Source organism: Silurus meridionalis, chromosome 6 (assembly GCF_014805685.1).
Source record: "Silurus meridionalis isolate SWU-2019-XX chromosome 6, ASM1480568v1, whole genome shotgun sequence".
Classification (NCBI taxonomy): Eukaryota; Metazoa; Chordata; class Actinopteri; order Siluriformes; family Siluridae; genus Silurus; species Silurus meridionalis.
In genome coordinates, this window is record NC_060889.1 from 25262664 (window position 1) to 25334752 (window position 72089).

Below are 72089 nucleotides of genomic sequence, written 5' to 3' on the forward strand. Positions count from 1 at the left end.
GCTTTCCAAACCATGGAAAAAAATGGAATAAATTGAGGAAAAATGTCCAACATACTGATCAAGAACGCAATTCCGTCTGTATACACAATCATTACATTTCAGCGCATAGAGAATGTCCACATGGCACGTCTAATATGAACACCAAAATGATTCATTCATAAGAAATAAACAACATATGATTCAAAATATTTGGACACTATCAAGAAGGAATTATACTGTGTATGCATAAGGTTGTATTTAAAACGAATCAGGTTCTAATTACTGTTTTTGTTCGTCACTATCGGTTGAAAAGATTTTACACCAGTAGCAAGTAGGGTCCAGGTGGAGGACCTTCCAAGGACTTCATTTGCCTGGAAAACCTACAGCGCCATTCAGAAAAGACTTCAACCATCTTTTTTAATATGATCAGCTTTAGAATATGCAGCTAGAAATTAAATGAAAGCAAAACTAATTAGAACGGATGCACCATACAAGACATGGTTTCAGACTAATGATCAGAAAGGAAATGAAAGCAGCCAGAATTAAAAAAAAAAAGCCAGTCATTAAAAAACAACAATTTCTGAGAAATAGAAAACTAGCAACAAATGCTTTCTGATTTGGTGAGTCACATTTGCTTTTACATCATCTGGACATCTGTGTGTGTGTGTGTGTGTGTGTGTGTGTGTGCACTTACCAGGTAATTAGATGACACCTGGATGCATTATGAGATGGCAAGTCTGTGGAGGCAGTGTTATGCTCTGGGCAATGTTCTGCTGCATGGGAAATGTGGAGTCCTGGGATTCATGTGGTTGTGGATTGTAATAGCAATTTTCCGTTCATCCTAGACCCTAGATCTATCAATCTATACAAGGTGGTATCAAAAAAGTTTCGAGGCTGGCTCTGTTTACAAGAAAATACTTTATTTATCTATGTTTACACACTATCACCTTCAAAATATTCCCCTTGCACAGCCATACACCGCTTCCAGCATTCCTGCCACTTCTGGAATGTGTCCTGGAAGTCTTCTTTTCGAAGTGCGTCAAGGCAATTCACGCTGGATCTATGCGATGGTGTCAAAATCGTGACATTTGAGCAGGATATTGAGCAGGAGCTTTATCTTCGGGCAGAGGTAGAAGTTTACAGGAGCCAAATCTTGCGAATAGGGTGGGTGCGGAAGCAAGATCATGTTGTTACCAGCAAGAAACTTACGTGTGAGGAGAGCTCGGTGACACACGTGGTCAGAATAGCAGACGTGGTAATGCACGTTGTCAGAATAGCACCAGGTGCACAGCTGTACACATAAGATGTCTTTTGGCACACTGATTTATGAAGGTCTGTGCTCCTTCTGACTGTGCGTGCAGCCTTGTGCTGCCATCTGTTGGTGTGTTACAGAACCTCAACTTTTTGATACCACCATATATAAATATATATAATACATGCATGTAGAAGATGCATGTGCAAAATTTGCGAACAACCATCTTTAAACCATCTTGGCATTTGAAGAACACCATGCCTTCAGTGAAGCACAGGATTGGGAACCTTATGCTTTGCTACAAGTGGTACACCGAATTGAAGGAATCACCAAACCAAATTGTTGTAATCAGACAACAAGCCCAGCCATACAAACAGCTGGGAAGCTAAAAAATTTTATTTATTGACCCTAAAGGGGACTTGTTTTGTCACAGCAACAGGCAATTGCAGACATTACACATTAGATGAAAGACAGCGAACACTAACAAGATGGTCAGGTAATAATGTCACGCAATCCAGGGATTCGGATGCAAGTGCAGAAGGCTTTAACAGATAAACAAGTAATTAACAAACAAAGACAGGAAAAGAACCAAAAAAACAAAAACTAGAACAATGAAAAAGGATTAAACTACAGCAAGGGAACAGGGCAAAATAAGAGAAATTAATCATGCAACTACCTCCTTTGTAACAACCAAACATATCATGTTTGGCATCTAAGAAAGGAAATACAGAAAGAGTTTTAACAGGATCAATAATTTTGTGCGCAACAAAAGAAAAAACAAAATAATGTGATTTGAGGACGCCATCTGTTGATCTGAGGGGAAATTGTACATAGTAATCATAGCTTTACTTTTTAGGGAAGGTGTTCCACTAGATTTTGTGGAGATTTGTGCTCATTTTGCTAGAAGAGTCTTAGTAAAGTGTACTTAAGTCATGTCTACTGTGTTCACATTCATCCCAAAGGTGTTCAGAGAAGGTCAGAGCTCTGTAGCAGAACACTCAAGATCTTCCATTCCATCCATCCCATGTAAACCATATCTTCATAGAACATGTTTGGATCTCCTAGTGATGGGGAAAAAAAGTTTTTCTACTGCATCTAAAGACTCATATACTTTCGTGTGCCTCCAACTTTGTGGTAACAGTTCATTAAAGAACCACATATGGCTGGAAAAGTCAGGTGTCCCAATACTTTTTCCATATAATAACTGAACTCATCATTTTACTAAAAACACAACAAATTGTGAGAAATGCAGAGAATCTGAGGTAGGAAGATAATGTGCAAAGTTTAAAAGCTGACAATGTGAGCAAAGAAATAAATCTAACGTACTAATGCGTAAATGTGCACTCCTGGGCAAAGAAAAATGACCAACAAATCATTGGTCAGGAAATGAGCAAGAATAAATCAAATGCACTCCTGAGACTTTCCGTTGACAAAACGTGTATAGTATGGTAAAATCATGCTAATGTTTGCAGAGGTTGATGTAAAATTCAACATGTCTGGGTTCATACCATTTTCCACATGGTTCAAATTCTAACGTAAGAATTATAGAACAAAAAATGTTATATAGGTGAATTGTGTGTTTATCCCTGATGAACAGCCTGGGGCGACTGTGGCAAGGAAAAACTCCCTTAGATGGTATGAGGAAAAAACCTTGAAAGATAGAGCTACAACACACAACATCAAGCTACTTAAAGTGCAATCGAGTGCAATCAGTGCAGACAGACAGATAATAGTACAGACAGACAACACAAGACAGTGTGGGACAATACACAGAACATAAGATAGCGCCGACCAGTAAACCTACTGTATACTCTGAATATACAGTACTGTACAAAGAGGACTATAAAGACTATAACTTAGAGTATATGTAAACAAACACAATGCAGTGCAAAAAGCAGCAGTCGAGAGGTGCAAAAAACAGCATGTAAACGGTGTAATATGGTTAGGTATAAATAATAAATAAATGGTGGTGGAAATTTTGTGTTTGTTGTCCTTGTTTGTATAAATTGGGTTTATCCTCTCCTCCCATGGTTAAGCTCCACCCCTGCACACCTGTGGCCTGTTAAAGCTTCATGCGGTCCCAATGTCCAACCAGTTGCTGTGATGAGTGTGTTCTTTGTTTGTTTTGGATGATGTTCGGTTGTCCTGTGTCTGATTTGTCGATTGTGTTTAACTGTTTTTTGGTTAATGTGGCTAATTCTATTCATTTCATCTGTTGCCTGCGGCAGAATGTGATATGTGAGTCGTGCTTTTGTTATTAAACGGTCAAACTGCTCGGTTTGTCTCACGTGTCCTTTCATTACTTTCCCTCTTTTTCAGTCAGACTTTTCAAAAGTGGGGTTTGTAACGAAGGGACAATACTAGAGAAAGGAAACTTGGATATACTTTAGAGTAGTCAGTGTGCAGTTTGTAGAAAAAGATCTGTAACACCCTGAAACTGATTTACAGTACAGTGACCAGTGTCATTCAGAGATCTTTCAAGACGGATTTTACTCGAAACGGTCTCTCAAGGGTCCATCAAAGAAGTTGAGTCCTCGTGCTGTGCGTCAGGTGCAGAAGCTGCTTCAAAAAACAGACGCATGAGTGCTGTCTCGCTGTAGAGGTTGCAGAAGCGAAAGGTCCGCTTCTCTGTACTTAGGCCATATTGCAACAAGTCTGTTTATATGGCCGTCATACCAAAAGGAAGCCTCTTCTGAAGCTGGCCAGGAAACAGTTTGCTATAGACAACCTGTCTAAGAGCATGAATTATTGGAACCATGTCCTGTGGTCTGATGATAAAAGATAAACTCGTTTGGCTCAGATGGTGTCCAGCATGTGTGGCGACGCCCTGGTGAGAAAAACCAAGATAATTGTGTCATGCCTACAGTCATGCATGGTGGTGGTAGAATCATGGTCTGGGGCTGCATGAGTGCTGCTGGTACTGGCGAGCTGCTGGTCATTGAGGGAAACATGGATTCCAACATGTACTGTGACATTCTGAAGCAGAACATGATGTCTTCCATTCAGAAACTGGGCCAAACAGCAGTTTTCCAACATACTATAATAACCCCAAACACAACACCAAGATGACAACTGCCTTTCTGATGAAACTGGAGGTGATGGTGATGGAGTGGCCAAGTATGTCTCCAGACCTGAACTCTATTGAGCACCTGTAAGACATCCTTAAGCGAAAGGTGGAGAAGCGCCACATGTCTAACATCCAGCAGCTCTGTAATGTCATTATGGAGGAGTGGAAGAGGATCCCAGCAACAACCTGTGCAGCTCTGTTGAATTGTATGCCCAGGAGTGCTCACAAAAAATATTTTTGTCATGATTACTCATGGTGTGATCTACAATTACTAGGGTGTACTAACTTTTGTGAGATACTGAGATATATACAGGGAGTGCAGAATTATTAGGCAAATGAGTATTTTGACCACATCATCCTCGTTATGCATGTTGTCTTACTCCAAGCTGTATAGGCTGGAAAGCCTACTACCAATTAAGCATATTAGGTGATGTGCATCTCTGTAATGAGAAGGGGTGTGGTCTAATGACATCAACACCCTATATCAGGTGTGCATAATTATTAGGCAACTTCCTTTCCTTTGGCAAAATGGGTCAAAAGAAGGACTTGACAGGCTCAGAAAAGTCAAAAATAGTGAGATATATTGCAGAGGGATGCAGCAGTCTTAAAATAGCCAAGCTTCTGAAGCGTGATCATCGAACAATCAAGCGTTTCATTCAAAATAGTCGACAGGGTCGCAAGAAGCGTGTGGAAAACCAAGGCGCAAAATAACTGCCCGTGAACTGAGAAAAGTCAAGCGTGCAGCTGCCAAGATGCCACTTGCCACCAGTTTGGCCATATTTCAGAGCTGCAACATCACTGGAGTGCCCAAAAGCACAAGGTGTGCAATACTCAGAGACATGGCCAAGGTAAGAAAGGCAGAAAGTCGACCACCACTGAACAAGACACACAAGCTGAAAGCGTCAAGACTGGGCCAAGAAATATCTCAAGACTGATTTTCTAAGGTTTTATGGACTGATGAAATGAGAGTGAGTCTTGATGGGCCAGATGGATGGGCCCGTGGCTGGATTGGTAAAGGGCAGAGAGCTCCAGTCCGACTCAGACGCCAGCAAGGTGGAGGTGGAGTACTGGTTTGGGCTGGTATCATCAAAGATGAGCTTGTGGGGCCTTTTCGGGTTGAGGATGGAGTCAAGCTGAACTCCCAGTCCTACTGCCAGTTTCTGGAAGACACCTTCTTCAAGCAGTGGTACAGGAAGAAGTCTGCATCCTTCAAGAAAAACATGATTTTCATGCAGGACAATGCTCCATCACACACGCCCAAGTACTCCACAGCGTGGCTGGCAAGAAAGGGTATAAAAGAAGAAAATCTAATGATATGGCCTCCTTGTTCACCTGATCTGAACCCCATTGAGAACCTGTGGTCCATCATCAAATGTGCGATTTACAAGGAGGAAAACAGTACACCTCTGAACAGTGTCTGGGAGGCTGTGGTTGCTGCTGCACGCAATGTTGATGGTGAACAGATCAAAACACTGACAGAATCCATGGATGGCAGGCTTTTGAGTGTCCTTGCAAAGAAAGGTGGCTATATTGGTCACTGATTTGTTTTGTTTGGTTTTGAATGTCAGAAATGTATATTTGTGAATGTTGAGATGTTATATTGGTTTCACTGGTAAAAATAAATAATTGAAATGGGTATGAATTTGTTTTTTGTTAAGTTGCCTAATAATTATGCACAGTAATAGTCACCTGCACACACAGATATCCCCCTAAAATAGCTAAAACTAAAAACTACTTCCAAAAATATTCAGCTTTGATATTAATGAGTTTTTTGTGTTCATTGAGAACATGGTTGTTGTTCAAATTAAATCCTCAAATAAAATTAATCCTCAAAAATACAACTTAATAATTCCTAATAATTCTGCACTCCCTGTATGTATATAATATGTATGTATGTATATAATAAATTACTTTAGTCCATTTTTTGTGCTAATTTCCGAAGACCTTTTTAAGGGGAAGTTGTAGCTCGGTGGTTAAGGTTTTGGAAGGTTGGGTTTTCAGGCCCTGGTATTGCCAAGCTGCAACTCTTTGGGCCCTTGAGAAAGGCTCTTACCCTCTGTTGCGCCAATGGTGCTGTATAATGGCTGACTTTGCCCTCTGAGCAAAGTTTCCCAACTGGGAAATGCAAACAAAGAATTTCACTGTTCTGTAATGCACAGGTGGAAGTATAAAGCACTTTTCTTCCCCAGAAATGCATAAATATACACAATCCAAGGTATGTAAATAATGTGCAGATGTAAAAAGTTAGTAGTGCTGTGCTGGAGGAAATTGTATACAGATGTGTAAGCCAGCAAGAATAGTTAAAAAGACTGATAGCAGCAGGTATAAAGGACCGAATACCAAATACAGCCAAGGCCTATTTTGTTTTAAAGTATTCACTTGGGGTTGTTGATGGTGTATGAGCAGGATTTCCAATGTTCCAGGTTGCCCTAACACCTGTGCTACCCTCTGCCTCCGTCTTTTAGATGTGCTGTCACCGCTTACACTCTCTCCCAATGTACACACTTTTGTAGAGCTGTAGGTCAAGAGCGTATCTAACAATCTGTCTTCTCTATCTCTCTCAGTCGGCGTCTGTTCGAAATGTATGTGCACTCCTGCTGCCTTATCCTGAAACTATTGTACCGCTGTGTGGCTCATCTCGCTCCTCTGGATCAGCCAGATTCCCCCTGATACATACTTCTTTCTGCTTGGAGTTTCTGTACTTGTCACTCGCTCTTGGCTGCTGTTAGAACGTTTCACATGGATGAACAGGAAATATGGGAAAACCCAGGTCTTATTTTCGGTTCAGCGCAACATTGTACATTTTGTACCTCAGAAGCGATGATCCTGTGCTCATCCCTGGACTCTTAATCCTAATATGATCGTCGTGAACATCCTTTCGATGCACATTGTAGAAAAGTATTGAGAACATTAGCGATCAACTGTAGCATTAAAACCACTGACAGGAAAAAGCGAATAATATTTATTCCGCTATTATAGTTGCAGCTGTCAAAGGGTGGGATATATTGTGTAGCATGTTAAAAGTCAGTGCTCAAAGTGGATGTGATGGATTGCAGGAAAAATGTCAATGCGTAACAATCTGAGCAATTTTTACAAGGGCCAAAAGGTACATGATCATCAGAACCTGACCATGGTGCAATGGAAGATTCCCTGGTCTGACAGCCTGTGGAGTCAATGTAATGCAATGTTCTGCTGTGTAAAGCTTGGTCCTATGCATCATCTATCTAAACATTGTTGCAAACCAAGGACCTCCCTTCATACTAATGGTATTACCTACATAAGAAGGTGGTGAGTTCAAATCCTAGACACACTAACCTGACACACCTGTGCCCCTGAACAAAGCCCTTAATCCCATATCTGTTATATTAATTAGATAAATGTAAGATGCTCTGGAAAATGGCATCTGCTGAATGCCATAAATGTAAATATAAATGTAATGGCAGTGACCTCTTTTGGAAGGATAATGCTCCCAACCACATGGCAAAGACTCCAAGGTGTTGACCTGGCTTCCAAATTCCCCAAGTATCTGATCGAGCAAGTCAATTCATGGTGACTCACCTCAAAACTTACATGATTTAAAAGTCTTAAAGATCTTAACGGTCTAGATAAGATGGCACACCTTCCAAAATCGTGTGGATAGATCAGAGATGGTGGCACAGGGAGGACAACAATATTAGGCAGGCGGTTTTAATGTTATGCATGATCGGTGCACTTTCAGTATCAAGTGTCAGTTAAAACCTGCGTTTTAAGGTTTCTTTACCTCCTCTCATCTCAAGTGATTTTGTTTCCTCTGGCTTGTTCATCAGGGATCTAAATCTAATTCTGAAAAAGTCACCTTGAGATAATATCCACATCATGAGATGACCATAAGATTGGTGTGTTCTCCTTTTTGAACATCCCATTCCATGTTTAATCTCTATTTGCTGTTATAATAAGATCCACTCTTCTGGGAAGATTTGTGCTAATTCAGCTACAAGGGTGTTCAATTCAGGTACTGTTGTAGGTGAGGTGAGAAGGTCTGGGGTGCAGTCAGCATTCACATTCATAACAAAGGTGTTCAGTGTGGTTAAGATGAGAGCTTTATCGCAGGAGATCTTCCACTCCAATCCATGTAATATGTAATATCTCAATGGAGCTGGCTTTGTGCACAGGGGTATTGTCATGCTGGAACAGGTTTGGGTCTCCTAGTTCAAGTGAAGGACAAGTTATATGACACCACATCCAAAAATTCATGTACAATTGTGTGCCTTCAACTTTGTGGTAACTCTGTAGGAGAACCAAGTCTGACTGGACAGGGTCTTCAAAATGAGACATATCAGCTGAAAGTCTGACAGTCACTGTATAATTGTAATAATAGTAAGAGTAATTTTAAAAGAGGCAACACAGAAAATCCAACATTATAAGCAATAAGACTTTTAAATATATATAAAGTGGTGTGAAAAATATGTTGGCTATTCTAGACAATAATAACTTGATGGCTATATTTTTGGTACATCGTTAAACACAAATACATTAGCATTTTCATCAGAGGCTTATTAATAAAACACAAACAAATCAATCCTAACCAAGTGCTCCGAAATGCGGAGCTGTTGAGACACTTTTGTTTGCCAAAAGGATTAAAATCACAATCAGAGGGTTTGATTACAAATGAGATATCGATAAATATTTATGTTATAAGAAGGGCTCATTCATTTGAAATTCGTAGAAATGCATATGACTGATAAGAGCACTTCTATAAGAGGAAATCGTTCATCAATACGGATCACTCGATCAATTTGCAGCGTGGTAAAAAAAAAAAAAAAAGGTTATATAATCAGCTTTATAAAAAACACAAAACTATTATACAATAAACACACACAGTCAAACCCCACTATAGATGAGATGAGATGAGATGAGATGAGATATGAGATGTTATGAGATGAAAAAAAAAAAACATACCCCTCCTGGGCGACCACGATAAGGACACGCTTTACCTTCTCATCTTTTCTAACCCGTGTATATATATTTTTCATAACTCAACGTCCTAATTCGCCGACCAGCTCTCGTCCCGCATCAGAAACGGCCTGTTTAAAGCAAAACAGAATGGAATGCATTACTGCTTCTCTTTAAGCTGATTTCATGAACACATAGCACCCCAAGGTGGTCATAGTTTGTAGGAACGAAGATGTTTAATGCTGATTTATGTTTGAATGGCAGAAGGTTTGATGTCGAATATGCATTTCGGCGTACGGAAGCGACCTCGCGAGACGATGCGAGACGTGGATTTATTTAATCAAATATTTATACGTATTAATGATTCATTTCAAAGAAAAGGAGACGGAAAACGATGGAGCAGAAGCACTTTTTTATTATTTTATCCAGACACAGATCTTGCCTCTTGGTGAAATTCTCCCATTTCCAAAGCCGTGGTCTAATCCATTATTATTGCATTTCTATCTCGCTCCTGTTGTGTGCCTTCTGGAAGAAATGTGCATCCGTAATGAAAACGAATTTGATTTAAAAACGCAATTTAAAATCTGGTGTATCGAAATTCCTCAACACCTTCTGACCAATCGGATCGGAGAATCCAACAGCGCTGGGTTACGAGAGGAATTAATTACCCTGTGAAGTTACACCCCCAGTCGCTGGGCACAGTACATCGACTTAATCAGTGCCAAAAGGGGTGATGAGGCTCTGCAAGGTAGCATCCGTGCAGGTTCTGACATCCCACCCGGTCTGTGATCATCTACATTCAGAAGTGCACATCAGATAAAAGCTTTTTAATTAGCGATCCGGCCTTGCGGTTTCTATTCATCACAGACACTTGAGCACTTCCTCTCCCATGTCTGCCAAACGCAGGAATCAGTTTCGAGGAGCCTAAAAGGAACCCTGTGGCGAACAAAGTGCGAAAACAAGTGTTTGCGCTTAATCAGATGCCTCCCCCACCGCATCGAACTTGCTGCCTCGACACGACTCGGTCTCCTCCTCCCTCGTTCTCCCACCAACTCCTCCTCTGCATCTTCCTCTTCATCTTCCACCCCCCCCTTTCCAAAAACCCCAAGATGAAATGATGAAGTCACGTCACGGGGAGTCTTTAGAACAGGGCCAAGTCCTGTTGAGAAAGCTTTGCCAGAGCCTTGAGCTTTTGTTGGGTGTTCTTTTCTTTTCTTTTTTTTTAATAAACACTTCAGTGAAACCTATCACAGATTGGATTTATAAAGGGCTTTCAGGAGCTCCCTCCCCTACAGAGCTCAGATAGATTCTGGCTGAGATGAGATAAAGTGAGCCGGCGCAGGAGTTCGCCGTAGGGAGTGTTTCGAGAGAGTTGAACCTGAGCACTGACAGAGTGAGGACACCCACTTAGCGCATGCATCACCGCTGTCACCGTCAAAAGGCACCGCTGCTGGTGTTACTGAGGGAATAAAGTGGTGTGGGGGGGGTGAGAGCGCAAGTTCGTTATGACAAGCATAAATAATAACACCTTTAAAAGGTAGAAGCAAGGATTTCTACATGTCTCACCTGAACACTAGTAGCAAGTCAACTTACAGCCATTTGATCAGAAGTCTTCAATACGAGACAAACTGAATATACACCTAACAAGAACATATCATCAGGGTTTATTTATCTAGGATTCATGGTGTAAAAGGGAAGTGAAAGAGTCGCCTGATCCAGTCAATATTTAATGAAAAAAGGCTCAAGCGTCTCATCCCTCGTACCAATCATCAGTCGCCACATACTTTGAATCATCTAGTATTAAACTGCTCAGTTGTGCCATGTCGAAAATGGTCAAAAATTCCTGCTATGCATATTTAGTACTATTTTAAGTATACCTTTAGGTCCAGGATGCATTTGCGTAAATTTCGGAGTGAGAACGGGAGCTTTGAGTGATGGATTTGGACTGTAGTTAATCTCAACAGTCTGCTACATTGACTCAGGACTACAGTTTGCTCCTGATCACCATCACTGCACCCCGCAACATTGTATATCTGCAATAAATGGACATTTGGTGCAACCCAGATGAGGATGGGTTCCCTCTTGAGTCTGGTTCCTCTCAAAGTTTCTTCCTTATGCCATCTCGGGGAGTTTTTCCTTGCCACAGTCGCCACCAGCTCACTCATCAGGGACAAACTTACACTTATAAAGAACATTTTTTATCACCACATTATCTGTGTAAAGCTGCTTTGAGACAATGTTCATTGTTAAAAGCGCTATACAAATAAAAATGAATTGAATTGAATTGAATGTAACTTGTTACTGTATTAAGTAATTTGTTGCTACTTTTTAGTTTTACTGAGTATCAAAGACATAAGCAACGTTTACTCTCTACTCAATCATACTTTAATGATTTAATATACGTTTTACTCCACTATAATTTAATAAACAATTACATTTTGCACCTCTGTGGACGATGTCATTAAGCTTCAACACTCCCCTATGCACATCTGCTGCCTGGGAGCTACTTTTTACTTCTGCAGCCTCGTTTTCAGTCCAAAAAGAGCTCGAATAAATTCCAAAAACTTTGAGAACCAGCTTTGGTTGCTAAATAAAAAATACTGTTTATCTCTTAGACTGAGAGGTGCATCAATTCACAGTCAGCTCTGAATATTCTTTTTAATCTAAAATTACTTTTATCCAATTTTTCCATTGAATACTGATGTTTTTGAGCCTACGTTCAATATGAGTCAAATACTCGAGTACTGTCTTTTTACTCAAGTCATATTCGAATCTGTGACTTGTTCAGTGCAGTAGATCCTTTGCAGTAAAGGATCTAAACTTTTCCTCAAGTATGATTTCAATGTACACTTTACACCTCTGCCTGATTGTATAGACCTGGATATAGTTTTTTCCCATCAGCTGTCTGAACTCTTAACTCAGAAGCTGAAGAGTACATGATCAATAAGACCTTATCCTGAACTCAGACACTGAACTGTATACAGTGATTTACCGCGGTTCGAATATCGCGCCCCCGGTTGGTTTATCGTGGAATTGCATTAATAATTAGATTGGCTGATTTTCCCGGTCTCTCGCAGAGAGCACGATAGACCAAAAAACTTATAGGGAATTGTTTTATGGAGTTTTATGTTGAACTAATGAAATGTATTAAAAATATATCATTATTAATTATTAAATGAAGTAAAATGTTAATACAGTACAGTAATGTATATTTAAAATAGCATTCTTGGGGTGGCGTCCGTTTATCCTCCCGTGATAAACGAGGGATTACAGTATTTCCATTCGTAGCCATGTTATAAATAAAAGCCTGCATTGTACAGCGTTAATGCTCTTTACACACTTAAAAATACTATTCGAATCACTGACGTATGTTTCAATATATATTGTCCATAAATATGTATTAATTTATTCCCAATAGCCAATAGTCCAAGCTCCTCATTTCATAGCTTTTCTCTCATTTAGAGTTTCTATCCGGTCAGATTTCAGCCGTTACATAACGAGATACCGTCTGTGATGTAGCACTCTGTTATTCTATAACACTGATGGTTTCTACAGCTGTGGTGTCATAATGAAGGTATTAAGAGGTGGATAGATTCAGGTAGCAGACCACTGAAGGCCTGGGTGTGAAATACATGGCCCATACACACACACACACGCACACACACACACACACACACACACACACACACATGTAATTTGAGTTTCCTCAGATTTCGTTTAGTTCGCAAGTTCGTTTAGTCTCAGCCTCCCACTTTGAGCGCTATGGATTCTTCAGTATTTTATGTCCAGCTTCAAGAATTTCTCTTACAAGGAGAAAATCCTGACAATTCTGCATATCGAAGGAGTAAATAAATAAAGGATGGAAGGAATGAAGATATTTGTTCAAGTCTGCTGAAATGAGTAGAACAGTTAAGTAGATCATATCATATATAGCTTTAAAAAATAAATATTTCAATGTAAAACAAACACACACACACACACACACACACACACACACACATATATATATATATATATATATATATACACACATCTGTATTACCCACATAGGGTCTAACAAATTTGTCCATTTATTTAATTTTATTTAATTAATTTAATTTCTGCGATCTTAACTCAATATATTGAAAAGGGCATTGCATTCATTTGATTTGATTCTATTTTCTCATTATATTAATATTATTTTAGATATTATTTAACCAAGCCTGGAGGTGGATCTGGAGGTAGCAGAGATGAAGATGTTGAGATTTTCAGGATGGACAGGATTAGAAATGAGTTTATTAGAGGGACAGTGCATGTAGGACGTTTTGGAGACAAGGTGAGGGACGTGAGATTTAGATGGTTTGGACATGTGCAGAGGAGAGACATGGGGTATATCAGTAGAAGAATGCTGAGGATGGAGACACCAGGAAGGAGGAAAAGAGGAAGACCAAGGAGGATGGATGTGGTGAAGGAAGACATGCAGGTAGTTGGTGTAAAAGAGGCAGATGTAGAGGACAGGGGGGTATGGAGACGGATAATCCGCTGTGGCGACCCCTAATGGGAGAAGAAGAAGAAGAATATTATTTTACCAAGCAGGCAACTGTTCAAATGTTGAAGATCACAAATATTAATAAAAATAAACAAGCATTAATAAAAAATGACAAGCAATTATGTTTTGCATTTCTTCCCCCAAACTGTACCAAAATGTTGTGTACGTTACAGAGCTTATATGTAATATAATTGTATATATTTATATAATACAAGCAGGGCAAAAGTATATTTTTTAACGTACTAACATGTTTAAATCTCAGTCACTTCCTTCTTAAATAGTAAGTAGATATGAATATTATTTTTATGTTTAATCAACTTTTAATTGTTAATTAGGTACTTTTACAGACACTGTTGCTAAGTTGAATAATACATTTAATATGAGTGTTTTCCTTTACAACAAAGCCATTATAAAGAGAAATGTAGCTAATAAGCTACTTGTACCATTACTGTATTTACACTGGACTCTTGGGTTTATCACTTCATTGCATTGCAGGGTTTTTGTTTGTTTTTGGGGTGTTTTTTTTTTTTACTTTAAACATTTTACACATTTTGGGTTACAGTAACTGAAAGCAGAAATGAAGGCGAATGTATTTCTGAATCTTAATGCATTGACTGATGAAGTTTGAGTGACAGGTGACTAGGATAATCACGCACACTGAAGAAAAATGATTTCGATATATACGATTAATATTTAATGATATAATATGATATGATGAAGGATTTTGTTGGAGGTGTGTGTGTGATCTTCTGCATGCTGCTGCCATCTTCAGTCCAATAAACATAGTAACATCTATTAAAGTTCAATGCATGATACCTTCTTAAAACACAATACTCCATGAACAATGAATATAATGTTATGAATGAACATTGTCTCAAAGCAGCTTTACAAAGATAAAGTGGTAATAAAAGAATCTATACATTTCTTCTTCTTCTTTCGGCTTCTCCCATTAGAGGGCGCCACAGCGGATCATCCGTCTCCATACCCCCCTGTCCTCTACAACTGCCTCTGTCACACCAACTACCTGCATGTCTTCCCTCACCACATCCATAAACCTCCTCCTTGGTCTTCCTCTTTTCCTCCTACCTGGTGTCTCCATCCTCAGCATTCTCCTACTGATATAACTCATGTCCCTCCTCTGCACATGTACAAACCATCTCAATCTCACCTCCCTCACCTTGTCTCCAAAACGTCCTACATGCGCTGTCCCTCTAATAAACTCATTTCTAATCCTGTCCATCCTCGTCACTTTGTTCCTTAAATTTATGACTAATGTGGCGTCTGAGGCAAGTAAAAAACTCCCTGAGATGGCATGAGGAAGAAACCTTGAGAGGAACCCGACTCAAAAGGGAACCCATCCTCATCCTGCAACCCGTGGTCCTGAGCCATTGTAATAGACTGTTGATATTAAATAATCCTTTCTCAAAGTTCTTGTCTGAATTACTGAACCACTGCCAGAAAATGAATCAACTTCCTTCTGGCCAATCAGAATTGTGTTACCACACTGCTCTGCTTTACATCACACCTTTTACTTAAAATTCAAACAAATTCACAAAGACAACATATCATGAATGATCATGGATTCTGTTTACACTGTGGTCTTTTCATAAGGATCAGGATTACATCTGGACTGAGGGGAAAAAAAAAGAAAAGAAAGTGCCAAGAGACCTAAAGCCAAGAGACATTTAAAACACATTAAAAACTGATCACTCAAACCACTTCAGCAAACACTGAACTGAAGCCTGCAATTACTCTCAGTTTTAATGTCTGCACTCTCTGTAATATGATACAGCAAACTGTGACTTCATTTTATTCTCACTTCTACTTTAATGCCTAAATTACTAACTTGGGTTTCAAAACATCTGCTGCGTTGGTTATTTGGTTTGGGACAATTCTGATTCATTAGGAGCTCCTTGTTTGGTTGATTTCAGCCAGCTGGCGACGCAGCCATCACAATTTAATGTCATTTCTTTTAAACAGTTTATACGCTTCCAGATGGCTAGAAAAACATTTCGCGGCTTTTATTTATGCCTCCTGCTAGTTATTCTTTGTTCATTCTGGTTTTTGTTTCTTTTTTGTTGGACCGGGTCCCAGTTTTGACAGGATCACACTGGATAGTTGAAACTGTACAAAACATTTCAGAAAAGGAAATTGAGGGGCGTCGTTTTCAGTCGCAAATTCAATCATTTCGGCTGCATGTACGTTTTTGGCGTACAATTGCCATGTCACATGTTTCAATGATTGTTGGTTTAAAACTTGCCTAGAATGTGTCTCAATTCATATAGCAAATATTCAGCCCCTTACAATCTACACTTTATGCACAAAATCATTTGGACTCCTGACTTTTCCAGCCATATGTGCTGTTTTTCCATCCAAAACTTTTACCACAAAGTTGGAGACACAGTATAGGAGACCCAAACCTGTTCCATCATGACAACAAAATCAGATCCACAACGTTATGGTGTACATGGTTTGGAGTGGAAGATCTCCTGCTATAGAGTTTTGTCCTCAACACTACTGAACACATTTGGGATCAATTGAGTTCAGATGTTGAGCTCATTTATTGCTCAGGAGCTCCTGGTTCCACAACTCCAACTGACTGTATAAGACTTTAGGAAGGACATTACTTATAATCACACTTTGGTGTTTGTATTGTTTTTTTTTTAGGATTTAGTCACACTCTATAATCACCCAGATGATGATGGGTTCCCCTTTTAATTCTGGTTCCTCAAGGTTTCTTCCTCATACAATCGAAGGGAGTTTTTCCTCGCCACATTCAGGTTTGAGGTTCGCTCAAAGTGGGATAAATACAGATAGTTCACTTATTTACATTTTTCTTCTATAATTCTTACATTCTGTAAAGCTGCTTTGAGACAGCTTCCATCATGAAAAGCACTATAGAAAAAAATCTTGAATTGACCTCCTGTCTTCTTCTTCATTTTTTCTTTTGTCTCATAGTTTTTTCAAAAACTCTGAAAGGTATTTCACACGGCTCATCACTCTTTCATAGCACTCAGGTGTTTGGAGTGTGCAGCATTTTCAGGGTTTGCCTTGTCATCATTGTCTGTGCAACGTTTTTGTTGATTACTGGCTTGAGTGACAGTAAATAGACAGACTGCTCCTCTATCCTCTGTGTGTGTGTGCTTCAGACTGAAAAGAAACGAGATCCAAGTTCTCAGATACTTCTCAATACTTCAGCAGTAAAGAATTCAGTCTCTGAGAACTTTGGGCTCCTTTTTTATATAAAATGATAGGAACTGGTAGAACTGACCTCAAACTGAGGACAGGGGACTGAGTGTTGGGTAATGTGGTATGGAGAGAGGGAAAGAAGGGATTGGATTGAAATTGTCATTTCAAATGTTTCACTTTTTAATTTATTGATTATTGATATTTGATTGATTCGTCATCGTATTCTTAGTAGTTGTAATAATAGAGTAATTAAGATATTATTAATTGCATTCATTTTAAATTTGTCTATTATCTTATAGCAGAGCTTCCCAAAATTATACACAATAAGATGTATATTATTATTATTATTATTATTATTATTATTATTATTATTATTATTATATAATTGTAGTGTTGTAAGTCTTGTATTTGTTGCTGGTGATGATGTTGGTGTTGATGTTTGGTGGTGCTGGTGGTATTGTTGTTGATGCTGATGGTTTGGATGGTGTCCTTCTAGTCATTGTTCATGGTGATGGTGTTGATGTTGGTTTTTGATGGACGTTTTTGTAGTTGTAAAAGTAGTAGGTGTTGGTGTGGATAACGATAGAGGTGGTGGTGGTAGAGTTGTAGTTTCGTTGATGGTTTTGATGGACATTTTGTGGTAGTAGTAGTAGGTGTTGGTGTGGATAATGATGGAGATAGAGTTGTAGTTTCGTTGATGGTTTTGATGGACATTTTGTGGTAGTAGTAGTAGGTGTTGGTGTGGATAATGATGGAGGTGGTGGTAGAGTTGTAGTTTCTCGTTTATGGTTTTGTTGGACATTTTGTGGTAGTAGTAGGTGTTGGTGTGGATAATGATGGAGGTGGGGTAGAGTTGTAGTTTCTCGGTGATGGTTTTGATGGACATTTTGTGGTAGTAGTAGTAGGTGTTGGTGTGGATAATGATGGAGGTGGTGGTAGAGTTGTAGTTTCTCGTTGATGGTTTTGATGGACATTTTGTGGTAGTAGTAGTAGGTGTTGGTGCAGATGATGGTGGTGGTTTTAGAGTTGTAGTTTCTTTGGTAAAGGTGCTGTTCATGTTGGCTTTTAATGTAAGTTTTTAGTAGAAGTAGTAGTAGTAGTAGTAAAAGTAGTAGTAGTAGTAGGTGTTGACAGTGTAGATGATGGTGGTGGTAGCATTGTAGTTTGTTGTTTATGTTGGATTTTGATTGAAAGTTTAGTAATAGTAGTAGTAGTAGGTGAGGATGATGATGGTGGGAGTATTGGTGGTGGTAACGTTGTAGTTTGCTGTTGATGGCGGTGTTGCATTGCTCTTTGTATGGAATTGTACATGTCCTGATGTAAGACTACACAGAGTGCAGTAACATGAACATGTTAACATGTTACACTCAGAACGTTCAAGATGTTTGCCATATGAATGAATCAGATTTGAGGAAGAACATGAACGTCAGGCTTGTTTGTTTTTGTTTTTTGTCCAGCTGAAAGGTGATGAAGTCAGTAAATATTTTCTGTTTATATTAAACTGTTTGAAAGCCAGGCTTTTATTGTGTCTGAACTGATCAGTTCCATACCGCCATGACACCTAGGCGGAAAACGGTCCCGGATGTGACGTCACCCCGGAGCGCAGCTATTGAGACGCCGGAACCGAACAGGGGACGATTTATTGTCTTGTTTATTAATCATTATTGCTTTTTTTGGGAGGATAGTCGGTAAGAATAATGACAGAGATGTCCAAGTAAACCTGTTTTGAGGGACACGGGAAAAGGGGTGCGTCAGAAATCGTTAAGCTGGTGTATAATGGGGCTAGCTGAGTTAGCGGCTAATAAGCAGTCATAACGGACACGGTGAGCAACTGAGACTGGTTATTACGCGTTATAACGTGAATAACTTCGGCGCGCGTGTGTGTATATGTGTGTGCTGGGGTGTTAACTCGGCTAGCTAGCCCAGTTCAGGTGAACGTCAAATCAAGCCTGCCTGCGCGTGCGTGCTTGCTTGCGCGCACGCGCACTCTCGCTCGCTCCCGCGTCCGCGCGTCCACCCTGGAGAAGACGCTGGACCTGGTGGGCCTGAAGACGGGCTCAGGGCCGCTGCTCACCCCGCAGAAGAAGATGAAAAAGCGCAAGGAGCTAAACGCGCTGATCGGGCTCGGGGACGGCAAGCGCAAGAAGCCGAAGAAGAAGAGCTCCGGACACCGGCTGCTGCTGCGTGGAGATGCCGGAGACACGGAGACCGAGAGCGGATCCAGCTCCGTGGATGAGGACGAAGAGGAGTTCCGCAGCCTGAGCCTCAGTCCGGGGGCTTTCCGCAAGTAAACATCACTACTATCACTACCACACACACACACACACACACACACACACACACACACACACACACACACACACACACACACAGGGGGCCCAAAGTTCACACATTTCAAGCTGTGAAACCTTTTAAATGATGATTATTATAATAATATTATAATGGGTTTCTGATCAGATGGTTGTGGGTTCGAATCCCCTCGAACACGGTCCTTCATGTTCTCCAGGTTCTCCTAGAATGTTCTCTTGAATTCAGATTGTGTCTGAATAATCAGAAAATTAGTTTATATCCCCGTAAACAAGGCCCTTGGTTACTTCTTCATAGCTTTACTCCAGCTGTCTTCACTTCCTGCATGTTCTTCGGTTCTTTTGTCTGTAGTTTCACCTTCTTGGGTTCGGGTCAGCTGATTGTTCCACGTCTGTGGTTGACAGAGTTAAATAAATAGGGGACGTTATTATAATGATGGACCTGTAATGAACGGATAAACGCTGCCACCAGGATGAAGATGGGTTCCCTTTAGAGCCTGGTTCCTCTCAAGATTTTCTCCATCTCAGAGTTTCTCATGTCTCTAGAATTGTTATGGTAGGTTTATTTATACCATCTTGGGAAAGACCAAAGAGCTGTCAAAGGACGTCAGGGACAAGATTTTAGACCTGCAAAAGGCTGGAATGGGCTTCAAGACCATCAGATTGTTGCTTTGGCTGTATGTTTTTGGTCATTGTCATGCTGGAAGACCATCCATGACCCATCTACATTGTTCTGGCTGAGGCCAGGAGGTTCTCATCCAAGATTTTACAGTGCTTGGTCTCGTTCATGCGGTGTCTTCCTGTACCCTTAGCAGAACGTTTCCTTCACCATGTTTGACGGTGGAGATCATTAAGAAGCTCCTCCCGTGAAATTCTAGGCTGATCCTCACCTTGCTCAGAGGCGCTTTAAAGCGAGAGCCATTGATCTCGTATTTCTTCGATTTTTTGTAATTATCTCTTTCTCACCAAGCTTCTTGCTGATGGTCTTGTAGCCCATTCCAGCCTTGTGCAGGTCTACAATCTTTTCCCTGGCGTCCTTTGACAGCTCTTTGGTCTTTTCCATAGTGGTGGAGAGGTTTGAATGGAGGAGGTTGATTCTGTGATAATAATGAGTTGATATTAGGAGAACTTTCTTGAAGGTTCAGGACTAATTTAGGTGTGTGGGATTCTTGCTGTTTGGTACGGGATCAGATACTTATTTCCCCCAACGTATCTCTGTAAAGCAGCTTCAGGACAATGTCCATGGTTAAAGTGACATATAAATAACATTGAATTGACAATGGTGAGGAAACACTTCCTGGGATGATCTGAGGGTAAAAATAAACCTTGAGAGGAACCAGACTCAACAGGGAACCTTATCCTCATTCGAGTTGACACCAGATATCCAGGAAATGGTCTCCATGTCCCGGGGGTGTTTACCGGAAAGCCCAGAAGCACAGTTTGTGAGCAGATGATCGACTTCATTAGTAATTATATGGAAAATTTTCTGTAGGCTCACAAAATAAGATGATGGCGAACGATTCCGATCATCAGCATGGCCACGAGCTTCATCTCTCTTGGGTGATTACATCCTGTGGCCAACACCATGTATTTTTCTTTGTTGACGTCTTTGACTTCAGACATGTCTAGCTCCTGGAAGACATTCTTGATCCAGCCAGAATTTTTTTTTTCTTATTCATCAGGGAAATAATTATTTTAAAACTCCAATAGAAACCAGTGCCACACTCAAACTCATTATAAAAATCTTCATAAACAATGAGATGTGATCTTTGCTCTCCTGTAGGTCATGTGACCTTTCATGGAGAATTAAAAGTACATGTGATTGAATCGGAAATTCCCCCTTATTAACGTCTGGGGTGATATATAGAATGAACACAGGGGGCGCTAAAATGTACAAAAAAAAAATAATTAATATATTTTGCATGCACAGGTTTGAGATTAAAAGGTGTGAAGCGAGCAGAAAACCAGTTTTGAAAATGACGTGTGTGTGTGTGTGTGTGTGTGTGTGTTGTGCAGGGGTTCGGCTCAGTGCTGCTCAGTGTGCTACCCGCTGTGCGTGTTCATCGTCCTGGCCGCGTGCCTCATGGCGTGCGCCGGACTCATATGGATGCAGATTGCGCTTAAAGAAGATTTGGATTCGCTGAAGGAGAAACTGCGCACCAGTACGTTTCACTTTGCAGCACACGATTATCTTCTTATATTTGCGTCTAAAAACGTAAGCGTTTCGACTCTGCAGGTTGCCATAGAGACGTTTTTTTTACGCTTTGGCCCTGATCCATTTAGAAAGCGGATCAGTTTGCCTGCGATCGATTAACCCTGCTTGTGTGCCGACAGTGGAAGCGAGTCAGAAGGCGTCTTCCCACGAAGTCCCGAAGCTGAGCGAGGACCTGAAAGCCGCCCAGAGGACGCTGGAGGACGTTGAAAGCGGAGACAAGGGCTTCAACAAATTATGGGCCAATCTTACAGATATTAACCGAAAGGTACACTTAAGCACCAGCTTCCTGTCCTGAGCCACACAGACTCCTACAAACCCATTTACCGAGCGCTCTAATGCATGCGATCAGATTACGCCACGTATCCGAGATGCGCGCCCATGCATCATTTATTACACCACACCCCTCGTTCCAGCTTCACTCCTGTGCATTTTTCCCGACAGAAATGTAGGCACAGGAGTAGATGTTCTAAACCTACACGTGGACTGGTTTTCAGCAGTGGTGGAGGAAGTAATTAGTACCTACTCAAGTGCTTCATATGTACTCAATATGCAATTATTCAGATGATTTTATTCGATTATGATGATTTATTACGGCTGTAATGTTTCTATTATCATTTTTATCACGGTTTTTGTGAAAAGACTCTTAAAAGGTACTTTTAGCGCACCAATCAATAGAATGATATTAATGAGTTGGATCTATTACAATGATCCATTATTCTTTTCAACTCTTAAAAAAAAAAAATTTACTCAAATAAGGTGTTGTGGCGAGTTCGAGTCTGGAGTTTCCTCATCATTTATTCCTCTCTAAATGTTCTGCTTGCTGTTGAACTGCATGTTGGTGATCAGTAGATACACCAAGCGCCAATCAAATCTCGTTTAACGTACATGCGACAAGTAAACAATATATAAAAAAATGACGTTTTCTCTGCGTGTAGATAAGCACACTGGACTCTGCTGTGAACCATCTGAAGGCGAACATCAAATCGGCCTCTGATTTAATTACTCTCCCAACAACCGTCGAGGAGCTCCAGAAGGTACAAACCTGCAAGAAACTACACACACACACACACACTCCATCTTTCGCCTGGAATCGTTTGTGCGCACCATCTAACAGGTTTCCGCTGTTTGTTTCCCTGTAGAGCGTCGCCACGATAGGAAGCACCCTCACCAGCGTTCAACACGACGTCAAGATGATCCAGAATTATATCGAGGACCAGAAGAAGGAAGCAAGCAAACCGAAAAGTGAAACGGTAACAAGCGAAATCTCGCCCTTGTCTCTGTATCGATAGTGAAATACGATGCAGGTCAGATATTTACTTGTTTTTTTGTTTTTTTTTCCTTCCTTTATTTCCTGTTTTTATTAGTGTTACACGTATATAAATATTGTTTTTTTTATAGTCACGTACTCGCCGATAACCGATTAATCGACCTCGATAAAACAATCAAACAAGCGTAAAATAGTACTGGACATAATTGCAAAACTAAAAAACAGTACTGAATCATGAAAATGTGCAAAATGAAATAAATCTGATTATATCGATTAATATAATGATGCAATCAATAAATTATTGATAACGCATAAAATATAGGGCTCTCCATGCAGCGTGCAGTTGCGTGTAAATAAATAATTAAAAAAAAACATGTGGGGCCAGTGATTCGCCTCTAGAGGCCGCTCTCGTTAATCAAAGCTATCTGTATGTGTATTTCTGTCAGTAGCCGATCGGTTCCTTGACCTCTATTAATATATATGATGAGTAAAACATATATTTAAAAATAAAACTTTCAAAATACGTCTCTGGCATTGTTTAGGTGCAGTAGCTTGGGGTTCCCTGGTTCACATGGTGGAGACGGTTTAGTCTCCAGTGCTTTGTAATGTGAGATTTCCATCATATGGAAGAGGAGGAGTTTCTGCCTTTTGTTGTCTCAGTAACTCACCAAGATTTGTGTTTTTATTGTGGTTTTTATTTTTCGAGCGATAAAAAAAGGGGGTGGCGCTTGGGGGTGGTGGTGGTGAGGGAACATCTGTTCACAGCTGGTAGACAGATGCCAGCGTGCCTCACGGAGGTTTATTGCACGACATTAGCCGGAACTAATAATACGTGCGGCATGATTTTGGTGTAAAACAAACAAAACAAATATGTATGAATAGTGAAAGCTGGTGTGCTTCATCCCTGTTCAGGACCCTTCACTGACGGTGGCTTTAGATGACAACAGCAGGAGCGTGAATGAAGGAACAGCAACAGCTGGCAGCAGTGTGTATTTTTATTTATTTATTTATTTGTCATTTATTGTACTTATTACCTGACTGTAGCTTCTCACCTTGTCACGTTCCCCCAGGCTCCACAACGTCCTTGAGTCTCGTCAACTCTCGCCATCGGCGCTTTCTCGCTAAAAACCTCTCCAGCTGGGAGAAGGAAGCCCCGCCGAAGACCCTCACATTCCCTGGAGTCGAATGTGCTGAAGGTATTACTTTTCTTCTGTAGTACGTTTTGGTTACAGGTTTTCATGTACGCATTATATGGGCAAAAGTATGTGGACACTTGACCTCAATCCTCATTTTTCTATAAATTCCTATGTTTGAGGAAGAACCATGGCCTGGTGTCCACAAACTTTTGGCCAAATGATGTATCATTGGTTTTATGTGTTCTGTATTAATGACTTCACCCCACAAGTTTAATAGCACACAGTGTGTGTGTGTGTGTGTGTGTGTGTGTGTGTGTGTGTGTGTGTTTCTTTTCAAATTAAAACAATAATAACGTAGAATCATTATTTGTGCCGTTTGTTCTTTTGATGCTCTGCTTTGAATTTACACTCCTTTTTTTTCTTCAAAGATATTCGATCCCACATTCCCAGGTTGTCGTTCGTAGCCTTCAGTTCTTCACGCGCGACAAAAACCCGTTTATTATGCTGATTAAACGTCGCTTCCAGGCACGTAGCTGTAAATACGGAGCATCGTGAAAATAAAACGTTTCATAACGTCTTTAGAACATTTATTTTATCGCTGTGCACCACTGACCAATCACAATCAAGGATTTCTTTCAATAGTCACTCGTACCTGTTTCCTTCAGGACGTCCCTGAACACGCCTTTGATGTTCTTTGATCTAACGTAAATGTTGCTGATGAATTAAAACCTGATCTTGGTCCGTTCCCTCAGATTTGGAGAAGCTCCTGCGCGCTCGGCTGGAGGACCCCTCCGAAGGCGCGACGTACGAGGATCTGAGGAAGATCTTCGGCGCTTTCGCTCCGGATTCCCGCCTCCTCGAGAAATACGACGTAGATCAGGACCACAGGTACACGCTGGAAGAGCTCCGGGCCGCAGCTTCGCTCTGAGGAATCGTGTGGTGGCGTGAAGAACGTTAAGACTGAGCCGTTAACGAACAGCAGGAGGACCATGCTCTGCCCTCAGGGTGTGGACTGTTCTAGAACCTGACGCCTGCTCTAAATATATTTAATGTTTTTTTTTTTTCCATTCCTGTACACCAGTATTGGAGAGGTTTAAACCCTGCAGAGAAGCACATCGGCGTCCTTCAGTTTACCGCCGTCTTTTAAACCGTCTACAGCGCTGAAGAAGAGAAGATTTTACTAAACTCCTCAATCAGGACACGTACATTAGACATCCAGGATGATTGATACATAGGTTCAAAATTCCACATTCTAGATTTACCTTGTTTATAAATGTGTTCTTGTTTTTCCCCCCTCTGTATACGATCATAAGACATTCCTTGGACTTGTAGGTGTGACCTGCGAGAAAACACGTTTGGAATTATTTAATTGCGTATTTAGAAAAACGTAGCAATAATATATTACTCTTACCGGATTATTCTGAAATAATGTATTAATGAAGAAAAAAAAGATGCTTTACCGTAAACTAGCACGCGAAGTAGCTCGAGCTCCTCCTCACACACAGCACAGAGATTAACTTCATCATTAAAAAAAAACACTTTTTTTCTCCCCCAATTATACATTTTTTTTTTTTTTTTGGTCTCCAAATGTTTTTTTTCTTCTTCTTTTTTTTTTTTTTTTTTCCAAATGTTTTTTTTTTTTGTCCCTTGTTTTTATTTATTTGTTTTGGTTTCCAAATGGTTTTTTCTTCTTCTTCTTTTTTTTTTTTTTTTTTTTGGTCCCTAATTATTTTATTTTTAATTTTTGGTCTCCAAATGGTTTTCCTCTTCTTCTTCCTTTTTTTTTTTTTTGGTCCCTCTTTTTTTTTTTTCTTCTTCTCTTTTTTTTTTTTTTATAAAATTTTTTTTTTTTTTTTTTTTTTTTTTATAAAATTTTGTGTCCCCCAAATTTTTTTTTTTTTCCCCTTCATGATGATGTCAGTCTTTGGGCTGGAGCTCTTGTTACCGATGCTGTTAATGGTGAAGGTTCAGGTAGTGAATGAAACACTGATTTAGGCATGTTTGTATGTATTTTAATGTAAATCTCACACACACACACACACACACACATATTCCAGTAAACCAGGGGTGTACAAACTTTTTTTTTAAAACCTGCGACATCTTGTAAACCAGTGGGGAGAATAAAACCACATTCCCTGCATGGGGTGTGAACGGAACAAAACCTGAGCCTTGTGAAGTGTTAATGAATGTCAGAATCACGCCTGGAATCACGAGGTGCATCAAAATGTTTTGAGATTAGTTTTGAAACACGCCAACAGATGGGAGCACAGGGCTGCACGCACAGTCACAGGAAGCACCCAGCTTAAGTCGACTAAAGACAGCGTACCATGTATGACCACATGCGCACTCAGCTCTCCTCACAGGTTTCTTTTTTTTTAAAGCACTTTTACATTTTGAGAATTTAGCACCGCCTCTTTAATTTGCCGGGAGTAGGACGATAGGAGCTGTAGCTAAAATATTTTCAAGCAGCAAAACGATATGCAAAAGTTTGTACACCCCCCGTGTTCAGTCCTGTAAATATACTGAACAACACGTGTATTAGCCCGAGCACCAGCCCTCCCAGGTGCTGCATTGCTTCGTAACCAGGGTAGCAAAGGGGCGGGAAACTTTCCCGAAACCTTCCATGGGAATTTTTTTTAAATATTTAAACTTGGCAGAAATGTATTAGAAATACGAGGAAAATGTATATAAACTGTGTCATATACAAACATAACATTTTGTTTGGTGATGAGCAGACATGCATGCAAACTAATACAGATTTTTAAAACATTTTTGACTTTGGTTTTTATTGTCAGTATAAATTTGTCGCACAATAACTTTGTTCCAGCACGAGGACGTTTTAAACATAAACGTATGTAATATTTATGTAATTTATGTGAATAATCGCCGAAATTTAAATGTTTTTGACAATATTTTGTGTGCAAGATTTAAGAAATGTGTGTTATGTGATGGACGAATGCACAGTGCATGTAGGGGGTGTGGCCTCAGTAACCCTGCAGTAAGTGTGTGTGTGTGTGTGTGTGTGTGTGTGTGTGTGTGCATGTGATTGAGGTAGAAATTCAAATGAAACTGCATTAAATCTGGTTGTAACTAATGTAAGTCCCTGTTTTTGGCAAACCTGCCATTTTAAAAATTTTAAGTTTATTCCCATTTATTCCTGTTAATTCCCATGGAAAGTTTCCAGTCTTGTAAATGTGGAATTTTGCAACCCTATTCGTGGGCGTTCCATCCTTTAGTAGCTGTACATGTTGTTCCTGTCTGTAGGCTGACGCTCGGGTCGGACTTGTTTCTGCTTCCTGTGTAATATAAATGATCCTGGACGTTGAAGGAACGGTCCAGTGAACCTGCTCAGCATGTTGCTTTTCAGCGTAACATGTATAAACAAATAATTCATCCAAAATAACCCTTTTTTTCTGTCTGACTGGATGTAAACATATTTCTTGTGTGGTGAAAGATGCTGCAGCATGCAAATTGGTTGGTGTGGAAACTAAATCCCAGTTTTGAACTCTTTAGAAAATAAGCAGTGAGGTGGAATTCTGTGATGCAGCTGCAAGACAAAGCTGCTGCTGCTTCTTTCGGCTTCTCCCATTAGGGGGCGCCACAGCGGATCATCCGTCTCCATACCCCCCTGTCCTCTACATCTCCCTCTTTCAAACCAACTACCTGCATGTCTTCTCTCACCACATCCATAAACCTCCTCCTTGGTCTTCCTCTTTTCCTCCTTCCTGGTGGCTCCATCCTCAGCATTCTCCTACTGATATACCCCATGTCCCTCCTCTGCACATGTCCAAACCATCTCAATCTCACCTTCCTCACCTTGTCTCCAAAACATCCTTCATGCGCTGTCCCTCTAATAAACTCATTTCTAATCCTGTTCATCCTGAAAACCTCAACATCTTCAGCTCTGCTACCTCCAGCTCCACCTCCTGTCTTTTACTCAATGCCACTGTCTCTAATCCATACAACATCTCAGGTCTCACCACAGTCCTAAAACTTTCCCTTTCACTCTCACAGATACTCTTCTATCACAAATCACTCCTGCTATCACTCTTCTCCACCCACTCCACCCTGCCTGCACTCTTTTCTTCACTTCTCTAACACACTCTCCATTACTTTGCACTGTTGACTATAAAGCTCTCGTTCTAATACGCCGTTATTTCCATGGACTGGTCTGATGGACGTTAAAAAGCAGCTATGAAAACAGTCACGTTTTTATTCACAAGCAGTAAAATAAAAAACGTCCTATGCTGAAAAGCAAAAGCTCAGGAATGAAGTGTTCTTTCAGGTGGAATGCAGTATCTCAGTCACATGACTGCAGCACAGTGATGAGAGTAAAAATGAAATGTGATTCTCCCTACATATCAGGGAATGCGCATCTCCATAACCGCATCTCGACGCATAGCGGACAACACGACACGTTAAAGATACGTGTGAAGCAGCTACCGATGCGATGAGATTCAACCCCCATTACAGTGCGGCGCGATCCGATTTCCAAATGACGATGCAATGGAAAAAAATACGATGCTGTGCAATTCAATACCGATGCAAATACGTTCTAAACGATGCAGCACCAATGCCAACAAATACAATATTCAATTCTACGCCCTTTCACCGCAGTGACGCTTTACAGCTAGGAACTTTATATATACAGTATTTCCCACATAAAACGGCAAAAAGAATCACAGGTGTATCGCATCAGGTTCATGTTATAAGAACATCGTTACTTGGGCTGTTGAAGTGAGAGTAAACACCATGGTGAGATTGAAAGTGCTGTCTGATTCCTTCAGGACGAAGATTGTAGCAGGTTACAAGTCTGGTAAATCAGTGGGTCAATTGGTACCAGGCACCGCATGAATACATAACTTACATTATTTCTGTTTTATTTATTATCTGATTCTGAACAATGTTTTATTTTGGAAAATGACCGGATTCTCTCCTCCACATCAGTCTATGACTCACTCTTGATGCATGTCATGATGCCTCGGTCACATGTCTTACCTCCATCCTCTACCTTCTTAAAGGAGCTGCTCCGGCCGCTAACACATAATACATTACCGCTAAACTCAAACCCCCAAGCAAGCAAAATAAACAAAAACAACACAGTGGATTCACGTTTATTATTATATTTCGAAAATGCCGGTCGTATCATTTTATTTTGTTGTATTTATCCACCACACCTTAAAGGCCGGTCTATGAAAATGCACTAGTTATTGGGGGTCCAAACTTTTTCCTCAGTTAGAATATGCATTTTTGTCAATATCTTTTGTTTAATGAGTAAAACAGTTATTTTTAACCTTGTTGGTTATTTACCTGCAATTAAATCACTTTCTTTACCAGTATAAATAAATAAATAAAAACCCGTGACATGAACATTTCTTAAAAAAAATGATTCGAGCGATTAATCAGAAAAGAAGTACGTTTTGTTTATTAAACAGCGATACTAAAAAATATATGAGAGAAAAGAAGACGGGTCTCTTAAAATGAACAGGTTCCCTTTTTTGAAAAAATTTACATTTTTATCGTTGAAATTGTAATGTGGGAAAACTAAACCCATTTAGTGTATTTAATTGCCATATTACATCAAATTGAAAATACAAACATATAAATTAAAAATGTATAAAAATATAAAAATCTACTTCAAATGAAAAAAAAAATCAAAACTTTTTGATTACTTTTTTCTTTACGTTTTAGTTTGAAATGATCCCAAACTTTTCTGATTATAACGTTTATAACCGTGTTTCCTCACGGACCGTTATTACTGACGCACCACCCGCTAAACCCGTCCAGGGGTCTCATTTATAACGTTTTCATGTTTTCAGCCTCGTACGCTGCGGGTATAAATGAGACCCCTGGACGGGTCACACGCAAGACCCCAGAGCAGTCCAGAGTTTAGCGGGTGGTGCGTCAGTAATAACGGTCCGTAAGGAAACGGTGCTCCATGTGAAGTATTCTAGTTTTTGTTTTGAATCGCTTAAGGAATCATTTCAGCGCTACACAATTGTATACAAAGTTTTCAGATGTGACGTAATAAAATTTCAAAAACCCAAACCTGCTCCAGCATCTCAGTGCTCACCTGCACACAGCAAACTGCATAAAGATCTGCTTTAGATTACTTGGAGTGAAAGATCTGCTATAGAGCTCTGAACCCTGTTGAACACCTTTGGGATGAATGTAAACGCTGACTGACCTTCTCACCTACATCAGTACCTGACTTTACTAACAGCCTTGTAGCTGAATGAGCAGAAATCTCCAAAAAATTTAGTGGAACATCTTCTCAGAAGAGTGAAGAGAATTATAAGAACAAATTGAGACTAAACGTGGATGCTCAGGAAGCACAAACCACACTGATGACCAGGTGTCCGCAAACTTTTGGCAATATTGTGTACGGCTGGGAAAATCATGTCTCTCAATACTTTCACAAAGCGTTCCTCCTGATTCTGAAAATATGACGTCATCTACTCTCATTAAAAACCTCCTAGATGTTCATGTGTGCAGTGGGACGAGAAGCTCATAGAATTACAGACCAGAACTTTACATCAAATGGAAATCTTTTATTTTATGAAAGACAACAAAGGACCAGTTCATCTCATGTTGAGTAACTGCAGCTTAACGTTCACGTTTGGACATTTCGTTTCAATTTGAGCTGAAAAAGTGAAAGATCTGGGTGGTGGATTTCATGGACGATGTGATTCGCACCTGGAAAAACGTACAAAAAGAAAAGAATTTGAACAAAAGAACAACCTGAGCTCTAAATCAGATCCACGAAGCTACGCGAGAGCTCCTTTGGCCCGCCAGTCTCTCCCCAAAACGTTCATCAGTTCCTCCTCGTCCTCCTCTTCCACGTCGCTGCCACTCCCCGAGAGCCGTCGCTCGTCCTCCAGCGTCATATTCTTCACCTTGTCCTTGATGGCCTCCTGTTTGGTGCGCAACACCTCGACCCTGCGCAGGCACTCGATCTGCTCGTCGATCTCGTCGATCTGCCTCTCGAGACGCCCCTCCTCGTCTTCCTCGGCCACGATGGCCTCCGAGGCGCTGCTCACCTGCCGCATCTCTTTCTGAAACTCCTCCCACTCCTTGTCCATGTGGTCCTTCGGGGTGTCCACGTTTCGCACCTTGGCGTCTCGGACCGGGTCGTCGAAGAAGCCTTCTGGAATCGTCTCCACCGCGTTGTCCTTCTTCTCCGCCGCTGGTTTTTCCACCTCGGCTTTGGACACCGAGCCCGAGTGAGACACGGGTGTGGCGGACGGGATCCCGGGAACGCTGCTGTCGAAGAAATCGGAAGGAAGTGCATCTGTAACAGGACCTTTCTGCTTCACATCGCTTGGAACGTCACCCTTATCTTCGTCATCGTCATCATCATACAGTCCAGCGAGAAGTCCAAGTCCTGCACCACTTGTCCCAGTCTTACCCTGGAGGACCACACTGTTTGACGCCTTCTTTTTTTTCCCATCGTGCACTTCCGGTTCTGAAGCCTTCCTCTTATGTGTGGATGTCTGTGGAGCCTGAGGGACCTTCTCTGCGCTCTGCTGGGCCACTTTGAGCTCAGACACCTTGTCTTTGTGTTGTTTTCCCAGGACGTGAGCCTGCCACAGGATCTCGTTCTTGACCTGCACGTTACACACCACGCAGCTCAGCTGCTCCAGGCTGTTGTACTTAGCGTACGGCGAGTCGACGCGTTTCTTCCGCTCGGCCTGCTGCTTCCTCTCCCTCATCAGCCGCCGCAGTTCATCCTGATTCACCACCTTCTTACCCTTCGCTGGTCTGGAGGCCATGATTCTGAGCGTTAATGCCGAAATTTTGCCTCCTACATCGAGCTCGCAGTGGCGCTTCGGGCGCAGGAAAATGACGTCATTTTTAGAAGCCGAGACCTGTGCCTGACGCGCGAGATTTTTTCTTTTTTTTTTTTTTGTTATCACGCGCGTAACCGCTGCTGTATTACTGATTTAATTTATTGAGAAATCACTATAAATGTAATTATTCTAAAATTCTAAACAATTACATATAAATATATTGTAATATCCATTATGTGATTAGTCATTTTATATAAAAAAAAAATGACAGGAACCAATCAGTTAATAAAAATAAATAAATAAACAAACATTATAACAAATACCACGAATGTACATATTCTGACAACAAGGATATCCATCCATCCATCCATCCATCCATCTATCTATCTATCTATCTATCTATCTATCTATCTATCTATCTATCTAAAGTTGTGTATGTATATATACTGTTTATATCTGATTGTAAATTTATAATATAAATTCTATAATACATTTTAATATACAGTAAATATAAAGAAAGTTATAGAACAGTGATGTCAAGATCAACTGAAAGTGTTTTTTTTTACTTTTATTTTTTTTTAAGGTTTGCCAAATAGTGGAAAAATAAAAATCCTCTTCTTTCGTTTTCTCCCATTAGGGGGCGCCACAGCGGATCATCCGTCTCCATACCCCCTGTCCTCTACAACTGCCTCTGTCACACCAACTACCTGCATGTCTTCTCACCACATCCATAAACCTCCTCCTTGGTCTTCCTCTTTTTCTCCTTCCTGGTGTCTCCATCCTCAGCATTCTCCTACTGATATACCCCATGTCCCTCCTCTGCACATGTCCAAACCATCTCAATCTCACCTCCCTCACCTTGTCTCCAAAACGTCCTACATGTGCTGTCCCTCTGATAAACTTATTTCTAATCCTGTCCAAATATTTGACAGAAATTCATGCAAAAACATTCAGGTGTGATTAAAATGTGAATTAAATAAATACTCTATGTTCAGAGTAATGGTTATATTTATATATAATTATATTTGTAAATGATAGTCTAAAGGAAAGGCTGGGAATAAATCCATTTTATGGAGGATTCGCTAAACCTGAAAAAAGTATATGGACACGTGTGCCTTTTGAACCTCCACTCTTCTGGGAAGATGTTCCACTAGATTTGAGTGTTGCTTGTGGAGATTTGTGATCTTTCAGACATGAGGGTGTTGAAGTCAGGGAAATGATTCAAGTGAGATGGTGAGGAGGTCTTTCAGTCCATGTGAAATGCAAAGACGTCCTATACAGCTGTGTCTCCAACAGCTTTGATGAAGAACCTCGTATGGCTGAAGAACTCGTGTTTCAATACTTTTGTTCATTTAGTGAACGTTGTGTATATATTTCTATTCAGCAAGAGGAAGAAAACTGAAGTATCAGTTCAGTTCAGTATCAGTTCAAAGCTCACGTACGTGTTTTCTGTGGTGAGCAGCTGAGATACCTGATGAATTTCTGTACCGTGACGTCACACATACAACAATCTACCTGTGATCAAATTCTATCTATCTATCCATCTATCCATCCAACTCCATTTGTCTGTCTATCTGTTTATCTATCTATCCCCATTTGTCTGTCTTTCTCTCCATCTGTCTGTCTTTTTATCTAATTGATTTCCATTTGTCTGTCTTTATCTCCATCTGTCTATCTAAATTTGTCTGTCTGTCTTTCTATCCATCTATCTCCATTTGTCTATCTATCTATCTCTCCATTTGTCTGTCTGTCTGTGTCTTTCTATCTATCTCCATTTGTCTGTCAGTCGCTCTCTCTATCTTTATTTGTCTCTCTTTCTCCATCCATCTATCTCTCTATATTTGTCTATGTCTATCACAACCTCTTAATCTACCCCTGTCTGTCTATCTACACCTGTTCACCCATCCATCTGTTTATCTGTGTTTGTTTCTGTACCTATCCATTTATCTGTCTGTCTCTACCCATTTCTAAATCCATCTGTTGTACGTAAGTGTCTGATTTGATCTCAGTCACGGCTTCTTATTCAAACTCTGAATATCTGCTCAAATTTCACATCAAACAAGCATCAAAATAAACATGCGACCCAAACACAACACCAGATCAGAAAACGTGTTTGACTCAAGCGAGTTTATTTACAGTATAAAAAAAACTCCAACTGCAGGATGGTCACCTACTGAATACGAATTCTAGGAATATAAAGCACTAATCATGTACTTACGTCATGAACTCGTTCTATTTAAAATGACTTTTACGCCAAATGGGTATCAAAAGAGATGAATGAAAACCTTCAATTGGGAGGGGTGGGGATTTTTTACCAAAAAAAAAAAAAAAAAAAAAAAGATCTGCAGACAAAGAAAACTCTTGTCCTGTTACCTGTTAGATAAGAAGAGCGATGATGAAGAGGATAAAATATTAGCTGTGATGGAGAGAATGAAGGGAAACGATGCAGAAAAGATAAGAGGAACACTGAAATGAACAATCCTTTCACTTTTTAGGGCCCAAAAAAAAAAAAAAAAAAGGACGTATTACAAACGCAGGCTACTTTGTGATAATGAACCCGAATCGAAATATTCATGATGAGAACACAGAAAATTCCCGGGGTTACAAAGACGACGCCAGGGCGAATCGGATCGCGCTACTCCTCCATCCGAGTCCGTCCGCTCAGTCGCTCACGTCCATGTCCTGCTCTTCGTGGTGTTCGGCTCCGTTCTGCTTGGCCTGCTTGGGCGTGCGTTTGCCGCCGTCTGCCTCGCCGTCGCCCTCGTAGCGTGTGGGGGAGGAGCCTGAATAATCTGAATCCTTGGCCTCTCGCTCCTTCTCGCTGTCGTAGCCCTGCTCCTCTTCGTCGTAGTCGCGCGTCACCTGCACGGGGTAAAGCAGCGGGTTCGTGTTTATTTCAGCGCCCGCGCTCGTTCGCATGCGTACAGCCCAAACCAGTGGTATTTAAGACTTATTTTTTAACCCTGATTATGTTATGATTATATATAAAATGATGTGTTATAAGAAGGAGAAATTCCTAATTCATTCCCATGGAAAAGCTTCCAGTGTTAAATTTTGGGAATTATAAAGCTGACTGTGACCCGGATCACACCACTTTAGTGAATATGGACCTATATGAAACTATATGAAAGACGGATGTACGTGTTAAAACGAACTAAAACACGAGAGCTTCGGGAATCACCTTCACGTCTCGTTTCTCGCTATCGGGGGTCCGCTCTCTCTCCTTATCCTTGCTCTTTTTCTTCTTGTTGGAGGAGCGCTCAGACTCGTCACGGCTGCGATCTCGGTCAGACTTCCTGTCCCGCTCGCGCTCTTTGTCCTTCTCTCTTTCCCGGTCTCTCTTCTTCTCTTTCTTGTGCCTGTGGGAGGTTTTTATGAAGAGTATAGTATGAAGAATTACATCCTTCAGGCATCACACTTTATGACCACCTGCCTAATATTGTGATGTCATGCCTGATGTATGGTTAAAAAACATAACGAAATCAAAGAATGCCTTTTTTTGTGTAACAAATTATAAAATGGACATCAATCACAGACAACAAAGTTTAGAATTTTGAAAAAAACATCACCTTCTTGGTGATGGTGTCCTGGATGCTCTTCTTTTGGGGGATCTTTTGGGGGATCTTTTAGGAGATCGGCTGACACTCTTCCTTCGCCTCCTGCGTAAAAAAAGAACGGACGTGAAGAGGCAGTGGCACAAGTTAGAGCTCTAACAACAACAATAATAAAACAGATCAAACACATCAAAGCATTCTAGAAACATTAAAAGGTCTAAGTGCAGTATTCAGACCGGTTTACGTGTTGAGGTGTTGGATGATGTTCCCGTGGTCTACAGACACCTCTAAACACAATGAGAAAATGATCCAATCTGATGATTTGGTAGAGCTTTTAAAATGTCAGTTTTGCTTCAGCAATACAAGAATTTCATGCACTGATCAATCAATACAAGCACTTAGAATAAAGCACAGATGAATGGATTAATTAATGGAGAGATGGTTTTGGTGGATTTGAGTTTAAAACTAAGCATGGGGGTTTCAGCTGGACAATGGGAAAGATGTTAAAACATTTACCGGCTTGTGCTTCTAGATCTCCTGGCGGTGCTGTAGCTCTTTGGAGGCGTTTTAGAACGTTTCTTGACTTTCTCCTCTTTCTTTCTATCCCTGAGAATGAGAGAGAAGGTTTTGTTTTGGTCTGCGTTGTTCTTTCTATCGTGACTTTACTATGCTCGTTAGCGTGAGGATCTCCCTCCTGATTTTTGACTTCAAGGTGTTGTGCAACAAAGTAAACAGAATTTAAGAATGAAATGGAATAACAAAGCCGATTGGCTGTTGCACGTTGCTCTCATTTGTAGTCGGAACACATCGGATTATAATAGGACAAGCGAATGAAAGATCGACAGCATGAAAACTAAAACCGCAACCCATTATGAAGAGCTGTGAAAGCTTTCCAACGAGCATTAGATCTACAGTTACGTGGACATCAAAAACATTTTAGACACGCTGCAGAAACCCAGTTTATTCCCATACATTTCCATACAGTCCTGGAATTTTGCAACCCTGAATGTACCACAATTTATCAGGTTTTATATTTTTTTCAATACAATTTATAGCATTTCCTGACAATATAATCGTGAATATTATGAGAATTATTCAAATCTCATTCATTATTTATAAAATTACACTAATATGTAGTATCAGGGCATGTTACCTAGCAACAATAATAAATGTAATTTAATGAAAAAGCCTACATTCACCATCTGGCAAAATAAATGACACATACTGCAGCCTGCCATTCAAACTAAAGAAAATAATCATTTTTAATATAATTAGAGGGAAATTATTTCGGGTTAAATCACGAATATTATATTCGATACACTGGGATGACACTCATGAGTCAATTGCTGTTACATGCTGTGGTTAGTTTGGTCGTCTGTATTCCCGATTATTCACCGGCCGTGAAATACAGATGACCGTTTAATACCCCGATACTGGTAATCTTTCTGCATAAACAGTTTGCTGAACCAGTTATACACAGTAACCGTTCGCACTTTTCTAACCCGAAAGCTGCAGCTCGGGACACGACAGCAGATTATACACCATCAGAGCCACTGAAGCTAAAGCTCAGTCCGCATGCTACTGGAACAGCAATGAGGAAACCATGTTTGGATTAGGTCGTAGCGCTTGATGACTAAAGCGGTCCGTTAGTAAAATACGGACGAAACCGCGGCAGCGCCGACGCACTCACTCACCTGGATTTGCTGGCGGAGCGGCGGCCGCGGTCTCTGGAGCGAGATCTCCTCCTCCTGGGGCTTCGGGAATGCCTGCGGCTCCTGGACCGAGAGCGTCTCCGAGACCTGCTGTTCGACCTCCTATGGATCACAAGTATTAGATGTAAGAGGACTGCTCCACATGTAGCCCTAATATACACTCACTGTATATTCATATATGTTATTAGTAAATATAGTATTAGTAAATGTTTTACATAGTCAACAACATTGTAACATTTTTAATAACTACATATAATTAGTATAAAAATTAATTAAAAAAATGAACCTTAAGTGTTTGCCCCCTAAAACTAATAACTGGTTGGGACACCCTCAGCAGCAACAACTGCAATCCAGTGTTTACGAGAACTTACAATGAGTCTGTTACAGCGCTGTGGAGGAATTTTGCTCCACTCATCTAATTGTTGTAATTCAGGGTTTTGAAGCATGAAGTGCCTTTTTAAGGTGCCACAGCATTTCAATAAGATTCAGGTCAGGACTTTGACAAGGCCACTCCAACGTTAGGGGCATGTAGTTCACACAGGACCGTGTAGTTTTGAATTTTGTTTTCCCTCAATAATAAAAACCTTTCACACAACTGTATGTATGTATGTATGTGTGTGTATATAAAATAAGGATAAGATTTATGAAATAAATATATTACACCTGTTATCAATAAATGGTTACAATTTCTCTTTAACTGTAATTATATGTAAATAAAAGGTTCTTGTTATAAACCTTAAAGTCACTACAAACATGTTTATGATTGATACATTAACATCGTAATATGTTTCACAATAAAATATCGTCTACACGTGATTGTATTCTAACACCACACTGTTTTGGGTCTGTACCTGTGTCGGGAGCGAGAGCGGGATCTCCTGCGCCTGGATCTAGACCTGGACTTGGAGCGGGAATGTTTGCGCTTGCTGTCTTTTTTACCTGCAAAATAACGAGATTGTGAGTTCTGAGGTTTGTAAACTTCACCAGACCAGAAAATGAGACACGGTTTTGAAATGATCTACTCACTGCTGGGTTCGATCGCAGCCGAGATGAGGGACTGCGCCTCTCTGACTCGCTTCATGGCTTCCTCGATCTCCTTGTTGGAAGCGTCCGCTTTGAGACCCATGCTCGCCGCCATCGGGTTCATCCTGCAAGACGACCGATTTAAAATAAAGGCCATAAATGACACTAAGACTCGTGCAGGTGTTACTCGGTGGATTGAGATCAAAGGAGCTTTTGGGACTTACTTTGGGTCCACGGAGGTCATCAGCTTCAAAATCTGATCAGCAGAGAGTGCCTAAAGGGTACAAAATCTCAGTCATGCAGCAAAAGAAAAGGAAAGAATAATCAAGTGAAAAGAACAAACAGAAAACTAAAGCCATGAGGATTCACCTGGGGGTTCATGCCAGCACCGGGCAGCATGGTGGGACCACCAAGAGCACCCAGAACACCTCCTCCCATCTAGAACATATACAGAGGTTTCTTTAGGGTTTCACAAAATCATTATGGTATTCAGGGTCTACACATTTTTCACTTTAAAATTCGATACTTTCCCCGACTGAAATATGCAGATTTCCCCACACCGTAACACCACGTTTAACACCTGAAATAATGTTTCTGATTTATGTCAACAAATCTGCATCACACCTATGAATTTATGAATTCTTAATTTTATATTTTAGAAAAATATGTTTTTGTCCCCCTACCAATCACATTTCACCGGTCACATACAGAGTACAAATAGTGAAAAATATATATAATAAATTATAATATAAAAATTATAACGAAGTACAAAAATAAAGGAAAAAAACGATTCCTAGAAAAAAAAAAAAAGCAGAGGAAAACCACTTTGTTTAGTCCACACACTGAGCACTGTGTTTCCCCACGGACCATTATCACTGATGCACCACCTGCTAAACTGAACGGTTAAAGCAAGAGACGCTGCAGAATAAAAATATATTGTTTGTGTTTGCATTTTGGTGTATGGGTTTTGCAATTTTCCCCCCTAAAAACCAACAAAAAAAAAAAAACAATCGAATGAGGTTAATTTTAAGAGGCCCGTCGTATTTTCGCTCATATATGTAGTATTTCTCTTTGATAAACAAAAAGCATTTCTTATCCGATTATTTGGCGGAAAATTCGATTGCTAAACTAATTGATAGCTGCAGCCTTCAACAAAATTAAAAGAATACTCCAAACTTAATTCCATAATGCGTAGGAACCTTGTGTATTGTATAAAAGGTGAATGATGCAATCAATTTCCTAATTGAAGTTTGATTGATGTTTTGTAGATCAAAAAAAAACCCATACATTTATAATATAAAACACTAGTCGGCAAAAAAAAATTACACAGGAATAGAAATCTTTTGGTGCTTACCGATGCAAGAGGGTTGGGCGTGGGCAGCAGTCCTCCACCAGGAAGAAGACCGGCGACGGCGTTGGCAGGTGCCATCAGCGACAGAGCTTTCGACTCGTCCGGGATCACACCTTCAAGATCAAGAAAGCACGAGTTAAAACCCGACAGAGACTTGAGTTCAAGAAGGGGTGAGAGAGAGATAGAAAGAAAGAGAGACACAGATTTTCACATCATCAATTCAATCGCCTCCAAATGTCATTACCACCTGCATTTCTTCTCACTAGGTATCCTGTTTATTTATTAATTTTTTTTTTGTTGTCCAAGTCACTTAGAATCTAAGATGGGGAAATTTCATTTTGAAAATGAAAAAAATAAAAAAAACAACACTACTGCAGGTAATACTGCCAAGATGTGATCACCTGGACGCGTGTTATTTAAGTCATGAACCAAACGTGAGCGAGCACAGTGGCTTCTCCTGGTGATGTGCTTTCAACGTTTCATATAGACGTTTTATGAACAAGCGACTCACGTTGGCAGCTTCGCTAAAAGCACACAGAGAAAGATCGAGATACACAACACAAAAACACTTTCAGAGATTGTGGCGATGAACAGTACATCAAAGTATTTTTTTGCTTTACTGAATAAAAAAAAAAACTTTACGACTACACATTCAATTGCACGTGACGTTTTTTTTCCTGGGCTTTTGGCTGGAGACTTGTCCTTACCTGGTGTCTCACGGGAACGCTAGGCTAACCATAGCGCACATCACACAACAACAACAAACGCAAATGCTCAGAGATTTTAAAACACTTCAGGTCCCAACATCGAGCCTGAAATGGAGCGTGTGCACTCTACGTGATGATTTCACAATTTTCTCATTGCACATGTATGGAGCTTGTAGAGGAAACATCTTGACAAAAGAGAACACATTTTTAAAAAAACAAAGAAAACATGAACAAGCACATTTTTGTTTGTTTTGTTTTAAAAGATTGCTGCAGGAGACAAAACTGCAGGGCTGTATTTTCGATTTTCGGGGCACGGCCTGGTAAACAGGGCTGGCAGAGCCAGGAAAAAGAACTGTAAAACACAACAACAAAAACAAGAGACCACTGTTAAAAGAGAGGAAAGTAAAAATCACACCCGTCTTTTTTTTTTTCTTTTCACACACACATACACACGAGTCGACAAACCAGTGAAAATGCTATTGCATTCATTTACGTAGGCTGTAACCTCTATTCCTGAGAGAACCCAATCCTATGTGTAGATGTGATATGAAAGAGAGAGAAAAATAAATAAATAAAAAAATCTTAATATTTGGTACAATGTGGATCAAAAACCATAATACGGTGATTTAAAAAAAAAAAGTTTGACAACCACAATGTTTGACGTTTTTACGTGGCATGTAGGCAAAACAACGCACAATGAACATAACTTCTATACCTTCTAGAAATAGACAAGATAGACAGACAGAGAGAGAAAAAGGAGGGGGGTGGTGGTGGGGGCGAAAAAGGTGTGGCGGCTGGCGTTTTGAAATTGCCTACAGTCGCCTGTTGGCATGGAGAGGACCACGTTCAGCCTTCGAGGGAGGGGGGCTCTGCGTTTGCCTTCTCCACTACAAAAACCACACACAAACAAACAAGAGAACATTTTTAATAGGAGACAGTCTAATATGACGAACTGGTGGAGGAGGAGAAGGTGGTGGTGGGGACACGGGGAGGGGGGACGGACGAGTAAACATGAGCAAGATAATGAATATGTACGCATTACGTCCCCCCTTTCTTTTGTACCTTATCGTAGATCCGTTGTACGTGTTAGTGTTTGGACACGTCCTATTTAAAACCCCTGTGTATATGATTGAGCATGCTGTTCTCTCTCTCTACTCATATATACACCTTTATCCCTATAATGTTGAGAGTTCATCTCCAATCGATGCGAAACGTTTTTCGGCGGATTTTCACGCCACGCCGTAATCGCCAAAAGGAAACCACGTGACCGGGCGAACACCAGGGAGGTACCAACCTTCTGCGTAGGGCACAACTATAAGAGCCCTGTCCACAAACACTGTGTTTGTGAGGTGCTGGGAAACGCCGACCGACTCCTGCTCGCTAAACCTCACGAAGCACACGCGCGACGTCACCGGCATGGTGGAGTCACTGCGGGAATCATTAAAACACAACAATCAGACATTTTTATAATCATATTAACAACAATACACAAATGTTACAGTTTCCTCAGTAGACACTGAACTTGTAATGAAAAGATTACAAGTAGATAGATAGATGGACTTTATTCATCCCATGTTGTGGGAGTCCATCCATCCATCCATCCGGCTTACTAACTTTGTATACAACTTAAAGACCATGCATTTATAAAGTCGTTTTTTTCCGCGAATTATTAGTCATGAAATATCCACAAATACCAGAAATCGTCCTATTTTTTTATTTTATAATAATTTTATTCAACACCAAATCAGAAAATTGTGTATTAAAAAGCATGTATTTAAATTGAACCAATACATAATATAGAGTATAATGTTTTGGGGTTTGCAATAGTGTTTAAAAATAATTAATACTTAATAATAATAATAATAATAATAATAATGACTAGCATTCGAGTGAACCTTGCTAACCAAAACAAAAACACACCTACCGTAAACAATGATTGAATAATAAAAATAATAAATAGAGTTTAGTAAAAAAAAAATTGCTGACAAGAACAGGTGTGTTTGAGTATTTTGTTTCACTTTGAAAGGAAACGCGAATAAGAACGCATGCTAGGAGATTAGCATGCTAGTCATTAGGCTAACCTATGCTAAGCTAACAGTGCTGAAAAGCGCGGCCTACTCCTGCGCGCCTCACAGCGCCGCCGCGATACACCGAACAACCCACTGGTTATCGGACGATATATTTCTTATATGAAGCGTATTATTTTTTTCCTCCTTCTCCGTCTTTCTACTCACTCAGGAGGGAAGAGTTTGAGCTCCTCGACGGTTCCCAGAAAGCCGAACAGAGTGCGCATCTGCTCCGAGGTGGTGCTCGGGGACACGTTGGTCACCTGCACGACGTTCGTCCCGGAGCTCATCTTCAAGGGAAAAACAGAAAAATGATCACAAAAGCCGAACACTGGATGATCCTACAACCGCTTCAGGAAGGCGGCGGAACACCGGGGGGAAGCCAGAGGCGACGCTTTCTGTCTCAGACCGGCCCGATCCTCCTCCTGCTGCTGCTGCTGCTGCTCCTCCACCGCGCTGCTGCTGCTGCAGGACGGAGCGCGTCCACTTCCGCCTGACTGCTGAACACCGGAAGCGGCCCTCACACACGCGTGCCGGAAATGTGACACCAGGAAGGTGCGCGCGCATTTAAAAAAAAAAACAAAAACAAAAAAAAGTTGTTAGTAGTAGTAGTTTTGTCAATCGATTCAAACATTTAATCGCGATTAATCGCACATTTTCATCTGTTCTATATGTCCCTTAAATGAATACTTTTCAAATGTTTTCATACTCTAATCAACATGGACGAATATAGATGCTTTATGCAAATGCATGTTTATTATTAGTGAAACCATATTCAACATAAAGCATGAAGATATAAAATATCCGTGTAAACGTTCAAACGTAATTACAGTCTTTTAAATCCCGTAAATCATCAGGACTCCGAATCACAGTTTCACAATTTACTCAGAAAGCTTGTGTGCAGGTTAATAATCGATGCAGACATGTAAACAGCATCGACTGAAATAAATCGAGAAAACAAACCGAGTATCATCTATTTTAACTGGTGATAAATCGATTATTATGCGTATTCATACCAAAATTTAATCACATGCAATCATTTTTACGCACGGAACATAGTTCAAATCCGAGTTTCCTCAGGAACGTATTAAGTGCCGAACCTCAAGTTTGTTTAGTCTACGCCTCGCACTGTGAGCATTTTATATTAATGTTTGTAAACTTTAAAACATTCACAACAATGCAAGAAAGATTTATTTTGCGCATGCTTGAAAAGAATCAATAGCGCTAGTTTTAGCCGCTAACCAGGAAGTGTCTAACGCTAGCGCTTTTGATTCAAGATTTTTTATTTTTCACAAATATAGTTATATACAGGATACAACATGCAGTGAAATGAAAAGTAAAAAAAATGAAAAATCTTAAATCTCGAATCCATTTTCATGATTTTTTGCATTTTCAAGCATATGCAAAACAAGTTTTCTCTTCAAATTAAATAAATTAATGGACAATTTAATTACATTATTTTTAATTTATAACATTTTACTTAATTGATTTAATTTGTGCCAATTCATTGATTACATCATTTAATCAATATAATAAAAAAGTGCATTGCAATAATTTTTATTTTTTATAAAAATATTATAAAATACTGTTTTATATATTATTTAACCAAACAGGCTTTTATTTGAATAAAAAAAATGTAATTATAAAAAATTATAAAATTATTTTTCTACATTCATTTTTCTAAAATTATAATTTTTCTAATGATAATTTTTAAAAAATGTTTTAATGATTAAAAATTATTAGAATTAAAATGTTTCATAAATGTAAACTGTTAAAATTTTGATGATCAAAAATATTAATACTAATAATAAACCATGTCCATAAAAAATTAAAAGCAATTTCATGTTTTGGGCTTCTTCCCCCCAAACCGTACAGAAATTGAATCACACCGTGACTTAAAAACCGAGGTACGTACCGAACCGTGAATTTTGTGTATCGTATTGATTATTATCCATTATAACTGATGATAAATTAATTATTAATTATAATAACTGATCTTCTTCTTTCTGCTGCTCCCATTAGGACAACAGCGAATCAGTGGAAGCAGAGAGATGTTTAGGAGAGATGCAGTGGAGTTTTTAATGAGGATGTTCAACAAGATTTTTGAGGGAGATGTTCAGACCTGCAGTAACTACAGGGGAATAAAGTTGATCAGTCACACCATGAAGTTATGGGAAAGAGTAGTGGAAGCCAGGCTGAGAGAAGAAGTGACCATCTGTGAGCAACAGTATGGTTTCATGCTGAGGAAGAGCACCACAGACACATTATTTGCTTTAAGGATGTTAATGGAGAAGTATAGAGAAGGTCAGAAGGAGTTGCATTGTCTATTTGTGGATTTCGAGAAAGCGTATGACAGGGTGGAGACAGGAGTTGTGGTTTTGTATGAGGAAGTCAGGTGTGTCAGAGAAGTATGTGAGGGTGGTGCAGGACATGTATGAGGACAGTGTGACAGCAGTGAAGTGTGCAGTAGGAACGACAGACTGGTTCAAGGTGAAAGTTGGACTGCATCAAGGATCGGCCCTGAGCCCTTTTCTGTTTGCAGTGGTGATGGACAGGTTGACGGACGAGGTCAGAGAGCGTCTCCATGGACTATGACGTGATGAGAGTAGTGAGCAGGTTGAGAAGAGCCTGGAGAGGTGGAGGTATGTGCTGGAGAGAAGGGGAATGAAAGTCAGTAGGAGTAAGACAGAGTACATGTGTGTGAATGAGAGGGAGGGCAGTGGAGTGGTGCGGTAGCAGGGAGAAGAGGTGGAGAAGGTGGAGGAGTTCAGGTACCTGGGATTAACAGTGCAAAGTAATGGAGAGTGTGTTAGAGAAGTGAAGAAAAGAGTTCAGGCAGGGTGGAGTGGGTGGAGAAGAGTGATAGCAGGTGTGATTTGTGATAGAAGAGTATCTGTGAGAGTGAAAGGGAAAGTTTATAGGACTGTGGTGAGACCTGCGATGTTGTATGGTTTAGAGACAGTTGCATTAACTAAAGACAGGAGGTGGAGCTGGAGGTAGCAGAGCTGAAGATGTTAAGGTTTACGTTGGGAGTGACGAGGATGGACAGGATTAGAAATTAGTTTATTAGAGGGACAGCGCATGTAGGACGTTTTGGTGACAAGGTGAGGGAGGCGAGATTGAGATGGTTTGGACATGTGCAGAGGAGGGACATGGGGCATATCAGTAGGAAAATGCTGAGGATGGAGCCACCAGGAAGGAGAAAAAGAGGAAGACCAAGGAGGAAGTTCATGGATGTGGTGAGGGAAGACATGCAGGTAGTTGCGGTGAAAGAGGCAGATGTAGAGGACAGGGGGTATGGAGACGGATGATCTGCTGTGGAGATCCCTAATGGGAGGAACCGAAAGAAGAAGAAAAAGAATGATTATTACCTATTATATATGACAGTAAATCATTATAATTAATTATAACGGACAATAAATTGTTATATATAATAATTTACAATAAAACTATTGTCTATCATAATCGTTATTGTTTATAGCTGATGAAAATGTATTTTCCTTTATAACTCATGATACTGATTTTCATTCAAAACAACTAAATATAACTAAATGATAAATTAAATATTATCTATTATAACTGATGAGATGATAAATTGATTATTATCTATTATCAATAAATCAATTATTATGATTTATTACCAACAATAAATCAATTATCACCTATTCAAATCGATGATGAATTGATTATCGATTAGAACACCAATACATAAAGTATTATTAAATATAACTGAAGATAAATTGATTATTCTATATAAAAACTGACAATCAATAGATTAGTCGATCTGGATAAGGGCATGTGCCAAATGCTGTAAATATAAATGTAAATAACCAACAATAAATCAGTAATAACTGACTGATTGTTATCTATTATAACTGATGACCAATGGATGATAAATTGTTAAAAAAAATCAATGACAAACAAATGATCAATTATTATTTAACGTTATCTAATATGACCAACAATACATTTATTTTTATCTATTTTAACTGACAATAATCAACTGTTATATATCATAACCAACAATTATATCAATTAAAACTTTTGTTATCCGTCCATCCCTCAATCCATCAATCCATCTATTTATGTAAACATCAGTATCAGCCTGGTCTTTAGTTACTGTAGCCAATTTACCTCATGTTTCAGTGAGATGAGATGCTTTTCTGCTTAATTTATTAATGTAAACGCCAAATTATATCCATGTAATGTAACAATATCCAACACAAATTGTAATAATAAGCATAAATTACTTGATATTAATAATAATAATAATAATAATAATAATAATAATAATAATTATAATAATAATAAATGGTTTGATACTATCCTTTGTACTAACAAGCATTATATATACATTACTGGGAAAGACCCTGACCCCCACCCCCACCCCTCTTTCCTGTTAGCCCCTACATAGAATAGAAATCTGTTCAGGAATGTTAAACAGAGCAGAGCCTTATTTAATAAGCTCGAACAACAGAGGCCACGATGGTTGGAAGACTTCGTTTCACTGCCTCGTGTAGTTGCATAACTAAAAAAAACCCAGAGAAAAAGGGATTTGTTTGAAGAAAGGGAAGATTATTTGACACGTTTCTGTTTCGATATCGGTCAGTGATATGAAGCAGCAATAATGATAAAAGCTATACGATCAGAACAGCATTGAACGAAAAACGTGTTTATTTCATGTATTTAATTTCATTTCCATTGGGGTGGTGTTTTGTCAGGGATCCACCAGCCACACCCACGCCAACCCCTCCAATCACTCCAAGCAGCTCACCAACTTACTAATCATCCACACCTGGTCCAAATCAGTCACCACACTATAAAGACCCTGTTTATCCACATGCTCATCGTCCGTTCTACAGCTTAGGCTTGCGAACATACAGGACTGCCCAAACTACTCCGTTTGGTTGTTGCTCAGCTTACTAGCTTCAGTGTGTTTTTCTGTGCTTTCTGCCTTGCCCTTTTTTTGCTTTCTCATTAAAAAAGCCTTCGTTGAATTCACTCGGTCTCCAGAACGTTCTTAGCGCCTGACATGTTTTTATCCCTCCATTTTTTAACACCTTACAGTGCGTCCGGAAAGTATTCACAGCGCTTGACGTAAATTCATTACGTTCCTCAAAATTCCACAAACAATTTCCCACAAAATGTGAACGAAGTTTGTTTAAAAATCGTTGCAAATTTATTACAGATAAAAAAAACTTTAAAAAATCACGTGTACGTACGTATTTACAGCTTTTGCCATGACACTCAAATTAAGATCAGGTGCATCCTGTTTCCACTGATCATCCTTGAGAAGTTTCTACAACTTGTTTGGAGTCACCTGTGGTAAATTCAGTAGATTGGACATGATTTGGAAAAGCACCCACTTTTCTATAGAAGGTCCCACAGTTAACAGTGAAGCTATGAATTGTCGTGTCTGAAGCCCTCCAAGACAGGTTTGTATCGAGACACAGATCTCACAGATTTTTGCAGCATTTTGCAGGTCCCAATGAGCACAGTGCTCTCCATCTTTATCAAGTTTGGAACCACAAGGACTATTCCTAGGGCGGGACACCCAGCCAAACTGAGCGAGTCAGGGCGGTGACCAGATCCCAATGGTCACTCTGAAAGAGCTCCAGTGTTTCTCTTTGGAGAGAGAAGAACCTACCAGAAGATCTCTGCAGCACTCCACCAAGCAGGCCTGTATGGTAGATCGGCCAGTCGGAAGCCAATCATCAGTAAAAGGCACATTACAGTCCGATCGAGGGAAAGATGAATGCAGCAATGTACAGAGACATTCTTGATAAAAACCTGCTCCAGAGCTCTCTGGACCTCAGACTTGGGTGACAAAATGCTTCAACAAAGTATAAAGCAAAAGGCTGTGAATACTTATGTACATGTGATTTTGTTTTAATTTTTTATTTTTAATACATTCACAAAGATTTTAAACACACATCTTTCACATTGTCATTATGGGATATTGTTTGTAGTATTTTGAGAAAAATACTGAATGTAATCCATTTTGGAATAAAGCTGTAACATAACAAAATGTGGGAAAGAAATGAGTGTTGTGAAAATTTCTGAATGCACTGTAAGTATTTTAACATCCATGCATCCATCCATCCATCCATCCATCCATCCATCCATCCATTCAACCTATTATCAATATAACCATTTAACTATCCATTCATTTAAACATCATCCATCCATCCACCCATCCATCCATCTATTTATCCATCCATACATCCATCCATTCACTGATCCATTCACCCATCCATTCATCCTTCCATCCATCCATCCATCCTTCCATCCATCCATCCATCCATCCATCCATCCATTCAACCTTTTATCCATATAACCATTTAACTATCCATTCATTTAAACATCATCCATTCATCCATCCATCCATCCATCTATCCATCCACCCATCTATACTTTTATCCACATAACCATTTAACTATCCATTTCATATAATCATCCATCCACCCACCCATCCATCCATCTATCCATCCATCCATCCATCCATCCATTTATCCATCCACCCACTCATCCATCCATCCATCCATCCATCCATCCATCCATCCATCCATCCATTTATCCATCCACCCACTCATCCATCCATCCATCCATTTATCCATCCACCCACTCATCCATCCATCCATCCATCCATCCATCCATCCATGCATGCATATATACATTCACATACACAAAAATATGCAACAATTCCACCATCTATCCATCCACACCTGACAGTTGTGTGTTGTGAATCAGTAAACTTAATTATCCAAAGATTTTCCAGTCAGATCTGATGCACATTTGCTTTTAATGAAAGTGCAGATATTCTTTCTCTGATTTAGATTGACAACTATCATGAAATGAAAGATGTAATTATCATCCGAATAACAGAAATCATCTCTATGAAATCTAATAGATGGGGAGTTGAGTTTTGTTCCCACGAGGATAAAAACAACAATAATCCCTCATAAGAACTGCAACCACTTTCAGGACAAAAGATTGCTGTTGTTCTTAAACATGTTTTTTTCTGTAAAATTAAAGATTGGAAGGCAATATATATATATAATTTATACCAAAGTTTGATATGATGGTGTAATAATATAATTTCTGACTGTCTATGAGTAGCTCATTTCATAGTAAATGTTTTTCATTAAGAAATAATGAACTTTTTATAGTAATTACATTGATGTTGCTATATAAAAATGTGTTTTATGAGTGTTGCATCATCAGGCAGCTACAATGTTAATAAAAAACATTCATAAAGCAACCTTCAGAAATATACTATGAAAGTAAAACACTGAAGTACACATTTTGAAGTGATGTTACATGCAGGGTTATAATCTACAGAACACTCTATTATTGTGTTTTAATATGTACAGTGCTCACTAGCTATATGACAAAACTTATAATTATTAAAAAAGAAAAGTATTTTAAAAAGGTGTTATTTGTGAATTCAGTAACCTGTATTTAAAATCATTATTGAGCTTTTAACTCAAACCCAGAAATGTTACAATTGTGCTCTCTGTAAGCCATAAGGACATAAGGAACTAGTAGGAAATTTGGAAATGAGTGAAAATTCAATTATTCAAGATCTATCTGTCTGTCTGTCTGTCTGTCTGTCTGTCTATCTATCTATCTATCTATCTATCTATCTATCTGTCTGTCTGTCTGTCTGTCTGTCTGTCTGTCTGTCGATCTATGTTTCTTTCTTTCTTTCTTTCTTTCTTTCTTTCTTTCTTTCTTTCTTTCTTTATCTATCTGTCTGTCTGTCTGTCTGTCTGTCTGTCTGTCCGTCCGTCCGTCCGTCCGTCCGTCTGCCCGCCCGCCCGTCCCTCCATCTTCTGTCTATCTATCTATCTGTCTGTCTGTCTGTCTGTCTTCTATCTGTCTGTCTGTCTGTCGATCTATGTTTCTTTCTTTCTTTCTTTCCTTCTTTCTTTATCTATCTATCTATCTATCTATCTATCTATCTATCTATCTATCTATCTATCTATCTATCTATCTATCATCCGTCTGTCTGTCTGTCTGTCTGTCTGTCTGTCTGTCAGGCCCTTTCTCTCTCTCTCTCTCTCTCTCTCTGTCTCTATCTATTTATATTTTGCAGGTCTGTCTGTCTTTCTGTTACTGTCTGGCTAATGGGAAATTTATTTTTCTGAATATGAAATTAATAAATTAAGCAAAAACGTGGTCTTTTAAGCCGTAAGAAAAACTTTTAATTAGGTGTGTGTGTGTGTGTGTGTGTGTGTGTGTGTGTGTGTGATTAGCTTGTTTTGTAACCCAGTCTTGTGTTTGTTTCTTTATCCCCACGCCTTCTAACAGCCCTGAGAACTATAGATCCTTTGGGCAGCAAATCCTCTTTGACATCACAGTGTATTGTGCCCAGGAGCTCAAGATCCCGATACAAAGAAACTGTTGTTCCATCAACTTAGTAATTAGTCTTAGTTAGCCGAAGCGTAGCTTGTGAAAAGGAGGGGCAGTTATAAAGGGTTTTGCGTTTGGGTTTAAGCAGCACCCTGAAGGACAGAGCACACACAGGCCACACACAGGCTGTAATACAGAGCTCCAGGGCACACTGAGGAAACATGGTCAGCCGGTGAGTTCCTGCTCAGGTTTATTAGAAAACAGCATATAAAATTTGACCAGATTTATAGTATGTATTTTACAACTTGTTCAGGAAAATGTTTTTAGGTGTAACCAAGAAAAGATGTCGCAGTCAGACAGGAAGCTTTTGATTTGGAAACCGACAGTGACTCAGATCTTTGTTTATTGATGAGAGTCGACTCTTTTAGCTCTCCAATTTTATGTTGTGTCTGTGTCGGTTTCTTCTGGGTTTTCCGAGTACCTCCAAACCCAAAGTTGGATTGGATACGATAATTTGCCCTTTATCCAAGGTCCTGTGTTTAATGTTCATGGGATATCCACTGAAGCTTTCACTGTGCTGACCAGTAGAATGTGTTTAATATTTAAATTAGATCATTAACATATTTAAAATAAATATTTGGTAAACATGGGGTGGTAAGACCACTGTAAAAGCCTGCTCAGATGTTCAAAGAAAATCTTTAAAGAATCTATTTGTGCACAAATTCCGAAGACTTTGTCACTTTGTGGTAACAGACTGTGAAAAAGCATCAGGTGTCCCATTACTTTTTTTAATATTGTGTGTACTTTTTACTCAGAAATTTGTAAAAACTTTAAAACCTATTTCCTCTAAAGGTCTAAAAAAAATGACACGTAAAAACAAATCAATTGTAAAAAGAAAAAGACATGAAAGTATTTATTAATATTTTATTTAAATATTTTAACTAACGAACCAATAAACTTACTAATTAACAAAGTTAATTTAATATTTAACATTAGGTATTATTGTGGGCTGATACAACCTCAAATACCTGCATTACTGCACGTTATATTAAACAGATCCTTATAAATGCTATATTCATATTACTGAATAATTCTTTATGACCTGTAGGTTTATAAGACACTATATTTCTCTCTTTCTTTTAGTATTAATCCTGATTTAGACATAATGTTCATCGCCAACGAATAACCCGAGGTCTTTTCAGTGCATTCCGAGTATTGCTCCATTTCCAAAGTTGCTAAAATGGTTCACTTTTCAGATTTGAACATCCTGCTGGAGACTATAAGAAGATCTTTGAGACCGTGGAGGAGCTCAGTGAACCAATTCCAGCGACAGTCACTGGTACGTTCAGCTTTTATTTTTCTACATTTCTACATAAACCTGCAATTGGTCACTTGAAAAGTGCTTCTTCACTGGCAGTAATAATATCATGCAAAAGTTCTTTGACAATGTCACATGCACCAAGTGATCTGCATTTCTTCCTCTTCTTCTTCTTCTTCTTTTCTTTTCTTTTTATTATTATTAGTACAACTCCAATTCCAAAAAATGTAAAATAAAAACGGAATGCAATGTTTTTCATTGCATTTTCAAATGTCAGAAAACATGATTTTATTCACAATAGAACATAGAAAACATATAAAATGTTCAAACTCTGGAAATGTACCATTTTAAGAAAAAAAATGGTAATTTTAAGACCTTGATGGTGGCAACGAATAAGCCAAAAAAAAAGAAATAAAAGTGTTACTGAAATGAAATAGATGAAAGAACATTTACCTTAACTAATTAGCAACAGATCAGTAAAATGATTGGGTTTAAAAATATTATCTTAGAGCGGCAGAGTCTCTCAGAAGTAAAGATATATATATATATATATATATATATATATATATATATATATATATATATATATATATATATATATATATATATATATATATATTATGTGTATAAATATGACTTGAAGTGATAGCATGAAAAGATTCAAAGAACCTTGATGAATCAATATTGGATGCTTTAGGTGTCACTGCATTAAAACAGGGTAAATTCTGTAATGTGAAATCACTGAATAGGTTTAGAAACATCTTAAGAAATCATCGTCTGGGAACACAGTTCACTGTGTCATTCTCAAATGTAAGTTAAATCTCTTCCATGCAAAGAAGAAGCCATACGTGAACATGATCCAGAAACGCTGCCGTTTCTCCGGTACTAGGTTTATTTAAAATGTACTGAGGCAAAGTGAAAAACTGTTTTTTTTTTAATCCCCTGACACTACATCCTCCGGAATAAAGAGGATAGGGACTATCTGGCTTATCATTAGTGCTCAGTTCAAAAGCCTGCATTTCTAACAGTATGCAGGTGCATTAGTGTATATGGAATATGCAGTTTTCCCATCTGGAAAGGCACCATCAATCTTTAGAGATATAGACAGGTTTTAGAGCAACAGCTCAACAACGTAGTTTTCAGGGAAGGCCTTGCGTATTTTAGCAAGACAATGCTAAACCGCATACGTTATCTATTTCAATAACATGACTTCTCAGTAAAACAATCCGGGTGCTGAACTGGCTTACCTGCAGTCCTCTCCCTTTACCAGGTGAGGACATTTGGTCTTCTTTATAGTCAACCTATGACGATGGTTGTAAGAACGAGAATAAACATGTGTCTTGAATGTAAACATAACAAACAGTTGCTTTAAAAATTAGTTTGTAGTGAGACAGAGGTAGATGTGGTCAGATCATTCTTCACTATGACATTTTCCAGCTGCAGGAAGTTGATCAGTGAGACTCTGTCAATAATTCCAACAGCCAGTTCTGTACACGAAATTTAATTTTGGTCTTTCTTTACATTTTTTGGTTGTTTTAGTTTAATTAAAGTGTTATAATGATTATTGTACTGATCATTCTTTATTCATCCATCAATTATTTCATTCATTAATTCCACACAGCCACATACTGGTCTTTTTAATGGTCTTAACAAATGATTTTTTCAAGAAATGAAACAAGCATGAAGGAGATCAATAAATAAAACGTAGGTGACGTTTGCGGAACATCTTCTGACACAGAGAAGAGCCATTGCTGTTCCATTCAATGTTGATTTGAGTATTAGATGAATAGTCTAAAAAAATGTTTGTTAACACAGACTTGTTTAATTTTACATCATCCATTTTAACCAAGAAAACTATTGAGGAAAATTTCCCTTTTTACATTTTTTTTCTTAAACAGCAACAGGAAACAGGTAACTATTAAATAAGTCTCAGGATAGCATTTGTTTTATTACTGCTAATTGCTTGACTAATAATTTGTTGTTCAGACCATTATAAGCTTTATATTTTGCTCTTTTGGATCTGGACCATTTTACTTATCTTATTCATACAACTGAGCAGATATGGGGTTAAGGGCCTTGCTCAGGGGCCCAGAAGTGGCAGCTTGGTGTGGCTGAGCTTTGAACTCACAAGAGCCATATTTAAATGCCTCAACCACTAAGCTACCACCTCCCACCTTTTTACACTGTGTACCGGAATCTCTGATTCATAATGACCAGTGCTTATTTATATTTCATGAAGTCTAAAATTGTACATCACCTAATTAATTATTATACTACTTTTTTAGGCCGAATCCCATCTTTTATAAGAGGAAGTCTGCTCCGTCTGGGTCCAGGCCTGTTTGAGATCGGATCTGAACCCTTTTATCATCTCTTCGATGGCCAAGCCTTGATGCACAAGTTTGATTTCAGCAATGGGCAGGTCACGTATTTCCGCAAGTAGGTACAACCTTCTACAGACAGATTTAGCAGTAAACACTGTAGTCGTAAGATAAAAATCATTATTAGGGCACTTGGTTGAAGTAATTATGGGGAGTAAGAATACGGATGTGCCGTTTTGGAAAATAATTAACCTTAGGGTGCAAACAGTCACAATTATTGTATTTTCATAGAACATACAGTAGAACATACTTTTTGCCACAACATTATATTTTAAATATCCCCAATTCTTTTGGGCAAATATATTATATATTATATTATAGCTGGTGTAAAACTAATACAGTATTTCATAAAAAGAGCATCATACAAACAGTCAAACATGGTGGTGGTAGTGTAATGCTCTGCGGCTGCTTTGCAGATTCAGAAGCTGGAAGATTTGCCATAATTGATGGAATCATGAATAATATGCTTTATCAGAAAATCCTGAAGGAAAATGACCGGCCATCAGTTCATGACTTTAAGCTCAAACACACTTCTGTTACACAGCTGGACAATGATTTAAAACATACAAGCAAGTCCACCTCTGAATTGGTAAAAAAAAATAAAACACAAAATTAAGGTTTTGGAAAGACCTAGTCAAAGTCCAGACTTCAATCAAATTGAGATTCTGTGGCATGACCTTAAACAGGCTCAAAAACCCACCAATGTGGCTGAATTAAACAATTCTTTAAACGAAGAATGGACCAAAACTCCTCCACAACGATGTGAAAGACTCATTTCCGGTAATCGCAAACGCTTGATTGCAGTTGTTGCCACCAAAATGGCACAACCAGTTCTTAGGTTTAGGTGGCAATTACTTTTTCACACAGCCACAGGCAAGTTTAGACAGCTTTTTTCCTTTAATATAAAAGAACTGAAATAAGGTGTAATGGATGAATAGATTGATACCATAGAACATGATATTAATAATTAGTGTAATGTTATTTTTTTATGTTCACAGGTTCATTAAAACAGATGCCTACGTCCGGGCCATAACAGAGAACCGTGTTGTAATCACTGAATTTGGAACATGCGCTTATCCAGACCCTTGCAAGAACATCTTCTCAAGGTGTTATTCCATTCCTCTTTTTTCAATCTATCTCTAAATCTTTCCTCTGTATAAAGTATATGTTTGTATGCTGCATCGATGCCATCAGTTGGTAAGACGTTACACACCAGTGTGCATTTTGTGCAGGTTTCTCTCGTACTTCAAAGGAGTCGAGGTGACAGATAACTGCCTGGTCAACGTTTACCCCATCGGAGAAGACTTCTACGCCGTCACGGAGACGAACTATATCACTAAAGTGAACCCGGACACTTTAGAGACTCTAAAAAAGGTAGTGGTAAAAGAAAATGACCTGATTTGTTTAAAAACCTGATCGAAATGTTTCTATATTCAGATAGAATTTTAGAATGACACGCTTCTCATGAAAAAAAGATCCAAATTCAACAAATATGAACATTGAACACATCCAAAACCTTTTATGCTCCACCCCTTTACTGTCATAAATAAATGATGTTCAGAATCAATTTGCATATTGATTGTGATTCGTTTGTATATTTTATGATGTAATAATACTTCCACTCACTTTAAATTTACAAAATTAATTCTATCTTCAAACAATTAATAATTAAAAAACAATGTCATACTGACCTTTAATGAAATTGTTAATGACATGATTCATATAAATACATGAATACCTTTTAGTGTTTTTAAACCAGAATTCATTTGCATATTGATCATGATTCATTTGTATATTTTATGATGTAATAATACTTCCACTTACCTTAAATTTACAAAATTGATTCTATCTTCAAACATTTAATAAATAATTATCAAATATGCAAAATACATTATCTTTACTACACACTTCCAGTTCAAATACTATTGTATGCCCACTTAGAATACTAATTTTGTACTAATTTCGGACATTGAATCGAATGAATTCCTTACGAATATACATGAATATAGATATAAAGCTAATTTTCTAATGTTCAAATATGACATTCATCTAATGAGTTCACTGTAACTGCTTGGTCTTAGTAAACTGATGAACCTGTATACTGTACTGTAATAGAGAGGACGGTGGATGAAAGTGCAGAAAATTGAATTTAAGATCATACAATAAACACTGCAACAAGATAAAGACAACTAACCAAAAATACAATGAGTAAGGCGCAAGGTCTGACTTAAATACAGGTTCTCATTAACCCGGAAACATACAGGTGCAGACAGTCATGTGACCTAAAACATAAACACCTAAACTCACCATATGTTCACTTTTGTCTGTTCTTTCTGGAACTGAAAGGTGGACATGTGCAAATACGTCAACATCAACGGAATAACGGCCCACCCGCACATCGAGAGAGACGGCACCGTGTACAACATTGGAAACTGCATGGGGAAAGGAGCCTCGCTGGCTTACAACATCGTCAAGATCCCACCCACACAGAAAGGTACATGGCCCTCTACTGAACTGTGGATGTCAGCTCTTGAACACACAGGACAGGAATAACCTAATAACACAATATACACTATATTTCCAAAAGTATTGGTTTACCTGGTCATAAGTACTGTATGTGATTTTTGTGCATCGCATTCCACATTTAGTCCCAATTCCCTCTTATAATTCCTTCGTAAAGTTATAGTTCATGAAGCTCTACTTTTATAAAATACTTAACAAGAAGTTCACAAACAAAAACACAAACAATTATTGTGGAGAAGAGGTCAATTATTATTATTATTATTATTATTATTATTATTATTATTATTATTATTGCTTTTATTTTTTTACTTTAAAATGGGCTTCCAATTTTGGTAAATACCTATAAAGAACTTTGTTTCTCAGTAAAAAGTCTTCATTTGAAATAATTGAAAATGATCAATTATAATAAAATATTTGTGTATAGTAATAGTCTACTATTTAGACTTACTATTTTCTCTTTCTATCTATACCTCTCAAAAAAGGCTTTTAAGATAAGGAAAAGAAGATTCTGATCTCTACTCAACAGTTACTCTACACTTTGAACCACACAAATTTTATTAGGTTGGATGATGTTCGATTTTGTCACACCTTCTGTCCGTCATTTTATAAATATCATTGGTTAAACTAAAGGTTATGGGGTTGAACGTCATGAAAATAAACAGTAATCATTTAATCTCATTGTAATGAATGGACATTCGGTTCCCTTTTGTGCGAGAAGGTTTCTACCTTATACCACATGACAAGAAAACACCATTACACTACTGACTCTACTACTTTCTATAAAGCTGCATTGGGACAATGTTAAATGCATTTTACAAAGAAAACTTAATTTATTTAAAATGAATCAAATTGTACTGAACTAAGAGAGCTAATAGTAAAAAATTATTTATAATATATTGCCTAATGGACATTTATTAATTCAATGAACACCTTTTTATTTCCTGTTGTATAAAAAAGACTGATTGATTCTACCTTATTTCAACATTTAATAAATCAAAAACAATAGCAATAAGCCATACTGCCTTTTAATGACACGCATCATATAAAGAAAAAAATCAGCTCTTAAAACAAATTTTTTTATCATACATACATTACCAAAAAATGAAAAATTCACCTAAAAGCTACTCTGAAAAATAGCTTTTAGGTGATTTTTTTTTTTGTGATGCATGTATGATTATTTTTTTATTCTTTGTTTTTAATGCTTGCACAGTGCTTTGACCTTTAGAGGCGCTATATAAAATTATTATTATTATGATATTCTGCTTTTGATTGATACAAGAATGAAAAAAATACTAATTTGATCTAAAGCATAAACCCATGAAAAATAACCACACCAATGAATGTACACACTTTTCTCTTCTTAGCTGCTGAAGTTGAGATTACGAGCTTCGCTGTTAGAAACTTCTGCGACTCAGTTTGTCTATTAAGTATAAATTCTAATAATGTAACATGTCGTTTTTTTCAATCTTAGATAAATCAGACCCCATTGAAAAATCCAAGGTGGTTGTGCAGTTTCCCAGCGCTGAGAGGTTTAAACCGTCCTACGTGCACAGGTTCACATTCAGTTTCTCAATTTCTTAAAGAAAAAAAAAACTGCCTGAATGATGCATAATCATTAGCTAACCAGCATAAAGCATGATTGTTGCTTCTGAGTCTTCTAATGATGTGTGTGTTCTTCTGTTCAGCTTCGGGATGACGGAGAACCACTTTGTGTTTGTCGAGACGCCCGTCAAAATCAACCTGCTGAAGTTCTTGGGTGCCTGGGCCATTCGCGGATCCAACTACATGGACTGCTTTGAATCCGACGAGCAGAAAGGGGTAATTATATTCCAACATATTGCATTCCAGTGGTTTCATCCAAAACTGAGCCAGAACATCTAGATTTGTTCTGTAGGTCTGTTTGTTTAATCTTTTAATGATACTCAGCATGCTAGAAAATCTGGGATGAGAATACTTGTCTTTGCATTTATACTCATAAGTATTGGATCTGTTATTGGATTGGATTTGATTAGATTCAACTTTAATGTCATTGTGCCAAGTACATATACAGAGTCAATGGAATGCAGTTAGCATCTAACTAGAAGTGTATAAGTGTCCTATTCACGATAAATAGCAGTATGTTAAATAAGTTTATGGGACTAATGTACAGAAGGTGCAGTAGGGAATAAGATATGGTATATATATAGTATAATAATACAGTATAACTGATAACTTCAAAGGTGCACTAGGTGAGATTTGTGGCCTCTTTCCCTCTGTTCAACCCCCAATTATGCAAAACCTCATCACCAAAAGTGTTCCAGACAGAGTTCGAGGTGAAGTTAAGGCTTGTAATTTCCCCCCATAGTGGTAAAGTAGTAGCTTAATGGTTAAGGCTCTGGGTTACTGATTTGGAAGGTCAGGGGTTCAAGGTCTGGTATTGCCAATCTGCCACTGTTGGGTCCTTGAAAAAAAATGTCCTTAACCCTCTGTACTCGAGGGATGCTGTATCACATCTTCCTAATATCCAAATCTCTCACACTGACTATGTAATTATCATTTGTCTGGGTCGTCTCAAGCTTCCTTCCTTATGCCATGTCGGGGAGAGTTTTTCCTCGTTGCAGTTTGCTTATCAGGGACAAACTTACACTTATAAAGAACATCTTATTAATTTTTATCACTGTGTAAAGCTGCTTTGAGACAGTGTTTATTTTTAAAAGCGCTAAACACATACAAATGAATTGAATTGGATCAACCTTAAGAGTAAAAACTAGCATTGTTTCAAAGTTGCTATATTTTCAAGATCTTTCTTTCGGCTTCTCCTATTAAAAGTCGCCACAGCGGATCATCTGTATTCGTGATCCGCATGTTTGATTTGGCATGTTTTTACACTGGATGCCCTTCCTAACGCAACCCCCCCATTTATCCGGGCTTGGGACCGGCACTAAGAGTGCACTGGCTTGTGCAACCCTAATGGCTGGGGTTGGTTCCCTGACCAGGAATCGAACCCGGGCCACGGCGGTGAGCGCCGAATCCTAACCACTAGACCACCAGGGAAGATCAAACGCATGAATATATGAAGTCCATTTTATTAGAATGACAACAAAAGCAATCCACGCCTGTAAGGCTACAACTGTGGGTAAAAAAGTAGCTTTTTAGCTGTTATCATGACTTAGTGTTAGCATTAGAAAGGCCTGCCATGCCAGTATTTGCAATCAAACTGCCTGAATGTGAAGTTCTAACAGCTTAAATGGATTCACGAGGATTTAACAGTATACTTACCTATGTTTGTAAAGTTCTGGCCAGGAGCAGTGTTGCTAATTATCTCTTCGCCCAATCACAAGTTATCGCTTTGTGTATTGTGTATTTCCAAAGAACTAATACACGTTGCTTTCAAGTCCGATGCCGAAACTCTTCTTTTCGATCATGTTTTGACATGTTCTTCAGGATATTTGTACTAATAAGAAATTGCATTTTTCACAACCCCGGGGAATCCAAGCTTATTATTGTAACGCTAAAAGATCCTGTAACTAAAGAGAAAAGTATGTAGTTCGTAATCTGTGGCTGTAACTGAATCATTCTTGTAAGTAAGATATTTTCTCATCCTTGCTACAGACGTGGATTCACATAGCCAGGAAGGATCCAGGCGAGTACATCGACTACAAATTCAGGACTTCAGCGATGGGACTTTTCCACCACATCAACTGTTATGAAGACTCAGGGTTCATTGTTTTTGACCTGTGCACCTGGAAAGGGTAAAAAAAAAAACCTGCTATTATGTTACAGTGTAATTATGGGATGGGATTTTTGGTGATGGTGGAGATTCGTCTGGAGAATTACTATTTTAATTACTTATTTCTCAAAAGTTTGTACACCCCAATATTTCACTACTTCACTATATTTCAACTACCTATAAAAGTAATTCTTTATGAAAATACCCTCAATCAAAGCTTTTAAAAATATATAAATATATATGCTCTTATATAAAATATATAGAATGTATATATTCTTATATAACATTTTTTTTCTATCAGTAGTGTTTGTATATCACAGCTATTCTTGTAAAATATGAAATCTTATGATAAACCAGACATAAAAAAATACATAAATAGAATATTTTAAAATGTACAAATACATCTTATAAACCTTGCTTTTTTATCAGATATTTATAAAAAAAAACAACCTAAAAATATAGAAATTAAATCATGTATTTCTTTTTTTCACAGCGACTCATATTAATTGTTTTTAATAAATATGTTTAAAAGTATATATTAGTAATAAATAAGAAAGAGAAAATAAAAGTCTTATATAAAAATATAGACTATATTGTCAAAAGTATTGGGACACTTCAACGCTTTTCCAGCCATATTTGGTTCTTCCCCAAATAGTTTCCACAAACTTGGAGGCACACAATTGTAGAGGACGTCTTTGGATATGGTAGCATTCATTTTCCCTTCCTTTGAACCAGGAGACCCAAACCTGTTCCAGCATGACGATATTCCTGTGCACAAAGGCAGCTCCATGAACATATGCTTTACATGGGGTAGAGCGTAAGATCTCCTGCTATAGAACTCCAACCTAATAAACACATTTGGATGAATGAATGTGAACGCTGACTGCACCCCAGGCCTCCTCACCTTCTCACCTACATCAGTACCTGACAAATAACACCCTTGTAGCTCAATGAGCACAAATCTCCACAAGCATCATTCCAAAAGTAGAGTGGAAGATCTTCCCAGAAAAGTGGAGGCTATTTAAAATGTGGCACTTTGAGTCCATTTCTCCCATTCTGACCCCTGGATGTTCAACATGGAATTCCATGCCCAGGAGGATTGAGGCAGTGCTACATAACAATACTGCTCACACAAAATATTGACACAATATATAGTGAGGAAAATAAGTATTTGAACACCCTGCTATTTTGCAAGTTCTCCCACTTAGAAATCATGGAGGGGTCTGAAATTGTCATCGTAGGTGCATGTCCACTGTGAGAGACATTATCTAAAAAAAAAAAAATCCAGAAATCACAATGTATGATTTTTTAACTATTTATTTGTATGATACAGCTGCAAATAGGTTTTTGAACACCTGAGAAAGTCAATGTTAATATTTGGTACAGTAGCCTTTGTTTGCAATTACAGAGGTCAAACGTTTCCTGTAGTTTTTCACCAGGTTTGCACACACTGCAGGAGGGATTTTGGCCCACTCCTCCACACAGATCTTCTCTAGATCAGTCAGGTTTCTGGCCTGTCGATGAGAAACACGAAGTTTGAGCTCCCTCCAAAGATTCTCTATTGGGTTTAGGTCTGAGACTGGCTAGGCCATGCCAGAACCTTGATATGCTTCTTACAGAGCCACTCCTTGGTTATCCTGGCTGTGTGCTTTGGGTCATTGTCATGTTGGAAGACCCAGCCTCGACCCATCTTCAATGCTCTAACTGAGGGAAGGAGGTTGTTCCTCAAAATCTCACAATACATGGCCCCGGTCATCCTCTCCTTAACACAGTGCAGTCGCCTGTCCCATGTGCAGAAAAACACCCCAAAGATGATGCTACCACCCCATGCTTCACAGTAGGGATGGTGTTCTTGGGATGGTACTCATCATTCTTCTTCCTTTAAACACGTTTAGTGGAATTATGACCCAAAAGATCTATTTTGGTCTCATCTGACCACATGACTTTCTCCCATGACTCCTCTGGATCATCCAAATAGTCATTGGCAAACTTAAGATGTGCCTGGACATGTGCTGGTTTAAGCAGGGGAACCTTCCGTGCCATGCATGATTTCAAACCATGACGTCTTAGTGTATTACCAACAGTAACCTTGAAAACGGTGGTCCCAGCTCTTTTCAGGTCATTGACCAGCTCCTCCCGTGTAGTTCTGGGCTGATTTCTCACCGTCCTTATGATCATTGAGACCCCACGAGGTGAGATCTTGCATGGAGCCCAAGTCCAAAGGGAGATTGACAGTCATGTTTAGCTTCTTCCATTTTCTAATGATTGCTCCAACAGTGGACCTTTTTTCACCAAGCTGCTTGGCAATTTCCCCGTAGCCCTTTCCAGCCTTGTGGAGGTGTACAATTTTGTCTCTAGTGTCTTTGGACAGCTCTTTGGTCTTGGCCATGTTAGTAGTTGGATTCTTACTGATTGTATGGGGTGGACAGGTGTCTTTATGCAGCTTACGACCTCAAACAGGTGCATCTAATTTAGGATAATAAATGTAGTGGAGGTGGACATTTTAAAGGCAGACTAACAGGTCTTTGAGGGTCAGAATTCTAGCTGATTGACAGGTGTTCAAATACTTATTTGCAGCTGTATCATACAAATAAATAGTTTAAAAATCATACATTGTGATTTCTGGATTTTTTTTTTTTTAGATTATGTCTCTCACAGTGGACATGCACCTACGATGACAATTTCAGACCCCTCCATGATTTCTAAGTGGGAGAACTTGCAAAATAGCAGGGTGTTCAAATACTTATTTTCCTCACTGTAACTTACTTTTGTTGCCAGTTATTTAGCCAATAATGGCTGTATGTTGAGTTATTATTAGAGGCCAGTAGATCTGTACTGCTACACAAATGTTTAATCTCCATTTTTTATACTTAGAATTACACTTTTGTACACAGATTTGAGTTTGTGTACAACTACCTGTGGCTGGCAAATCTGCGTCAGAACTGGGACGAGATAAAGAAACACGCCATGATCGCTCCTCAGCCTGAAGTGCGCAGGTTTGTGGTCCCGCTGGATCCCTACAGGGTATGACGCATTGATATGACATTATTCTACAGGATGAATTTAATGGCCTTAACTCAGTTATTGATAATGAATCACTTTGACTCTTTTCCTTAAAGGAGGAACAGGGAAAGAACCTGATCTCTTTGCCGTACACTACAGCCACAGCCACGATGCGTGAGGATGAAACCATCTGGCTGGAGCCTGAGGTGCTTTTCTCTGGTCCTCGCCAAGGTCCGTGATCGATGAATTAGCGCACCTATAACTGCCATGACATCCTGTATAAAAGTCAGGATTAAAACACCTGTGGAAGATTTGATAAAGAAAAACATTCAATGCTGGCGTTAAATGAGCTTTGATACAAAAATGAGCGAACAGGAGGTGGCAGTCCTTGTGAATTCAAATCCCGTAAATGTGACTGTTGATTCGTTGTAAAAAGTTGATTCGCTTACCAAAACGTTTCTCTGAAAGGAAGTGGAAGCTCAGTGGTTAAGGCTCTGGGTTACCGCTCGGAAGGTTGGGGGGATTCAAGTTCAAGTCTCCTCAAATGGAAATACTTCAGTGAAGTACAGATACGTGGAAACACTACATAAGTACAGTAACGAATTACATTTACTTCATCACCACTGGCCTGTGGATTTGAGGGATCCAGAGTCATAACCTTCGAGATGTAGTGCAGTGCATTAACACAAGACTGATTACGGATTTAGAAATGCGCTCAGTGCTGCTGTAACGTGAGCTAATCAAGCGCTAACTCATCGGTTAAGATGTTTGACATCTGATCAGAAGGTCATGAGTTTAAATCCCAGCACCACCTAGCTCCACTGTTGGGACCTAAATGTTCTCCTCAGGTGTATTAAATGGCAAAATGTATTCGCTCTGTATAACTTCTTCGGTTTCACTCTTAACGGATACGTGTCCTTTCCTCATTTTGAACAGCTTTCGAGTTTCCTCAGATCAACTACAAAATGAACAACGGGAGAAACTACACCTACGCCTACGCCCTCGGCTTGAACCACTTCATCCCCGACAGGGCAAGTTTTCCTTCCTACTCGAGTCTGATGTCTACTGTGTCAGTCGTTATCGTTCTGCTAACGGAGTGTTTGAGCAAATGTTTGATTTTAGATTTGCAAGCTGAACGTTAGGACGAAAGAGACGTGGGTGTGGCAGGAGCCGGACTCGTACCCCTCAGAGCCACTGTTCGTACAGCACCCTGACGGGGTCGACGAGGACGACGGTGAGTAGCGTGAACATGCAACGTCTGTGATATATATATATATATATATATATATATATATATATATATATATATATATATACATGATTTTCCATTGTATCATGGTTCATGGTATTTGATTAAATAAACACTACATAATAAAGACTTTTAAATAATAAATAAATCCTGAAAGAGGTACAGCTCTGAACTTTTTGTATGATTAAAAATTTCCCTCGAAATCTTACGGGTTTCACCCATAACCTGTTATAAAAATCATTTATTGGTGTTTGAGATCACTGGGACCTGAAGTGATAGAATGAAGAAGTGTTTTGAACTTGCAGGATCTCTTCCAAATAGTTTTGTTTCTATTTGCACAATGAATTGAACAACTATATTTAAAAAAACGTAATAAATAAAATATCAAATGCAAATTTATTTAAAGAAGTTAATTCCCCCTTAAAAGGAAATACGTACTAATGTACTTATATATACATACTGTATGTATAGGGAAATATGTTTGGGGAAAATCTTTTGGTATATTTAGTTTTCTTAATTAACAATACAGTACAGTTTGTATTTATTATTATTTTTTAATTAACTGATTAATTTATTATCAAATGTATTTATTTACTTATGTATTATTTTTTTTTTTTTCTGTACACAGTAGTCTTAAAAATATATATATAAATATATATAATCCTTATCATTAACATTAATCATAATATATTTTCTCTACATCTGTTTTTTTATTGTATAATACATACACAGTCTGTACACAGTAGTCTTAAAAAAATATATATATATATATTCCTTAACATCATCACTATATTATGATTAATGATTATGATAAGGAATATTATTATTATTGTAATTTTTTTAAATAAAATAATATTACTTATCATAATATTGACAATGATGATGATAAGGAATATTATTATTATATTTAAATAAAAATTTAAATAACAATAATATTCCTTATCATCATCATAATCATTAATCATAATATTGTTCCTCTATGTCTGTTTTTTCAGTGGATAATAAATGTGGATTAATTCACCTAAATAAATGGATGGATGGATGGATGGATGGCTGGATGGCTGGATGAAATAAAGACGTGTGCTCGTGTCTGTTCTGTGTGTGCTATCAATAGTACGAGTTTTTCCCAGAGTGCTTTGTTCCTGATGTGAGCATGTCTGAGCAGGTGTGCTGTTGACCATCGTGGTGTGTCCCGGAGCACAGAGACCGACGTACTGCCTGATCCTGAACGCTAAGGACCTGTCAGAGATCGCCCGGGCCGAGGTGGACGTCATGTCTCCCGTCACCTTCCATGGCATGTACAAGCCGTAAACAAAAAAGTGTGTCCCAGATCCTTCAGCAAACACACGTGGCATCTTTTCCATCATGATATGTGTGTGTGTAGGGAATTTGTTAAGTGTTAAAATATGTTAATGTTGTTAGCATAATAAAAAAACTATCATTTATTTACCTTCCTGCTTATTGGAAGCACTAATTGTTGTCAGTTAATAAAGTTAAAGCTCTTAGAACAGGCATTTATGATTCGCACCATACGACACGCACCATATCGCTGAGATTCAATAAAGATACATATATATATATATATATATATATATATATATATATATATATATATATATATATATATATATATATATATATAAATAAATAAACTGCTGCTCAGGTGCGTTTTTGTCAGGACACTGTCTGGTCATGTGTTGTTTTTTTTTTTTTAAACATCCCATTCCACATTTAGTCCCCATTTGTTCTTAAAATAAGCTCCACTTTTCTCCGTAGATCATCATCATCATCAGATGCATACAAGTAGCCATGAAAGTCAGTAGGAGTAAGACAGAGTACATGTGTGTGAATGAGAGGAAGGGCAGTGGAATGGTGCGGTTGCAGGGAGAAGAGCTGGAGAAGGTGGAGGAGTTCAGGTACCTGGGGTCAACAGTAATGGAGAGTGTGTTAGAGAAGTAAAGATAAGAGTGCAGGCAGGGTGGAGTGGGTGGAGAAGAGTGATAGCAGGAGTGATTTGTGATAGAAGAGTATCTGTGAGAGTGAAAGGGAAAGTTTATAGGACTGTGGTGAGACTTGAGATGTTGTATGGATTAGAGACAGTGGCATTGAGTAAAAGGCAGGAGGTGGAGCTGGAGGTAGCAGAGCTGAAGATGTTGAGGTTCTCGATGGGAGTGACGAGAATGGACAGGATTAGAAATGAGTTTATTAGAGGGACAGCGCATGTAGGACGTTTTGGAGACAAGGTGAGGGAGGTGAGATTGAGATGGTTTGGACATGTGCAGAGGAGGAACATGGGGTACATCAGTAGGAAAATGCAGAGGTTGGAGACACCAGGAAGGAGGAAAACTGGAAGACCAAGGAGGAGGTTTATGGATGTGGTGAGGGAAGACAAGAGGTTTGAAAGAGGCAGATGTAGAGGACAGGGGGGGTATGGAGACATATGATCCGCTGTGGCACCCCCTAATGGGAGAAGCCGAAAGAAGAAGAAGAAGAAGAAGGGTATACAAGTTGGCATTCGTATCATGATGCATCGTTTTGAACATATTTGCACCTGTAAAAACTGTTATATATATATATATATATATATATATATATATATATATATATATATATATATATATATATAACAGGAGTTACGTTCTAAGACCCCCGCGAATTTTGGTTGCACCCCCGCAGTCCCTATGGTGAATTCATCATTACGCAATAAGCTGGTTCGTTTTTAAAGCACACTCAGCAGAAAATGTGACGCAATGGACATAAATGCTTTGTCACTAAAAATTATAATACAATAATGTGTTTATGAAATTTGTTAGTGAAAAAAGTTACAAAATGTTATTCCTAACGTTCCTGAACGTTCGGTCCCGCTGCGGATTCCCGCGGATTTTAAGAAAATCAGTAACGAGAACCCAAGAATTTTCAGAACCTTTACCTTTATTATTTAGAGAGTGACCAATAATTTGTAAACGATATTTTATATATAAAGATTGATTTCTCTTCGCTAAACCGTTTCTCGAGCGCGTTCTCTCAGCACCATCGCCGCTACGTCACTATGACGCATCACAACACTAAGGAGGCCGAGGCGTGTCCTGAGAGTCACGTAGAATACAGATCAACATGGCAGAGGTAGAGCTGTAACTTCCTTAAAACAGAACAGGAACAAAAAGCGTCTGGTTTTATTTCCTGTTTGTGAAAAGACCATGTGTAATTTGTTGTGGTACCAAAGATATAAAAGCGAACTAACTGTAATATATTGAAATGCATAGCACCAGATTTTTTTCCATTGCATCCTTGTGTTGAATCAAATTGCAATGGGTGAATCACATCAGTAGCTGCTTCATATGTACCTTTATTGTATCGCTCCGGCCTCAGTTATGGAGATGCACATCACTAATATATAGTGTATATAGGAACTGTTCAGTGAAACCTGAGGAGCAGTCAGCGTTCACATTCATCCCAAAGGTGTTCAATAGAGTTGAGGTCAGAGACCCAGTACTTTTGTCCGTATCGTATATGTCGATCATCCAGCACATGGAATACCAATAGAGCATGGGTAAATGAGCAGTCGCTATAAAAACGGTAAGATACGAATATAGATTTCAATGCAATTCACTCAAACATTTCAAATACGAAAAAAAAAGAAAGAAAGACGCCCAAAAGCCCTTACGTTTAATAGTCCGAATTTTTTTATTGACCATGGTTTAAACCACCATGGAGAACAGCATCAGTTTGTATCCCAACAACTAAATAAAGACGTTGTTAGATTTGTGAAATAAATCTGAGTAACACAAATGTGTAAAAAAAAAAAAGAAAAAAAAAAAAGAGAAATAAATACAATGCAGATCCAAAAGTCTGAGACGGCACATAAAAAACAGAATTATGAATATTATATTTCCAAAAAAAAAAAAAAAAAGTTCAATCCGTTGTGTATTTAAGCAGATTGAACAAATCGCTTTGTAGAAAAGGTCCAATTTCGAGTTTACGTTGTCAAACAAATCTACCGAATTAACCAAAAATCAAAACGATATTTCACACGCTGTTGTGTATAATATCGTTTCCAATAAAAGAAACTCGTTTTTAAAAACATAAGTGCTCTCAGACTTTTGGACGTCCATGACGTGCTGCTTGCATCGGACAAAATCCTCAGCACTATTGAAAGACGAAGCACCTGGTGCAAAGTCCTACATAAATACATTATTCTCTTGTGTAAAGTGCAAAATCTCTAGGTTTAATATATACTAAGGGGTTTTGTGTATGTGCAAGCATTTCTAAAGTAGAACGACACTGGTAGTCATTTGACTCGACCCAAAATACCCCCCCCCATTTCCTCCACAATTACCCCCCTCTAAGAGCCCTTTTTACGTAGTTCACTGTTAGTTTTCTGCTCCTGTGGCGATGAAACGACACAGGAAAGAAAATTCAAAGACGAATGCACTCGGTTACAGCCAGGGGGCGCCGATTTGTCATGTAGTGTTACTTCAGGTGTGTACGACGATCTTGCAAAACCTGAACATTCGGAAGTGTTTTATTTCGACGATTACTTTTTTTAAATCCAAATCGTACGTTCTATCCGTTTACAAGTTAACGCTGCGGGATATCCACATCGTCGCCCCTTTAAAGAAATGTTTATTCCATCCCTTAGCATTCATTTTAAAGAGAAAAGTGCTTTATACTTGTCATATGTACTTCAAACGGCCGTTTCCTCGGACGTCTCCCTCGAGCTCTAGAAGTGAATCAAATGGAAAAATTCATGTGTTACAGGAAAAAGAAAAAAAATGCACCTTATTTACCAAAATGTTCAACAAGCATGCAACTGAAGTTGCTGAAAAAAAGCTCCATTGGAGACATTTACATGGTTTTCTTTCAAAAATATTCTCTGGAGGAGATGTGGACAAAATTTGCTGATACTCTTCCACAGGCAATTTTCCAAAAAATTATTATTATTATTATTTTTTTTAAATAATTGAATTATTGTAATTGAATTATTTAATATCTGTTATATATAATTTATTATGGTTTGCATATCCCAGTGATAATTACTGTAGGAAGGGGTTCAGAGCGCAGAGTCAGCCTTAATACAGCACCACCTAGAGCACTGAGGGTTAAGGGCCTTGCTCGAGGGCCCCAAGACTGGCAGCTTGGAAACAGCGAGGCTTGAACCCCGACCTTTCCTTTCAGTAGCCCAGTGCTTTAAAGGGTCTAATGCTAAAAAAATGAAAAAAAAAAAAAACAAAAAAAAAACACAGCTCTACTGAGAAACCGCAAAGTGGGGTCTTCTCTCGTGAAGACTTTCCAGGGGTGGAAAACGTACTGACACTGGAGACCATGTGTGTTTGCTTTCTATAGAAATGGTAGCATATATTATTGTACAGTACACCGAGTATACTCAGCCCTTTCTGCTTAATAATCATTAACACAAAACCAGGAGAAGAAGCAGCACATGTTCTGCAAGATCGTTGTACACCCCTGTGCCTTACAGGGAACCTTGTTCGGGTTTAAGAAGAACGAGAAATCCTGTATGTGTGTGTGTGTGTGTGTGTGTGTGTGTGTGTGTGTGCTGAATATCTTCAAAGACTGGCCTCTATACTAACCAGTTATCTAGTCACAGCACCAAAACGATGAAGGCTTTCGGACGCTCTTTTGCTGGATGTTCTCGCTGAAAGGGGGGAAAAGGGGTGCGTCTCCAGAGCTCACGCAGACGTGCGTCTGGCTCCGGCGTCTGGCTCCGGCCGGTCAGTTGGTCTCGTAAGTGGAGAGGAGCGCGGCATCGACCGGTTCCATGCAGGACGGACAGGTGAAAGAGCGCATGAGCCAGTCGTCTATGCAGTCCATGTGGTAGATGTGCATGCAGGGCAGGAACCGGATGGGGTCACCATATACAAAGTCCATCATACAAATCACACACCTAAAGAGAAGAAGAGAAAGAACGGTCACGGGAATCTGGAAATTGGAGCGGGTTCTTGGGCATACACCTTTCATGCATGAATTAATAAATCAAAGTAAAAATGTTTTATTAAATGTTTATTTTGACTATTAAACAAGTGAAAATCATGCCAATAATTTATTTGATTTTCCCCAACATATTTTTATTTTGAGGGAGTTACAAAAGGTGAATCAGTAGAACTTGTTTAGTTTTTGGGAGAAAACATGTATTTTAAATATAATTTAAATAAAAATGTCCTTAAAGCGAATGGTAGAAATAACACACATTAAATATCAACAATAAGGAGAACGTTTGGAAATCGTGTTCTATGATTTTAGAAATGGAAAACTTGTATTAAAAACGATTTAAACCAGTATCGTACTTCACATCATTCGATTTTCCTTCTCATACAAACTAATATGTATTATTTATTTAAATATTTACACCACAGCCTACTAACATATTCACAGTTTTCATATGAGTGGTGCGCCGGATTGTTGATCCGTACAATTACACGTTTTGCCCCCAGGTGTGTATTGCACTCACTCGCGTATTTTTTTCTCAGAGCCATCCTTGCCTCCGTCAAACACTCCTCTGGGAAGGTGCTGAATGAGGCCGATGCGCTGAGCGATGCGGATCTGTTCCTCCTCCGTCAGCTGGGTGGCCAAACAGGTCTGGCTGGGTGTGGGATGGTATACGGGAATGTGTGCCTGCTCCTGCAAAACAACAACAACAACAACAACACACACACACACACACACACACACACACACACACACACACAACGGCTGTGTGCTTATTAAGCAGTTAACTTGGAGTCACCACCAGAAACTGCAGCATTAAATGATTTAAATCACAATGATGTCGCACAAACATCCACTCTGTCCATAAGATTGCTGAATACAGTGCATTCAAAACATTTATACAGACCCCTGCTTTTGTTTTGTTTTGTAGCAGCCTGATTTTCTTCTTAATCTACATGTGATGATGTGATGATGGATGAACATGCTGTGATGTGATGATGTATAAACATGATGTGATGTGATGATGTATAAACATGCTGTGATGTGGTGATGTATGAACATGTTGTGATGTGATGATGTGCTGATGTATAAACATGTTGTGATGTGATGTATGAACATGTTGTGATGTGATGTATGAACATGTTGTGATGTGATGATGTGCTAATGTATAAACATGCTGTGATGTGATGATGTATAAACATGCTGTGATGTGATGATGTATAAACATGCTGTGATGTGATGATGTATAAACATGCTGTGATGTGGTGATGTGATGATGTATAAACATGCTGTGATGTGGTGATGTGATGATGTATAAACATGCTGTGATGTGATGATGTATAAACATGCTGTGATGTGGTGATGTGATGATGTATAAACATGTTGTGATGTGATGATGTATGAACATGTTGTGATGTGATGATGTATGAACATGCTGTGATGTGGTGATGTGATGATGTATAAACATGCTGTGATGTGGTGATGTGATGATGTATAAACATGCTGTGATGTGGTGATGTGATGATGTATAAACATG

The 72089-nt window shown here is 38.9% G+C and overlaps 5 protein-coding genes across 8 annotated transcripts in view; 2 read left to right on the top strand and 3 right to left on the bottom strand.

Moving 5' to 3' along the window:
* Positions 1–18554: 18554 nt before the first annotated feature.
* efcab14 (EF-hand calcium binding domain 14) lies at positions 18555–25164 on the top strand. Its single transcript, XM_046852106.1, has 8 exons — positions 18555–19234; positions 21270–21415; positions 21588–21733; positions 22404–22502; positions 22608–22718; positions 23648–23720; positions 23806–23931; positions 24624–25164. The coding sequence occupies exons 1-8, from the start codon at positions 19035–19037 to the stop codon at positions 24797–24799; spliced, it is 1077 nt and encodes a 358-aa protein (XP_046708062.1). The 5' UTR covers positions 18555–19034; the 3' UTR covers positions 24800–25164.
* A 5237-nt stretch (positions 25165–30401) lies between these two features.
* On the bottom strand, positions 30402–31728 carry znf830 (zinc finger protein 830). Its single transcript, XM_046851490.1, has one exon. It carries the CDS (start codon positions 31641–31643, stop codon positions 30639–30641), a length of 1005 nt encoding a protein of 334 aa, XP_046707446.1. The 5' UTR covers positions 31644–31728; the 3' UTR covers positions 30402–30638.
* Positions 31729–33773: 2045 nt separating this feature from the next.
* On the bottom strand, positions 33774–42563 carry LOC124387260 (serine/arginine-rich splicing factor 11-like). Of its 3 annotated transcripts, XM_046851486.1 has the most exons (13): positions 42243–42563; positions 41303–41436; positions 39305–39414; positions 38320–38388; positions 38175–38224; positions 37954–38075; positions 37779–37866; positions 36910–37029; positions 35732–35821; positions 35452–35502; positions 35231–35320; positions 34843–35020; positions 33774–34523 (listed from the first exon to the last, which is right to left on the bottom strand). In XM_046851486.1, exons 1-13 carry the CDS (start codon positions 42362–42364, stop codon positions 34323–34325), a joined length of 1425 nt encoding a protein of 474 aa, XP_046707442.1. In that variant the 5' UTR covers positions 42365–42563; the 3' UTR covers positions 33774–34322. The 3 variants fall into 3 exon arrangements, with proteins under 3 accessions (XP_046707442.1, XP_046707443.1, XP_046707445.1); XM_046851487.1 differs by lacking the exon at positions 35452–35502 and having other exon boundaries at positions 42243–42561; XM_046851489.1 differs by lacking the exons at positions 41303–41436; positions 42243–42563 and adding an exon at positions 39703–40094.
* Positions 42564–50544: 7981 nt separating this feature from the next.
* Positions 50545–66191, top strand: rpe65a (retinoid isomerohydrolase RPE65 a). The gene is made up of 14 exons (XM_046851895.1): positions 50545–50661; positions 51686–51768; positions 54033–54183; positions 55124–55231; positions 55358–55499; positions 56472–56619; positions 58120–58201; positions 58334–58466; positions 60240–60379; positions 63252–63381; positions 63477–63591; positions 64297–64391; positions 64483–64594; positions 65775–66191. The coding sequence occupies exons 1-14, from the start codon at positions 50651–50653 to the stop codon at positions 65918–65920; spliced, it is 1596 nt and encodes a 531-aa protein (XP_046707851.1). The 5' UTR covers positions 50545–50650; the 3' UTR covers positions 65921–66191.
* A 2078-nt stretch (positions 66192–68269) lies between these two features.
* LOC124388080 (RING finger protein 11-like) overlaps positions 68270–72089 on the bottom strand; it is a 4781-nt gene continuing 961 nt past the window's right edge. The window contains exons 2-4 of one of the 2 annotated variants that reach the window (XR_006926332.1): positions 71076–71245; positions 70198–70511; positions 68270–69329 (exon numbers count right to left, since the gene is read on the bottom strand). Coding sequence is in view for 1 of the 2 variants with exons in the window: in XM_046852721.1 (XP_046708677.1) it covers positions 70340–70511; positions 71076–71245 (342 nt within the window). In the remaining variant the exon portion in view is untranslated. Of the gene's footprint in view, positions 70512–71075; positions 71246–72089 lie in introns of both variants that reach the window. The other variant, XM_046852721.1, reaches the window with a different exon arrangement.

Coding starts and splice junctions, on each gene's coding strand:
- znf830 (XM_046851490.1), bottom strand. CDS start 31,643: ATGGCCTCCAGACCAGCGAAGGGTAAGAAGGTGGTGAATCAGGATGAA.
- rpe65a (XM_046851895.1), top strand. Junction 58,467..60,239: donor AATCCGACGAGCAGAAAGGG/GTAATTATATTC, acceptor TCCTTGCTACAG/ACGTGGATTCACATAGCCAG. Junction 60,380..63,251: donor GACCTGTGCACCTGGAAAGG/GTAAAAAAAAAA, acceptor TTTTGTACACAG/ATTTGAGTTTGTGTACAACT.
- LOC124387260 (XM_046851486.1), bottom strand. CDS start 42,364: ATGAGCTCCGGGACGAACGTCGTGCAGGTGACCAACGTGTCCCCGAGC. Junction 37,867..37,953: donor GGCTGCGATCGAACCCAGCA/GTGAGTAGATCA, acceptor GTTATTTTGCAG/GTAAAAAAGACAGCAAGCGC. Junction 35,021..35,230: donor AGGACACCATCACCAAGAAG/GTGATGTTTTTT, acceptor AACCTCCCACAG/GCACAAGAAAGAGAAGAAGA.
- efcab14 (XM_046852106.1), top strand. CDS start 19,035: ATGAAAAAGCGCAAGGAGCTAAACGCGCTGATCGGGCTCGGGGACGGC. Junction 22,719..23,647: donor GCAAACCGAAAAGTGAAACG/GTAACAAGCGAA, acceptor ATCCCTGTTCAG/GACCCTTCACTGACGGTGGC. Junction 23,721..23,805: donor AACAGCAACAGCTGGCAGCA/GTGTGTATTTTT, acceptor ACGTTCCCCCAG/GCTCCACAACGTCCTTGAGT.